The sequence below is a fragment of the Amborella trichopoda genome, chromosome 13, assembly GCF_054954075.1.
Source record: "Amborella trichopoda isolate Santa Cruz 75 chromosome 13, AtrichopodaSantaCruz75HAP2 v2.0, whole genome shotgun sequence".
Lineage (NCBI taxonomy): Eukaryota > Viridiplantae > Streptophyta > Magnoliopsida > Amborellales > Amborellaceae > Amborella > Amborella trichopoda.
In genome coordinates, this window is record NC_142348.1 from 51308481 (window position 1) to 51373781 (window position 65301).

General features: G+C 33.5%; 2 protein-coding genes across 14 annotated transcripts; both read left to right on the forward strand.

Moving 5' to 3' along the window:
- The first annotated feature begins 16708 nt into the window (after nucleotides 1-16708).
- LOC18445889 (DNA ligase-like protein) lies at nucleotides 16709-24500 on the forward strand. Of its 3 annotated transcripts, XM_020674521.2 has the most exons (13): nucleotides 16709-17441; nucleotides 17613-17667; nucleotides 19240-19339; nucleotides 20077-20197; nucleotides 20318-20437; nucleotides 20733-20786; nucleotides 20891-21021; nucleotides 21521-22091; nucleotides 22361-22475; nucleotides 22589-22638; nucleotides 22985-23125; nucleotides 23580-23859; nucleotides 24105-24500. In XM_020674521.2, exons 1-12 carry the CDS (start codon nucleotides 16944-16946, stop codon nucleotides 23814-23816), a joined length of 2193 nt encoding a protein of 730 aa, XP_020530180.1. In that variant the 5' UTR covers nucleotides 16709-16943; the 3' UTR covers nucleotides 23817-23859; nucleotides 24105-24500. The 3 variants fall into 3 exon arrangements, with proteins under 3 accessions (XP_020530180.1, XP_088713013.1, XP_088713014.1); XM_088856887.1 differs by lacking the exon at nucleotides 20733-20786; XM_088856888.1 differs by lacking the exons at nucleotides 16709-17441; nucleotides 17613-17667 and having other exon boundaries at nucleotides 19280-19339; nucleotides 20961-21021.
- Nucleotides 24501-33773: 9273 nt separating this feature from the next.
- On the forward strand, nucleotides 33774-57303 carry LOC18445888 (pfkB-like carbohydrate kinase family protein). Of its 11 annotated transcripts, none has more exons than XM_088856891.1 (10): nucleotides 33818-33920; nucleotides 34044-34175; nucleotides 47997-48077; nucleotides 52899-53001; nucleotides 53090-53137; nucleotides 53732-53829; nucleotides 54035-54149; nucleotides 54749-54831; nucleotides 55199-55778; nucleotides 56736-57303. In XM_088856891.1, the coding sequence occupies exons 3-10, from the start codon at nucleotides 48072-48074 to the stop codon at nucleotides 56783-56785; spliced, it is 1083 nt and encodes a 360-aa protein (XP_088713017.1). In that variant the 5' UTR covers nucleotides 33818-33920; nucleotides 34044-34175; nucleotides 47997-48071; the 3' UTR covers nucleotides 56786-57303. The 11 variants fall into 11 exon arrangements, 6 of the variants coding, with proteins under 6 accessions (XP_011627693.3, XP_088713020.1, XP_088713017.1 ...); XM_088856890.1 differs by having other exon boundaries at nucleotides 34044-34155; XR_016048477.1 differs by having other exon boundaries at nucleotides 33819-33920; nucleotides 54708-54831.
- Nucleotides 57304-65301: the final 7998 nt, after the last annotated feature.

Genomic DNA, 65301 nt, shown 5'->3' on the forward strand with positions numbered 1-65301 from the left:
ATTCATAATTTGGATCATCTTATAATAAAAAAGATGGGAAATTTATCAAAATACACATTAAATTCAACTATTTAACATTTTATTTAAGTTGAAAATTATTCAAATAGTTAAAAAAAATAGGGTAGAATGGTAAAAGGAGAGGTATAATTTTGATAAATTTCCCTAAGATGTAGGGCATGTCATGTAGCATAAGGATATCTAATAAATTCAAAAAATCGAATTCAAAATTGTTGACATTAAACATAAAACATAAAACAAAATTTTAAATTCTTGCAGCATTTTGGCTTGGAATTTGGAACCGAGGTCGGTGTGAAGTTAACCATGGTTAATAGTTTCCTTTTTGGGAGTGGAAGAGGAATGGGTAGAGGAGAGAGGTGGAAAGCAATTGGAGGGGAGAGGGTTTCCTTTTTTGGTGTGTGGGAACCAAGTGTGGTTTGACGTTTGTTAAATTCATTGACACTTGGCAAAGTTAGAGAGAGAGTAAGCATGAGGGGGATATATGGGGTGGGGACATGAGTCACAGGGTTTTTGGTGGTTTGCGTTATTGGGGGGCCTGACACGGCTCACAAACCATGCTAACAACCAGCTCGCTACACCAGCCATCAACAATCATTATGAGAGAGAAAGGTGGAATTTTTAGAGAGAGAAAGTTGAGATTTTAGAGAGATGAGAAGTTGAGGGAATTTTAGAGAGAGAAAGTTGAGATTTTAGGGAGATGAGAAGTTGAGGGAATTTTAGAGAGAGAAAGTTGAGATTTTAGAGAGATGAGAAGTTGAGGGAATTTTTAGAGAAAGAAAGTTAAGATTTTAGAGAGATGATAAGTTGAGGGAATTTTTAGAGAGAGAAAGTTGAGATTTTAGAAAGATGAAATGTTGAGGGAATTTTTAGAGAGAGAGTGTTGAGATTTTAGAGAGATGAGAAGTTGAGGGATTTTTTTAAAAAGAGTGTTGAGATTTTAGAGAGAGGAGTTGGGGGAATTTTTAGAGAGAGAAAGTTGAGATTTTAGAGAGATGAAATGTTGAGGGAATTTTTAGAGAGAGAGAGTTGAGATTTTAGAGAGATGAGAAGTTGAGGGATTTTTTAGAAAGAGAGTTGAGATTTTAGAGAGAGGAGTTGAGGGAATTTTTAGAGAGAGAAAGTTGAGATTTTAGAGAGAGGAGTTGAGGGAATTTTTAGAGATAGAAAGTTGAGATTTTATAGGGAATTTCTAGAGAGAGTTGATAATTTAGAGAGGAGATGTTGAGGGAATTTTTAGAGAGAGGATGTTGTGATGTTAGAGAGTAGAGATGTTGAGGGAGTTTTTAGAGAGAGAATGCTGACATGTTAGAGAGGGGGTTTTTAGAGAGAGTTAGAAGTAATTTTTAGAGAGAGAAAGTTGAGATTTTAGAGAGAATGGATGTTCAGGGAATTTTAAGAGAGAGAAAGTTGAGATTTTATAAATATGAGAAGTTGAGGGAATTTTGAGAGAGAGAGCTGAGATTTTAGAGAGAGGAGATGTTGAGAGTATAGAGGGGAATTTTTTTTTAAAAGAAAGGGTAAAATTGATTCTCAAAAAAAAGAAAAAGGAGATGTTAGAGGGGATTTTTAGAGAGAGGAGATGTGGAGAGTATGGAGGGGAATTTTAGGGAGAGGATGTTGAGACGAGAGAAAAAGGGTGTATTTAGAGCGAGAAAGTTGAGATTTTAGAGAGATGAGATGATAAAGATTATATCCTAAGGAGCAATAGAGATAGATTTTTTTTTTTTTGGAAAAAAGTTTATTTAAGGTTGCAACGTTAAAATGTAGAGTTACAGTTACAGATGCACCTAAAAAATGTATCAGAAAGGTTATTTTAATGTCAAAAAACACTCTAATGGATCATCTCGACATTGAAATGTATGCATATAAAAAAAGAAGTTTTTGAGTTTCAAAAATAGTACATTTTGCGACACATCATCTCGACCGTTCATCTTGCAACATATTATCTCAAAAAAAGTTTAAATTTTTCTAATTAGATATAAAATTAGATTTTAAATTAATCCTATAAATTTTTACAACAAAATTACATGTTTTAATAAAATTTGGAGTTGCGCTTAATTGGATTGTTTAAGGTATATAAACCACACCTTTTCTTTCTTTTTTTTAATAGAAAGTATGTTGAGATGAAAGAAAAAGGCTATGTTTAGAGAGAGGGTGTTAATGTTGTAGGATGGGGAATTTTAGAGAGAGGAAATGTTATAATTTTTAGGGGCAGGGGGGATTGCATTCTCATCCACTTAACCGGTTATATATGATACAATGATTGAGAAGGAGAAGAGAGCGAGGAGAGTTAGGACTCTTGTCACTTTATAAAAATATGCCTCTTATAGATTAGGAAAAAGTTTATATAATGTTGCAAAAGATGCACCTCAAAAATCTATTAGAAACGGTTGTTTTAATATTGAAAAACCCTCTAATTGATTATCTCGGCATCGAAATGTATGAATATGAAAGAAATAAAAAATAAGAATAAAAATTGAGTCCCATAAATAGTGCATCTCGCAACACATTATTTAGACCATTCATTTTGAATATTTTCATTTTCTCAATTTTTTTTAAAGATTTTCATATGTTTATGGATCTCATTGATTTCAACTATTTTTAAATTTTAAATTTTTATAATTAGATGTGAAAATAGATTTTTAGATAGTCCTATGAATTTTTTATACCAAAATTACATGTTATGATAAATTTTGCATGGGCGCCTTAATTTGATTGTTTAAGGTTGCAAGCTTATAGAAACCACACACTATATATTATGGTATTAAACGGGCTCCGTCTATGAGTTCAGTAATAAAAACAAAATTTAAGAATCCTAATTTTGGAAAAGCAACAATAGAATTATTACTCATGTGAGATAATCCTCCATAGGGTAGGGGTCGGCCCAATCCGATATATGTCAACAAAATTAGCAATTTAGCACTAATAGCGGGCTGGGTTTGGCCATGCCAGTGCTAGCTTGAGCCTTTGGTTCAGATAGGGACAAGAAGGTCTGGCATGGCCTACCCACGCCTAAGTTTTTCAGGTGTGGGCCAGTTGGGCTTTGCTGGCTACCCATTTATCAGCCCTAAATATAGTATACATGGTCAATATATTTGAAAGGGTTATGATTCTAAAAGGTACCCACTATATAATATACTAGTAAGGCGCACCTCTGAATTTTGTCGGAAGATGTAGTTCTAGTATCACGAACTTCACAATGACTTGAAAAACTATATTCAACCTTAATTATAAATTTTAAGATTTAAACTATAGTGTAGATTGAGCTGTTTTATAAACACTTGAAAATCTTGAAAATAGACAATCTAGATAACTTGTTATAATTTATAAATGCGTTATATATAAGATCTTTTTTATTTTTATTTATATCCATACATCTCGAAGTTGATATTGCAACCTTATATAAACCTTACTTCTTATAACACTCTCTTGTACTGGATATTTGATATACACTTTACTTCTTAGAATAAGATTGCAACCTTATGTAAACCTATTATATTATAAAAATATATAATAAAAACTTATTATTTATCTAGAAACGGGATTCAACCTGAAGTCTAGGTCAAGTTTATATTGGAGTGGACCTAGACAAATATCCAACTTGTACATCTTTACTCTTTAAGTTGGATGATGTATTTTGGTTTTTAACCAGGTGGTGTCCAATATGTCTAATTTTGTAGTATTAACTAAAGGGTTAGTGTGTGGATGGTTAAAAGGTGCATAAACATTTTTTTTATGGTTTAGTTTGACCTACCCTCATTCAAGGTCGAAAAACAAATCTCGATTTTATTTTAAGTTTTCATTTAAAATGATATTAATCTGTTAATTGGATGTTTGCTTTATTTTTACTAGTATAATAGACTACTATTGATCAAAATAACCTTGGTGTATTTTGGTTATTTTTAAAAAAAATTTTTATTTAGTTATCTTTGTAAAAAATAAACCTACGTAAAAAAACTAAGATAAATATTTTATATAAACAACGATGACATAAAAAATATAAAATCATTTTTTAGCAATTAGATATGGCATTGAGAAATCTCAATCACAAGCACCCTTCCACCCCTCCACCTACTATACAAGTTTGATACTCCATCCGCACATGTAATATGTGTTGGATCTAGTATTAATAATTCGATCTCCGACTGTTGATGGATTGACCTGGTATGAGGTTGAGTCTCGACCCAAATATTGAACCTAATATTACAAAAGAGAGACAATGACAACTAGTATCACTTGATAGTGTGCAATAACAAGAGAAAATAAAGTGACTTGGTTTTTAGACAACTTTTAAACTCCAAAATACAAGATTAAAGAGCAAGCGAGTATAATAGAGAGAATACGATGAATGGGAACTTAGAATAGAGAAAAATACGATGAATGGGAACTTAGGATGAGATGGAGATAGAGCTGGCATAAGGTATGGTCTGGGTTGGGCCAACCTTAGCTCTGATTTCTATAGGGCTGAGCCTATGCCCAAACTTGGCTCTGTATTCTGGTCACATTTTCTGGCCTAGACCCTAGTTTTTTAAGACTGGGTTAGCTCAGCTTGTCCAGGCCATGTGGCCCATTCCTACCCTACAAAGAGTATCGGAAAAGGAAAGTGGTGGTTAGTTTGGGATCACGTCTCAAACTTTAAAATACACGAGTGAGAATGTAGAATAGATTGAAATGCCATGGTTAGTTTAGAACCAAGGAGAAAGAGCGAAAAACTCGAGTGCATCAACATAAAAAATAGTGAACTGGTATTTAACAAATTATTTAGTAGTTAGTTTTTTGAAGGTATTAATGAGGTGATGTCAATAGGAATAAAAATCACAACATGGTGACTAAGGTACGAGGATGCTACCACCACAACCCTAACCTCTTTTTCATTAGAAAAGGAGTTCAAAAGAGCTTTCTGATAATCAATAAGTTTTGATGCACAGTGCAATTGACTTTTACTTTTTTTTTAATGGCTCCCAATTGTGCTAATCATTTTTTAGTCAATTAGTGAAAGTCCTGAGAGTTAATATTAGAAAAGAAAAGAAGAAAGGAATGGGATTGGGTTAAGGCCCGATGCCAAAACATAACGTCCCACGCTTAACATATAAAAAAAAAAGAAAAAAAAAGAAGGAGACTATTCGAGATGTTATGATGTTATGAGTATGCATTATATCCATGTGATGATGGAAACGACTTACACAATGTAGCATCCATTTTAAATGAATTTGTTGTTTACTCCATGTTGAGTTAGACTCCAAGTTGATTGCACCCCCAGCCCCACCGGACAAGCATGAAGGGGTCCGGACCCAACACTTTATGAGTTGGACTTCCAAGGCCCGCGGTATATCCTGGCCCATTTACACCACGTTGAATTAAAAAATATATATAATTAGTGCCCATTGCGCCTTATACGCAAGCCCATGCTCAGCCCATTAAGCTAACAGTCCTTAAATTATGGTGTGCCCTAGCCCTACATGCCCTATGGCAAATGCTCGGATCCAACCCTTGAGGGATCTTCTAAAAGTTGGACTATGTGATCAAGCATGGTGTATATAAAGTATTATTATTATTTTTTTATTATTTACACCAGCAATACCACTCACAATGTGCAATTACAAACAATTAACTCTTGGACATATAAATGAAAGAAAAGAAACATGATTCTACTTTGCAACCACTTGAATACAATTCCTTAAATAAAAGTTTTAACTTATTGCTTTATGGGAGTAAAAAAACTCAACAAAACAAAAAAATTTAAAGTAGTAAAATTGTCGAAGTTTACGTCAATCGAGCTTAGTATACCCCACACCGAATCTCCTCATTCTGATGTTGCTCCAGATGCTCGGGATCTATGATCGGTCTCTTGATTCTCTTACTTATGACAAAACCCTCTCAATGACATATAGATCTCGATTTAGAACCAACTACTTAAGGCCTCAATGCCTTAGTGTTGCTCAAGCCATTTGGCTTGATCTTCATAGATATGAGAGATAGAAATCAATGAGAGAATGAGACATCTACTAGCAAAGGGATACTCCATTTTGTTATCCACAAATCAATAACCAATCTCAAGCTAGGTTGTACCCTTTAGAATCTAAAAGAAAGAGAGATATCTACTAGGAAATGGATGCTTCGTTTTGTTACCCATAAATCAACAACCAACCTCAAGCTAGGTTGTGCCCCTTAGAACCCACAAGAGAGATGATATTGCTTGGACGTGCCATCTTTGGAACTCAAAGAGAGAGATGAGATACCTAGGTTGGGGTGTGGCCCTCTTGAAGACTTGGGAGAGAGAGAGTAAACCCTAGGTTGGGGTTAGCCCCTCTTAAAAAATCTTGAAGAGAAATAATTCTTAGAGAGGGAAGAGAGAAGGGAGAAGAGGTGTAGATATTTTGGTAAAAGGGGAGAATCTATTTATATATATATTTTTATGCCATAGGGTTTGCCACAATTTGTAAGATCAAATCTTGACCGTCGATCTAATGAGACTTGTAGGGTGAGAGATATGAGTCATCCATTCACTTAATCCACCATCAAGATTTAAATGATGTGTTATAACCTTATTATTCATTTCATAAACCTATTATCATCAAATATTCAAATAAGGAAAATATTTAACTTTTATGGATATTCCTTTTTTTTTTACATAATCTTTGAATAATCAAAGTTCCTTAAATCCCAAAACATTCCATTCTTGTTTTAATCAAAATATCTACCAAACACTTTCCATTAATTTCCAACTTAATTGATGGCCCCCACTAAGTGGGGTGTGCCACCCATGGGGCCCCTATGTGGGCCCCACACACAACACAATTGTGGACTTAGTGGGCCCCCATGGGCCCTCTAAAAAAATTTAGAAATTAAAATGATTTTATTAGAATTTATTTTTCTTAGTTTATTTAAAACATTGAAAAATAATTTTATCTTAATTTATAAATCCAAATGACAAATTTAATATATCAGAAGATTCACAAAAAATTAAATAAATATTTTAAAAATCATATAACATAAAATTAAATAAAATGAAGTAATTTTGATGAGAATAGGATCCGTAAAGGTATATGAATCATCTTGATCAATATATTGAAGCATTCCACCTTTAACTATGGATCACGATCCACACTAGCTTTTTTAAACTGACCCAGCGATTCCCATGACCCACGGTCCACTACAGTGGCTCATTATTTGACCACTAAAGTCAACCAATAGGCTAGGGGACATAATTTCAGTATGTGGATTTCAAGTTCTCCCCTAGAGACATAACCATGGCCTCCAGATTATGATGTAACCACGACTCTATGGTGCATAAGAGTAATCTCTCACACATTTACACGTTTCACCCTCAATGGTGAATCACTATTTCAATAAGGTTATCTATGTATATGCCGTGTGATGATACAATGATGATGTTTTAGCCTTATTTTTAAAGGCTATTCATCATACACAATACTCACACAGTCCTTCGGCTCTCATCCGGGCATACTCCAACCTCATCAAGGGCTAACCTACTAAACACCCATCAGTAATATCTCTATGCTCGGGTACCTTGGGTTTTGCCAACTCGGCTAACCTATCATGTCAAACCTAATCCGAAAATCGACAAATAGCATTTGCTTAGTATGGTCCACACGAGGATCATACTCCCATTGCGTTTATATTTCACTATATACAATACTCATGCAAGCTCTCGTAAGCTTTTATGGGCCACATAAACCCAACACCCACAAGATTCGCTCGCCCCAACCCGATTGCACCTCAACTGAAGTTGTCCAAGACGTGCTCCTTGCGCTTTCCCATCCTCTTTATTGTAATGTAGAAATGTTGAATGAGTTTTTTTAGAAGGAAAAACTTTATACAAGTGCGAGGCTCTAAACAAATAAATTAGGGTGCACGTCAAAAATTCCATTAGGATAGGTCGTTTTGATGCCCAAATATCCTCAAATTGATCATCTCGACTTTAAGATGTATGGACATGAGAAAAAAATGGATTTCAAGTTTTGGAAATAATATATCTTGTAATGCATTTTTGGACAATCAATTTTCAAGATTTTCATATATCTGCTCGATCTACATTATTTTTAAAGCTTTAAATTTTATAATTAGATATGAAAATATATTTTAAGGCCATTACAAAGATTTTCGATATTGAAACCATATTTTTCGGCACTGTTAGAAGGCACGCTTTATTTTGATTGTTTAGATCCTTGGCCTTGTAGAAACCGCACCGTTTTTAGAAAGGTGGGGACAGAGTAATCTCAAAAAGTTTGGATGTTTCTATTTTCTACATTATTCACAATTTATTTTGAATGTCCACATTATTTACAAGCATGGCATTTTTCAATTTTGTTTGTTCATTTGGCAAGAGTCACATGGAAACATTGATGTTAAGTCCCCAAGAAAGTGGGAATAAGGTTTGGGTCAAGGTGGTATGAGTTTTCAAAGCACTATGTCTCTCTAGTTCCATTCCTAAATAAACTTGTTAAAAAAAAACATTTCTAAGTAAACTTGTTAAAAAAAAAAGCCAAAGAAAGTGTAAAAACATGATCACTAAAAGTGGACAAAATATTTATTTTCAAAGAAAGTTATTCTTGGTACATAGAACTGAAATGCACACCAAATTGGTAGATGTAAAATTCAATAGCTGGGATGCATTATAGGTGGCGCCCATAAGTTTTATTGGACTTTATGTGAAAATACTTCTTCCAAGTTGTACTTCTAATGGACTTTTGAGCAGAGAAATGACACTCTTCAATCATCATTTTCTCAAATCAACTCAAGATGTAGTGGCAAACTCTTGAAAACCGAATCAAGCATCCACCATTCAAAGTCCATCACAAAGATGGAATGACAGTTCAAAACTCTACAAATCTATCGTCTCAATCACGCTGAAGTTAATCAGCTAATGGAATTTTGAGCCCTGAAAATGGCCCATCTTACATTCTTTTTGGTGCACTTTGTTAATAATTATTAAATGATCATTATATTTGCACTTTTTTTAACCAACAAATTCACGATCTCAGGTAGAAATAGATTTGCAAAACTTTTAGATATGTTTTGAGAAACTCCGACACGACCGGTCCCTAGCCCAAAGAAAGGAGTTTTGCCTTAGGTTGGCCGTTAGGATAAAACATTTACCACATCTATTTTATAAATCGCGATCTAATGTTATTATAGCATAATAATATAACAAAATTTATATAATTGACATCAAATAGTTAGGATAAAGTTCGGATGATGATGATGTATTTTTAGTCTCTATTCATGTAATTGCAATCGTGTTGCTTTGTATCATTACAGGACAAACACGACAACTGATGCTAAGTTTGCTAAACATTTCTAAAAAATATCTTGGCATACACCTTTTGGTATACTACTTTGTTTGTTACTTGGTAGCATCTAGAAATACAACGGCGGATGGAGATGAATGTTACTTTTTCTAAGTATTGTATCTTCATCTGAGTCTTCTCGAATATATATATTTTTATTCTCTCTTAGTAAACTTATATTCAAGATCCATTTACTTGGTACATTTTTAGTTTTATAAGGTTTCAACCTTAAATAGCACTTCTAACCCTTGCTAAAATATGCAATTTTGCCACGGGAGGCTCTTATCCTAATTATGAAAATTAAAGCTTTAAAAAACAATACACATCACGCATATCTCTAAAAACCTAACATTTTTTAAAATTGATAGTCGAGAAAATATATTACAAGATTCAACGCTTGGCTTGAAGTCATATATATATATATATATATATATAAAGTTGGGATTAGCCTACTTGCTCATATGAGCCCAACGGTCCAGATTGAATTTGGGTTGATTTGATGATCACGGATGTCGGTAGTGTTTGAATTTTATTTTATTTTCTACAAATCCAAATCACTTAAAATTTTATCTGTGCGATTTTGTCATCAATGCGCACCTAATAAAAATATAAAAAAAAATTATTCATAGAAAAAATACCAAAATACCCCCAAAAAATTTGGGGGGTATTTTGGTCAATTTATTTCATATAAAATATTTTTTTTGATATTTTTCAAAGATTCAACTATTTTTTATAAACACATGTCTAAAATTTTAAATGATTTGAATTTGTAGAAAAAATAATAAGTCAAACGCCACCAGACATCCGTGATCGTCAAATCAACCTAAATTCAATCTGGGCCATTGGGCTCATATGCTTATGTGAGCTAGTAGGATATTCTCAATTTTTTCATATATATATATAGATTTTTTAGGGTTAACAACCCCTCAATTTACATAGGTTCAAGTTAGAGGCTATTGTGAACCGTATTTTTACTTTTACTGCCCCTATATTACTTGAAGACCAAATGATATAGAAAGGCATTTTGGATTTTTTACTTGAAACTTAAAGCTCCACTCTCACAAGCCTTTTTATTCTTTCTCTCTCTTTGCTGTCCCCCATCCTCTATATCTTTATCTCTCTCATTTTTCTCCCCCATCCTTGCTCTCTTTTGGCAAAAAATATCTCATATGGGATCAAGAGAGAGTAAGAGGGAAATAATTGGAAGGAGGACAACAAGGAGAGATAAAAAATAGGAAGGGGGACAATAAAGAGAGAGAAAGAAGAAGAGAGACAACAAGGAGAGAGGGAGAGGATGGGGACAACAAGGAGAGAGAAATAATCGGAATGCGTATGTGAAAGAGAAGAGCTTTAAATTTTAAAATTCAAAATTTTTCAAGTTTGGAAGTAAAAAATCCAAAATGCCCTTTTGTATCATTTGGTCTTCAAATAATATTGGGAGAGTAAAAGTAAAAATACGGTTCACAAGGGTCTCTAACTTGAACCTATATAATTTCGGAGGTTGTTTAACTTTGGAAAATCCCATATATATATATATATATATATATATATATATCATTATTAATTTCTTTTAGTTTTGGTTTATGAATGAATTCAAAGTGTACTGGTACATTTTGATAATTCGAATATATTCCTGTTTGATCTATTGATAAAGGATATAGAAGTGTAAGAAATGAGACTCCAAGTATAACTGCTTGGCTTAGTCCTTTGACCATAATAAATGGTGTATTAATACATTGATGATTGTTACAGACAGAAGCATTAGATAATTTATAATTGATAAAGAGTCTACTGCCATCTGCTGTATTTAATATTCGAGTTGTCTTATCAAAATATTTGGAAGGTACTAAACCTTCGTTGATGCAATTAAGGTCAGCACCTGAATCTATTAAGGCTGAGGTTTCAAAGCTATAATCCTTTGCTACAATTATTTTGACTTGAACAACCCATTTTTGAATCATAATTTTATCTGTTAAATTAACAGAAGGAATTGTTACTACATGAGGTTTGGCTTCCGAAGTTTCTAATATATCTGCTGGTGGATCTGGCTCATATCTCATGAGCTGATCAAATTCTATTTCTTCTGTATCAGTCTCGGGTTGAGATATTTGTTGTAATTCTAGAGTTTTGATCCTATTTTTTAATTGATATACTTCTTTTTTGACCTCTTTGATTTCTTGTTTTAAATCTGAAATTGAAGGTTCTTTTTGTTGAGAAGTATGATGTTCACTTACTCTTTTCATGATAGAAGCAAAATTGTATTCATCAGGTGTTTTATTGATCGGATGTGTTTTTGCTTTTGTTTTGGTTAATGTAATAAATTTAGTGATTACAGATCTTTTTTCCTCTGGATCTGTAAATTTCTCAATAATATCTAATATTAAATTATCTTATTGAGTAAGCATATGAAGATTATGTGTAGGTATAGGACAACTACAAGTAGTGTCTTTCATTTGATTTGATGATTCTGTGTCTGTTGAGGAGTCTGAGGAATCAGATGATTTTGTCCATAAAAGGTCATCATCTTGAATATGTTCTATATGTGATTCAGTGGAATCTGAAGATATGGAATCATAATTAATTATGTTATATATTTTTGATTTAATTGAATCACCTAACTGTAATGATTTTATTTTCTTTTTTAATTTGCATTGGTGTTTGTAGTGATCAACCTTTCCACATTTATAACATACTGGAAGCTTCTTTTTATTCTTTGTATTTGGAGAGAATTTGTTTATAAATTTTTTCTTAGATTTTCTATATTGTTTATGTATTTTATTTGATTTGGATTTATATTTGTCTTTTTTATATTTTTTCTTTTTCTTATATAATTTTTCAGGCATATTTTTTCTATCTAGATAATATCCAAATTGTTCACAGAAATCACCAAGTTCTTTTCTCTTGGTAATTTGTTGTTTATTTAACTGTCTTTTGAGTTTAAGATCAGTACATAAAGCTAATCCTTCAGCACATATTTCTGCTGAGAGTTCTCCAACTGTATATGCTGAATATACTATAATTGCATTATGTTTCTTTCTAAGTCTATCCATGACTTTTTTTACAAATAAATAAGGTAGACCAGCAATAAATTTTTCTTTCCAGTGGTCTACTTGACAATCTTCTCTTATTAATAATCTTGAGAAAAAGACATCTTTATACCATTTTGTAATGAGATAATGTAGGACAACGAATATTAGAGAGCAGATCCTCTAATCTTGCTGCTAATAATGTTGTACTTCCTACAAAATGAAGTGTAATGGTATATATCAAGGTGTTCACTGCATCACTTTCAGTATAAATTATTTATTGATTTTGTTCATTCCTGGCGATCCATTGTCTTGTATTAGTCAGGATTCTATTTTTGGTTTCATCATCAACATAAAAATCCCACCATCCTCTTAACCAGCCAGTGAATCCATTAACTATTGCTTTAACAACTTCTTGGTCTGGATTTCCTGCCATTTTATTTGCATAAGCAAACATTGTCATGTGTCTCATGACATTTAATATTTTTAGTTCTGATAAGCCATCTATTGTCCAATTAACTTTTGATCTTCCTGAGTATGACACAATTTGTTGTATAGCATCTTCTTCAAGTTGGACATCAACAGGTGTGGGTCTTTTGTGATATGGTAAAGCCGTAATTGGTTTTCAAGTTTTACCATAGGCTATTCTGTTTATATCAATAGGTGTGGTATCCATAAAAATATTTTCTTGGTTTTGGATAGTATCCTCTATGATTGGTTCTAGTTCTTCCTAGAGCATCATTGTTTTATGCTCTGGTATTTTGGATTTTCCTTTATCAGAAGATTCTGGTAATGGACTAGGAATAGTTGGTAAAGGAATACTGATTTTGGAAGAAGTAATTCCTTTTATGTCTAATTGAGCTAATTTGACTATTAACTGATCCATTAAGGTTTTATTATTTTCACCAATATGGAATTTATTTTTATTTAATTCTGGAGGTGGTTTAAACAGGACTGCCTTAGGAAGGGAAGGAGTTACTTCCTTTGAAACGAGTCTTTCTATTCGTTCTGCCTGTTTTCCTAGAGACTGCATATATAAATTAGTATAATTATTTTGTTCCACAATATGAGGAATTAGTTCTTGTTTTTTCCCTAATTCTTTGGGTAAAACTTTATATGGTGTGGCAATGATATCATATAATGACTGTGGAGGTTATGCTTTACTTGATGAAGTTACTCCTTTGAGTATTATACTTTTTTCATGAGGGTGTGTACTAGCAGTAGTAGTACCATCCGTGCTAATATATGTTTTTTCTTCTAGAGTTTGAAGATTATCAAATGAAGGAATATTTATTTTATATTGAATACATATTTCTTTTAACCATATAAAAAATCCTTTTGTTGCTCTTTCTTTTTTGAGAAATTTGTTGTATTTTTTATGCATTAATTCTATTACTCTTGGTTGAAAGGTTTGAAGATACCATTTCCTGATATTTTGATTTCTTCAGAAAGATAATCTTTTTTCAAATAATCAATATTAATTTTCTTTTTTCTTTCTAATTTAGCAGCTATATATATATATATATATATATATATATATATATATATATATATATATATATAATATACTACAAAACGCCTATAGGATAAAATGAACAGTGATTTTGCCTGCCCTCATCACCGTCTAAAGTTCATCGCATGGTCACGATTGTCCAGTAGTGTTTTTTTTTTTTTTCTACAAATCAGAATGACATGAATTTCGAGTGTGTGTTTATAAAAAATAGGCGAATCTATGAAAAATATTAAAAAAATATTTTACATGAAAAAAATTAACTAAAATACCCCCAAAAAGTTTCGGGGGTATTTGTCAATTGTTTTTCACAAATTATATTTTTTTATATTTTTATTAGGTTTCGCCTCACTAAGTGTTTCAACGTTCAAAATTTCAGGTCATTCCGATATATAGAAAAAAATAAAAAATAAAACATTACTAGATAATCGTGGCCGTACGATGAACTTTGGACAGTGATGAGGGTAGGCAAAATCACTATTCATTTTTGCCTTATAGGCATTTTGTTGTATCTTCCATATATATAGATATATATATATATATATATATATATATATATAAAAAAACATCTGAACAACTTTTTTAGGTTTATTTTGTTATCTAAATTTAGTTATAAAACTCTAAAAAAACTTATGTTCATATTTCCTCATAAGTTTTTTAAAAAAATGTATCAATGAAAAATGCGAAAACAAGAAACCAAGATACTCAATAAAAAGTGGCAAATTGTGTCATGTGGGCTGGACCACATTTATACAATATACAGTCTAGAGGTATAAAACATCAATCTTAAAGATGGATGGAAATAGGTAGTCCATCTAAAAACCATTGTAACTAACTGTCCAAAGGTTTTATTGATATAATTATTATTTGGAAAAATATCTCTATACCTTTCATTTTTAAGTTTTATATCTCAATGGACCCAATGTTTCAAAACATATATTGAGTCATAAAAATTCAAGATTTTATATTTTTAACCCTTTAAGCTAACTTTATCCTATTTCAACCTATTTTTTTGCCCCAAACAAATATAAGCGAGACATATCATTTTTAAACATCATCATTTCAATCTCTTCATGTGATTTTTCCCTAAATCTCACTCTACCTATTTTCTCACTCTCTCTCTATTTTCCCATTCTCTCTCCCGTATCTTTCACACACTCTCTCTCCCATTAGAGAGACAAAGAGGGTGAATGTTAGAGAGAGAAATTTGGGGGAATAAATCACGTAAAGAGATGAATGAGCATATCTTTTTTATATTTGTTAAGACTAAAAAAACAGTTAAAAGTTGATTAAGTTAGTCAAAGGTTAGGAGATATATTTTGAATATTTGCATCTATTAAGATATGAAAATAAAAAATAAGAGGTACGAGAATATTTCCCCTTATTATTTTTAGTTTTCAATTTTTTTTTTCATATTTATGATCTACATGTTAAAGATTATATACACTCTAAAAATTAGGATAAAATTATATTTAACAAACAATTTTATTGCCAAGCCCGTATTTCTATACTATGCGGGCTGGCTGCATAAAAACCGTGTCCATAAAAAGTTTACAATTGATTTTTATGTGCAAGTCTTCTATTGAAAAATGGGAAATTTAGGGCACGGTTTATAGGAGGCACCCATCACAAATAATCAAACTAAGGGGCGCCCTAAAGATGTAATTTTTGTATCAAATTTTTTTACACTGGCTTGAAATTATGTTTCCACTCCTTAAGAAGTTTCTAAAAATGTTGCAAACCAATAATATCTACAAACACTTTTAAAATGATAAAAATGGATCGTCCAAATAATATATTACAAAGTGCTATATTGTTAAGACTTTAAACAATTGTATTTTTTAATATCCATACACCTTGAAGATGAGATGATCAATTAGAGAGTTATCCAAAACAGTACCACCACCGGGTGGTTGACGCACCAAATATCTCCCTAGAGGTCTAGAACTAGGCACCACCACAGACATTGTTAGGTTTGAAGCGAATTGCCATAGGTCTAATAGATCTATAGTGGTGCCTGGGTTCATGGCCGTGCCTTGGCCTGAGAGTATTGCTACGGATGTAACAAACCGTAGCGAGGGCAATTAAGAAATAACAAAAAAGAGGAAAACAATGGGTACGTGTGTAAGTGGAGATCTTGGTAAATATGTTATATTGAAAAATTAAATGGATATTCTAATAATTTCTTAAGAAAAAAATATTTTCCCCTTCTGAATTCATTGCCGGAGTTGCAAGGCCATCCAAGCACAAAAGGAGGCAAAATACCTTAGGGCATGGGGCATGCTTGGTACAGGTGAGAAATACCTCCATCAAAACATTGTCATGCGAAAAAACTTTATCAAGTGATTAGGTTTGAAAGAGTTTTCACATCATTTGGCTGTCAATTAGTATAAAATATGTATTTGGACCAATTAGTGTGAAAAAAACTCCCATGTCTAATTATAGGAAAGAGTTCTTTTGCGTAAAAATATCTTCATCATTTGGCTGTCAATTGGTATAAAATATGTATTTGGACCAATTAGTGTGAAAAAAACTCCCATGTCTAATTATAGGAAAGAGTTCTTTTGCGTAAAAATATCTTCATACGAGTATTTTTATTCATACCAAACGATGTTAGTAATTTCGTACAAAGACTTTCTTTGAGTTGAAATTTGGACCAATCAAAGGGGGAAGTAACACTCTATGGCACGCGCCAAAAATTGTGGCGCCATAATGCACGTGCATTTTCGAAGTTACGAAACCATCAAATGCTTTGGCGCCTTCTCTTTCAAAATTCCCTCGCGTTTCATCTCTCTCTCTCTCTCTCTCTAGCAAAATCAGTCTCAGAGGAACTTTTTCTATTTATGAATTCTTTCTCTTCCCCTCTCTTTCTATCTCTACTGAAAATTCCCTTTCTCTCTCTAACACTCTCTCTCTAGTGAAATTTCCTTTCTCTCATACATTGCTCCATCACTACAACTGAAAGTCCATCTCTCTCTCTCTCCCTTCATCTGTTATTCTCTATTCTCTCTCTACATATTTTTTCATCTAGTTTTCTGAACTCTATTTCCGTCATTCTCTCTATCTGAAACGCTTCAAATGGGGAGTGACCTAGAGGATCTAGCTCAACCCTCTGGAACACTATCCCCTGTTTCTCGAAGGAAGTTCAAGCGTCTGAAACGATTGCCTCAACTTGATTCGCTTACATCTAAATCCCCAATTGCATCTAAAACCCCGGATCCCATCACTCCACCTTCTCTCACTGATCGCAACATAGCTGACAGTCCATCGAAGTTGAGTGAAAATACCGTTTTCAGAGAATCGATGGAATCTATGGATTCTGATGATCCGCTGGAGGTTAGTGAAACTGCAAGGTTTGCAGAATCAATGGATCCTATAGGTTCTCATAATCCAAAAAAGGTCAACGAACCTACAGGTTCTGGAAATTCAATGGATTTTATGGGTTCTGATACTGTATTTGCGGGAGAAGATAATATCAGTGATAAGAAGAAAGAAAACAATAATAAGAAGAAGAAGTTAAAGGATGGTAATAGGGGTTCCAAACCATCTTTACGAAACCAGAAGAGACTCGAAAAGGTAAATATGATCAGTACAGTTTTTTTGATTTGTTTTCTGTCCCTTTGCTTTATAACGTCCATTTGAACATCTGGTTGTGTGCTCAGCCTCTCGGTAAAAATTTTCTGCTCAAAGGAATATTTTTGTAGTAAATTTTACCAAGGCTTTGAAATGGAATTCTTTTTTTAACAGGAAAGAAGGGCTCATCTGGAACAAATTCATGCCGAATCACAGAGATTGTTAAGAGGTATTTGACATGTCAATGAAAGATCCACCATTTATTTTACTTGAAGTGCTCGTAAATTTCCATATTTATTTGCCTATCATGTGTTATTTAGTTCATTATAACATGCTTTCGTATATTATTTTGTTCTATATGGGGCCATGGGCGCATAATTTATACCATAAACCTAACATTGAACGAGTAAAAATTATTCAATAAATCTGCGTTATTCACCAATCTAACTGGCTTCCCATGGTTTTCCAAGTATTTTCTTTGATTTTACTGTTTTTCGTGGTGTGCTGGGTTCCTTCTTTTACTATTTCCAGTATTAAAACTACATATCGCGATACTATTTGAAGATGTGCTTTACTCTGATTGTTTAGAGCCTTGGCCTTATACAAACCACACCTTTTACTAAATAACATTTAAGTGGAGAATAGTTATTTGAAGGTCCAATTATCTACATTGTAGACTAGTTGCAGTAAGTATTTTGTTGTTTTAATTGTATGTGCATGAATTGTTGTCTTGACTCAATGAACTGTATTCAAATAATTCAAATTGTCATCCTTGTTGACACTATTCATGAAAGCATACAATTACCATTGACAATGATAACGAGGATATCAGAAAATATATATGGTTACTCCAACCAAATGTTTAGGAAATATATATGTGATTTGGGAACCTAGAAAAATGACTAGGAAATGGTTTATGAAATATCTATTTGACTCTGGAAACTGAGAAAAATAATCTATTTCCTAAATTTGGTCAGAGCAATTTTGAAGCAGGTCCTAACTAGCTTAGAAAGATTTTTAGATGACTAATTTACCTTAACATTCATTTGCTCCCTTTCTCTAGGTGGAAATAGTCCCAACTATCTTAGCTACATTTTCTCCGTGCCTTCTTTATTTTATTCAATTGTAGAGCATGGTATGAGATTCAATAAAGAAGTGACAAGAGTAGCACAGTCAAATCTCATGTTAAACTCTAACACGACACTTTTAGTCTGAGATTTGAAAGCATGGTGGAGGGCATGAGAAGATCCAAGAATCCAAGTGATGCTTATAGATGTTTGCTTTATACACCAATGTGTTTGGGACAGAGAAACAGGTTCCTTACATACATGAATAGATAGGAGTAAACGTACAAACACATTGCACAACAAATAAACCACAAAAGTTGTAATGTCCTTGTTAGAATATTACATATATTACCAATATAGTTTAAAAGGGACTTGAAAATAGGTTTCAACATTTATTTGATTAATGCTTCTTAGCCATATTTCAACACATCGACATTAGTAGCATTGTATCTTCCAATATAAATAGGTAAATTTACATTTTGTATAACATCAATAATGCTATCATATGTAAAAATATTGGGATTTATAACGAAGGACGTGAATTTGTAGGGCTCTTATTTATGCTAAAACCCTTAGAGAATAGTTTTATCAACATTTTTGAATCTCACCTGTTGCATTTTAATGTCTCCATGCGATGTGAAAGAGTTGGGTTTGTTTCTTTTACAACTTCTATACAGTAGAACACCTTATTATTAAACCATACATGCCTTTTCGTTTGTCTTAATTTGTTCCAGAGACTAAAGATGTGTCATTTAAACCTGTATTGGCTGAAAAGAAACCTATATCCTCTGTTTTGGAAAAGATTCGTCGTAGGAAGCTTGAAGTGCAGAGGAGGTCAGCTAGATTGTCGGATATCATTTTTGCTTGGCTGATCATTTTTATTTGAGAGAATACAAAGAGACAATTTACTTTTAAACAAAGTTTATATAAGGTTGCAACTTTAAAATGTAGAATTAAAGTGCACCTCAAAAATCCATCATAAAATGTTGTTTTGATATTAGAAAACGCTCTAATTGATCATCACGACATCAAGATATATGAATATGGAAAGAAAAAAAAAATTTGGGTCTTAAAAATAGTGTATCTTGCAACACAATTTCTGGACCGTCCATTTTCAAGATTTTCAAGTGTTTATAGATCTACTTGACGTGAACCATTTTTGTAGTTTAAGATTTTATATTTAGAGATGAAAATAGATTCTCAATCCATCCTAAGAATTTTTGACACCAAAGATATATTTATGATAAAATTTGGAGGTGCCCCTTAGTTTGATTATTTAAGGTTGCAACTTTATACAAACTACGCCTTTTACTTTTTATACAAGGAGGTCACAATCACCAGTGTCCATCAGATTTTAAATCGGGTGGTTGTAAGTGTGTCATTGACTACACTCAAAGTTTAAAACCAAATTCTCGAACTTCATGCCACTCCTGAGCCATCCAATTTGTCATCTATTGACTAGGAGTGATTGTGACCTCCTTGTGACAATGGTAAATAGTCTCATAGTATACAATCCCAATGTTTATTTATGCACATTTTCCTTCACACTGTCAAGTTATTATGGTGAACAGGTTAGGAGTTGAGATCATTGATTCAGAGGATCGTCATAATGTTGCTTGTGAAGATGTTGGTTATAAGGATTCTGATAATCATAATATTGATCAACAAGCTGCCACATTCAACGAGAGACATGTAAACGAGCTTCATGAACCAACAATGAATTTGAAAGGAATATTCATTTAATAGATTAAGTTAGCTATTTGTTTTTGTTGCTAATCATGTAATTTAAATGATGTAACTTCATGGGATCAGGATGATGGCAAGCCTATTGAGATAAAAAATATTCAATGTCACCACAATGATGTTTTATTGGCTGGATCTTCCGGGCCCCAAACTCTTGAGGATCAGGCAGAGAATGTTCTCCCAAATGTGGTAATTGAATACTGCTCCCAAAAATTGTTGAATATATGATGCAATCCACACTGAATGAATTTGTTTCTCAGGATTTTTATGAAATTAACTAGATATTTGCTTGAAATTGATTGTCTTTGTTAACTTTTCAACTCCAAAGGAATGGATAGATTTACAGATTATATAATAGGTTCTTAAATATACCTTTTTAAGAATTGATTCTTGATAGTATTTTGTTTAAATTCGACATTTATTATTTGAATTGATTCTTGATATTAATAGTACATCAAATTAACATATTCCCCACTGAATGTAGGCTTCAACCTTGGATTTTGAAAATGTATTTCGGCCTCCAATTAATGACACCCAGGTTTAATCGAACTCCTTTGGGTTTTTTTAGGCATCCATATGCTGTGCATTTACTCCATTTTTGAAATGCCTAGGTTGATCATTATGCAAATGTCATTGTTATAGGATCTTCTTTGTGATTCCCAACATAGTATTGAAGAAAATGCTGCACATCTTACCAGTTCTCCTGAAACAGCTCCTGCATCGTCATTACTTCCCATGAACTTAATGTTTGATTCAGCTCCCCCTGAGGATGTGTAAGTTATTTAACTTTAGCGACTGATGTTTGTCTTTTGTATACAGTTTGTTAACGTAGAGAAAAAGAATCACTAAAACTTCAAATTGACCTTGATTCTCTTACGAGAAAACAAGTTGTGTTTCAATGTACAGGTTCCTTTTTTGGTTTCTTTTCAACGAGGTCTTATTTACTCGACTTATTGGTCCCTCCTTGGTTCTCTCCTTCACTTAGGGACTATTTGAATGTGTGCTATTAAGAAATCTTGGTCTTGTGTATTTTATATTTGTTAATTTCATTATTTAGTGCTCTTAAAAATTCTCTCTCTGGGGTAAGGTCTTCAGCGTCCTTCCTGGAATCTCTCTCTCTCTCTCTCTTTTTGCCTTGTCAAGAAATCTGGGACTTGTGTCCTTGTTAATATTGTTAAAAGGATAAGTTCCTGACCGTGACAGGATGTAAATTTCCCAATTATCGTATCCCTGGGTTCCTTGCACTCAAGTTGCCGTATGTGTGTTTTTCAGCTTCTCTGACGAAGAAAATGACAAGGAAAACATTGATCCTCACCCAAAGAAACCAGCCAATATGGATTTGTGCCCAAAAGGTGATCCATTAAAAGCCTTTATGGATGTTGAAGCTGAAGAGGAAGATGATAGCGACCATGATCGAGAGAGGTACCATGATGATGAAGAAGAAGGAGAAGAAGACGATGAGAACTTTGATGACTTAATTGCGACAGCAGCTGAAGAGATGCCAATAGATAGGGAAATGAGGGATCAGCTTCATCAAAAATGGCTTGAAGAGCAGGATGCAGCAGCAACTGATAATGTTTTGCAAAAATTGAAATGTGGTTGGAAAGAGAAAGACTTGGAGAGAGAGAGAGACTTGGACCAGATTCTTGGGGATGAAGGCTATGAAGGTAGTGATGGGTACAGTGCAGATGATATGGGGCTGAAGAAGTCCTCCAGAAAGGGTTTGAAGAAGGCAAAACTGATGATCAATGAAATTTTTAAGGATGAGGAGGATGCTTTTGTTTCTTCTGATGATGAAGAAATGGAGCAGAGAATGGTGCGACAGAGGCTGCTTGAGCAAACTGTGAGTACATTTGGTTTGTTGATCATAGTTTAATCTCAGTAAAGAAATGCATAAAGAAATTGATGATTTTACCAGCTTCTCCTTGTATATAAACTCATTGCTATCAGTGTATTACCTGATTATGAATAGAATGAAATCATTTTTAATATTCGGATTCTATCCTCATCTAACTTCTTTAAACCAGAAGGGTGTAAAGTGCTTTGTTGATTGACTAGTTGTACAAACTTTCTATGTATCTGATCATAATTTGAACTGCTGTTTTTAAACAGGAGCAAACTACTTTCCTGTCTCCCGCTGATGATGACGGTTCTAGAGAGGTCTTTGGCCTCATAAAGAAGCTCAACATTGCCCCTGAGAGCAAAAAGAGAACGAGACCTGCTCCTTGTATGTTATTATCTATTCACATCACTGTTCTTATATTCACATTTCTTTTGTGAGTTCGCTTACCGTAATTATTCATTTGGTAGAATAACTCAGGATGATGTCTATGATTACAGCTTCTTTTGAGTCTTGGTTCTCAGGTGGAAACAGCAATAGCTCCTCCAAGGTGAGCTGTTCTTCGCGTTAGTGTTCAAGTTGATTGTATCCTCAATAACAATTCTAGAGTCTCATGTTAAGAATGACAAATATTACAGTGGTTTGCCATGAGTGTCTACGCATGCTTCTTTTGAGAGAGAGAGAGAGAGAGAGAGAGAGAGAGAGAGAGAGAGAGAGAGAGAGAGAGAGAGAGAGAGAGAGAGAGATCATGCCTGGATACCTTCCCAAACTCTAAATTAATTCCAGGCTTTGAAGAACTAACGAAACTAAACTACCACTTATTGTTACATGATTTCATCAGTAACCATTGATGCCTCTTTTCCTTATTGTGATTAATTGGTCTTTGTCTTTCACAGTCTTCATTTTTGGGTCGTGCCTCGAGTAATTCTCTCCAGTCGTCTCACAAGCAAGGATCCAAAACAGTTCGATCCTTCATTTTTGGCCGTGATGATAGTAATAGCAGAAGTGGTATCTCTGCTTCTGATGTATTGGAATCGGTAAACTACATTTTGTTTTACCTCTGTTAGATCTTCGTCTTTGTTTCTTGTCTCAATTGTGCATGATAGCTTTGAACCATCTTAATACTTTTTGGTAGTGTATCAATATCACCTACCGACTCGGGGAATCACCACGGTTGGACCGGATAGGGAGCTGGCCATTTTGGGAAGAAAAACCCTAGAATTGCTTGAGTCTCCCAGTTCTCCATTTCCTTTCTCAAATTTTTATTAAATATGGCCCAGTCTAACTCAGACTTGCCTGAGTCGTACTAGGGGATAGGTGTCTGATTCTGATTTTTGAAACACTGGTAATGGTGAGCGTTCCCGATTCTGATCGTTAGAACATTGGGTATGGATAGAGAGAGAGATTTGCTGCATCTTCATATTTTAGAAAAAAACTGAGCTTTATTCTTTCCACTATTATTTCTAAGGTGGTTGGGACATGGCAATGCAGGATCAGAAAGAGAACAGGCCACCAACTAATGCATCAATGAAGCAATCTCTTTCACAGTTAAATCACAAGAATGGCCATGAAAAGAAGAATATTAAGAGTGATACGACCTCTGGGTCTTCTCTGTTTGAAATTTTGAAGCGCTCATCTGTGCCTTCGGTGTCCAGCCATGAGAACAATGAGACCCTGCACTATTTTCAAGCCTTCAAATCTGTTGGGAAATCTGCAAACAGAAAATGAAGATCATCTGATGGAAAAGCATCACTATTGTTTTGCTTTGATGGTGAGCATTCCAGCTTTCATTTACCCAAAAAAAAAAAAGTTTTTCATCATTGATAGATTTGATGGAATTGATTCAATGTTCAATTAAGTTGTGAGGTGATATTTTGATATAAGTGAATAATATCTTTCATTTATTGGTGACGATCTTAAACTGAATGTTGGAAGTGAAAATATCTTTCATTTATTGGTGGCAGTTTTTACCTGAATGTAGATACTTATTCGGCTTTTCTCTTTGCTTTTACGTAGTGCTATAAAAACCCAGCTGCTGCTGCCTTGACCCAAGCTCTGATACCTGGTACTTAATTGGTCTTTCTCTGAATTAATTTATTTTTCCATTATCAGATGGTCATATCTCTCTTTCTCTCTAAATCCTCAAGGTATTTGGCTTTTATCAACTAGGCCTCGAGACGTGAATTAAACTCGAGGTCTTATGCATTTTTAAGCTTGTGATCACTGATACATGGCTAAAAAAGTGATGTAACTAATAAACCATGTGCATTGTGCTAATTGCGGAGTCTTGAATGCCGGAGAACTGTTTTTGGTACAAGGTCAAATCATCCTCATCATCATGATGTGTTATCGGGGAGCGCAGGGTGTGCCTTGGTCATGCTCAAAGTACAAGAAAAGTTATTGGACTTCGAAGATAATCAATCTTATGGGCAGTGTTTGCAAAATCGAATCGAAACGGTTAATCGGACATGGAGCTGCCAGCGGTTTGAACCGGAATTGGACTAATCGGAGCGGTTAATCAGATTAACCGGACAAGTAGATTTTTTTATTTAAAATGGGTCGAAAACCTACAAAAAAAAAAAAAAAAATAGAAAAACTTAGATTAAGTGTATAATATTTTATTACATATATTTATTTAATGGGCAAGCTTTCTATGCTTCCCCTTCAATATAGCAGTTCTCCCTTATCCAATTGTCCATTTTGAATGGAGGGCTAAGATCAAATGGTGAGTGACTTTCTTTATCAAATTTGGATGGTTGGATGGTAGGGGGAGGATAGAATTTCTATGCTATAGGGGAAGTATAAAAACCTTTCCCTTATCTTACAATAAATATTGAAACAACTTTTCATAAATTAATATGTGAATACTATGATCTTGTGCATGATCCCAAGCAAGTCACATAAATCTTTTTGTTTTCTAGATTAGGATATTTTTTGAAGATATTTTTCTCATGTAACATCTTTTTCCAAGAATTAACATATTCATCCCAAACCTTACATGAAAAACTTTATAGTTTCTTTCGTACAAAAATCACTCACATTATGAATGAATGTTTATGCACTTTTTGCAAATAATAAAACTAGCTTGGATGCTATTAAATCAAATAAAAACCAATTAAAAAGAATATAGTAAGAAGAAACCGAGCATTATTGATCCTAAGTAAATTTCAAAATCCAAGATAGTTATTTCAATGCAAGATCAAATTTTTTTGTTAATAAAAATATTGGAAATTGTGAATCCATCGGCCAACACAATTATAATCCCATTTCAATTATACAATTACAATCTCAATTCCATTATTACAACAATTACATTTTTAAACTTATTTCATTTATTACAAACATAACTATATCATACACTTAAAAAGATATTGAAAAAAAGAAGCAAAAGTAAGACCTACATTATAATGCACTTATTTTTTTGTTTGTAATAAAAACTATAACATTTAAAAAAGAAGAATCGATTTTTTTGTTATATTCATAAAACAAATATATTTTTATCATAAAGCCATAATTTTATCAAAAAATATAATTTTTGTAAACAAAGTAGAGAAACAATTCCCATATTCATCATAAAAAATAATTTTATTGACTTAATAATATTAAGTAAAATTAATTTTTTTATAAAAATTGAATTCTCAAAAACCCCAAAAATTGAGCAACATTTCAAGCAAAAACGATCCTCAATGTTAAAAAAATCGAACAAATCAATACAAAAAGCTTTGTAAAGGCTTCCATCATCTTTCAAATGCATCAAATCTTATAAAAAAATATTTGGTATTTTTTTATTTAGTTTAAAAAATTGTAAAAAATTTAGACCTATAAAACTTTTATGACATCAAACAAGAAATAAATTCATAAAAATGTTTTTTCTCAATTATAAATCAACATATGTATTTTATATGACAGATGAAGCCTTGATGATTGAACTCCATAAATCAATTTGATAAGAAAAGACCAATTAATTGATAAAAAATCTGATGTTTTGGATTGAAGACAAGTTCTTCGTGCAACAAATTTTGAGGCTAAAATCAACTCTAAATATCTTGTTTTTTTGAATAAATTAAAGCATGGATATGGTAATAAATTCGATTATAATTCAAAACCCTCATCTTTCATAAAAAATTGTTACCTATTAAAGATCAAATTAACGAAGTGGCGAATCGAATTAGGGCTCTTCGAGCAGCTTGAACATAGGTTCTTCGAGCAAATTTTTGAGACAAATTCAACCCCCTATATCTTGTTTTTTGAACAAATTGAAACAGGGAAATGGTAACAAATTCTATTATGATTCAAAACCCTCACATTTTATTAATAATAGTTACCTATTAAAGATGAAATTCATGAAATGGTGGATCAAATTAGGGTTCTTTGAGCAGCTTGAACACAGGTACTTCAAGCAAATTTTTGGGCCAAATTCAATACCTTATATATCGTTTTTTAAACAAATTGAAACATGTATATGGTAACCAATTCGATTATGATTCAAAAATCTCAAATTTAATCAATAATTGCTACCTATTGAAGAAGAAATTGATGAAATGGCAGAGTAGAAAATCCACCACTTTAATCAACAAGAACTATTGTTTTTTTAATCTTTGATTTGAATTTTGTTTTTGTATAGACAATCAATAGTGGTTTACAACACTAAAGCATAAAAAACACCAAAAAATGGCAAGGAAATCGAATAAAAATAAAACAAGAAAATTTGATTCACAGATCATGTTGCAAATAACGGGCTCTATTTCAAAAAATGGCCGCTATTTCATTTTGCCAGTTTTTTGCCAAAAAACGCCGTTTTAACGGAAATCTAGTCCAATTAGATCAAAACTGGCCGGTTAGACATAAATATGGCCGGTTCAATCCCAAACCGACCGGTTTTGGACCGAATATTTTTATGAGAGATGGGTCTACATATTTGTACCTCAAAACCGGTTTTAACCGGAGTCAGAACCATGGCGGTTCCGATCTAACCGGCCGATTCTTTTTCAAACCGGCTAGTTTTGCAAACACTGGCTAAGGATAATTGTAACTTATGTACTTTCTTAATATTTATTTTATATATATATATATATATATATATATATAAAAGTTTATAATGTTTATACCAAAATAAATGCAAAACTTATCGTTGAAATGGTCAAATCAGTATAAAAATCATTATGGTGGTTGAATAATCTATTTTAAAAATTAGTGTGGTTACTATATAACTTTCATTTACTATAGTACCTCAAAATTTAGTTAGAAGTAATTGTCGTTGTTCAATTATTTGAAAGCTTGAACAAATAGAGGTATTTTGATAAATTGACTTCACTTATGTGGCTAGAGTGAAATGATATGAATACCCTTGCATGGTGAGGCGTTTGAATCTTTAACATACTATTGATACTAAAACCTCTTATACATGTTTCCTAAAAGGGTGCGGTTTGTATAGAGCGTATGCTCTAAACAATCAAATTAGAGCCTATCTTAAAATAGTGTCGAGAAATATGGTATTAATATTGGAAATATTTGTGATAGCCTTAAAATATAGTTTTATATTTATTTTTAAAATTTAAAGCTTAAAAAATAGTACAGATCAACATATCTATGAAAACTTTAAAATCTTAAAAATTGACAGTTCAAAAATGCTCTGCAGAATACAATATTTCCAAAACTTGCAAATGATAAAGTGATAAAACGAACTCATTTGCCTTGTTTTCAAAATATTTAATTTGATTTTTTTATTATAATTTTGAAATTTGAAAGAAGGGCATTTCCATAATTTTACCTTATTGTGAGGCCAACTACCTGCGTACCCTTGCTTTTTCCTAATTTCAACATCCTAAATAGGGTCATCTTAATAACTTTTAGAAATACTCAAAGAGGTATTAGGGTGATGAATCGATTTGATCAATTATTAGTAAACTAGTTGATTTTGACGACCTTTTAAAGTTATCGAAGTGTGCTACTTGTAGTGATATTTTGTCACTTAAAGCTATTTTTTGAATTATTTTTGGTAAATAAGAAAGGGGATTCCGTTAAAATTTAAAATTGGTGATTGTGGGAGTGTCATTGAATAGACACAAAGTTTCAAAAACAAAAAAAATCAAATTTCAAAATTCACCTTAAATCATCAAATTTGACATCTAATGAGTAGAAACGATTGTGATCCCTATTTAGAAAAGATAAATGGTCTCTTTGTAGATAAAAAAGTGCTGCAAAGAGAAGCATTTACTTCATCAAAATACTTACTTCAATAGAGCCTATACATTTTACGCATATTGACATACTAATGAGGACTTAAAGTATCACTAAATGTATAACACTTGATAGAGCAAAATGACAGATTAGGATTTCTCCCATGCGGCCTAGTATGAGATTTTTTTTATATCAATTGCTTTTAGTGTATCTTTTCACACCAATTGACTACTAATTGAGATAAAAATATTTTCACATTTGACCGCATGAGAGAAACTTTTCATGTAAAAATGTTTTCTGAAAAATATCACAAGAACCAAACGTGCCTAAGGTTGGAACTATCATTTTTCTTGGGCCACTTGGTTGGTGTTGAATAAGTAATTACTTATTGTCTACAGTTATCAATCCAAAACAAATATCCAGCAAAAAAGAAAAACAAACTATGTATTCATAAGACTGAACAAGCGAGGGTTGAATAGTCATTTAGCTTGTGTCACCTTTGCTTATACTAAATGACATAAATACCCCAACTTTTCCCTTTTAGGAAGGGAAAAGTTTATATAGAGTTGGGGCTCTAAACAATCAAATTTGAGCCTACTTTGGAAATTTTACTAGAAGAGGTTGTTTTGATGCTCAAATATGTTTAAATTTATCATCTCGACATCAAGATGCATGTACATGAGAAAAAAAATAGATTGCAAGTTTTGGAAATAGTGTATTTTGTAGCGTATTTTTAGACCGTCAATTTTCAAGATTTTAAAGTTTTCATAGATATATTGATCTACACTACTTTTGAAGCTTTAAACTTTTAAAAAAAATATGAAACTATATTTTAAGGCTATCACAAAGATTTCCAATATTGAAACCACATTTCTCGGCACCATTTGAAGTTAGGCTTTATACAAACCGCACCATGTAAGGGAAAAATTTATATAGAGCTGAGGCTCTAAACAATCAAATTTGAGCTTACCTCGAAAATTTTACTAGAAGAGGGTTTTGATGGCCAAATATCTTCAAATTTATCATCTCGACATCAAGATGCACGTACATGAGAAAAAAATAGATTGCAAGTTTTGGAAATAGTGTATTTTGTAACGCATTTTTAGACAGTCAATTTTTAAGATTTTAAAGTTTTCATAGATATGCTGATTTACACTATTTTTGAAGCTTTAAACTTTGAAATTAAATATGAAACTATATTTTAAGGCTGTCATAAAGATTTTCAATATTGAAACCACATTTCTTGACACCATTTGAAGATAAGCTCTAATTTGATTGTTTAGAGCCTACGCTCTATAAAAACCGCACCCTGTAAGGCAAAAGTTTATATAGAGTCGAGGCTTTGAACAATCAAATTTGAGCCTACCTTGAAAATTTTACTAGAAGAGGTTGATTTGATGCCCAAATATCTTCAAATTTATCATCTCGACATCAAGATGCATGTACATGAGAAAAAAATAGATTGCAAGTTTTGGAAATAGTGTATTTTGTAGCGCATTTTTGGAATGTCAATTTTCAAGATTTTAAAGTTTTCATAGGTATGTTGATCTACACTATTTTTGAAGCTTTAAACTTTAAAAATAAATATGAAACGATATTTTAAGGCTATCACAAAGATTTTCAATATTGAAACCACATTTATCGACACCATTTGAAGATAGGCTCTAATTTGATTGTTTAGAGCCTAGGCTCTATACAAACCGCACCCTGTAAGGGAAAAGTTTATATAGAGCTGAGGATCGAAACAATCAAATTTGAGCCTACCTTGAAAATTTTATTAGAAGAGGTTATTTTGATGCTCAAATATCTTCAAATTTATCATCTCGACATCAAGATGCATGTACATGAGAAAAAAATAGATTGCAAGTTTTAGAAATAGTGTATTTTGTAGCGCATTTTTGGACCGCAAATTTCAAGATTTTAAAGTTTTCATAGATATGTTGATCTACACTATTTTTTAAGCTTTAAACTTTGAAAATAAATATGAAACTATATTTTAAGGCTATCACAAAGATTTCCAATATTGAAACCACATTTCTCAACACCATTTGAAGAGAGGCTCTAATTTGATTGTTTAGAGCCTAGGCTCTACACAAACCACATCCATAATGTAAAAGGATTGTCTATAAAGAAACTATTTATCTTTGGGTGCGGTTTTTTTGAGGTTCTAACCTTAAACAATCCAATTAAGGCGTACCTCCAAATTTTATCATAACATCTAATTTTGGTGTAAAAAATTATTAGGATTATCTGAAAATCTATTTTTGTATTCAATTATAAAATTTTAAACTCCAATAATGCTTAAAATCAAGTAGATCTATAAACATGTGAAAATCTTGAAAATTGACGGTTTAGATAATGTGACACAAGATGTGCACTATTTTTGGGACTCAAAATATTTTTCTTTTTTCATATTCACACATCTTGATGTTAAGATGATCAATTAGAGGGTTTTTCAACCTTAAAACAAAATTTTCCAATGGATTTTTTATGTGCATATTTACTTCTACATTTTAAGGTTACAACCTTATATAAACTCTTTTTTTTATCTTTTGTACATGAATTCCCCCTCATTAAATGTTAAATTGGGTGGCTTGGGGTGAGTCATAAGAGATTTTCTTTTTTTGAACTTTGTGTCAAGTCAATGATACTCTTAGGATCACCACTTGTAAAATTAAATGACAAGAATGATTTTGACCTCCATGTATAAAAGATAAAGAAAAATACTATACAACGCTTTAGGCGAAAATGAACAATAATTTTGCCTATGTTCATCACGTCCAAAGTTTATCGCACGGTCACAGTTGTCTGGCAGTGTTTCAATTTTCATTTTTTGTCTACAAATCAGAATGATTTGAAATTTGGCGTGTGTGTTCATCAAAAATAGGTGAATCCAGTAAAAATATAAAAAAAATAATTTGTAAAATATAAGTTGACCAAAATACCCTTGAAAATTTACATGGGTATTTTGGTCAATTTATATTTTATGAAATATTTTTCTTTCATATTTTTATTTGGTGCGCCTCACTAGGATGTACACACATTCCAGATTTCAAATCATTCTAATTTATAAAAAATATAAAAATTAAAACACTATCGGACAATCGTAACGGTGTGATAAACTTTGAACGGTGATAAGTATAGACTAAATCACTGTTCATTTTTTGCCTATAGGCGTTGGGAAGGCTTTTTAAAAAATAAATAGTCCCTTTATAGACAATCCATAATGAAAATCCCCCTTCCGAATATGCAATACAAAAGCTTAATGAAATAAACACATTCTACGTTATAAGCTTAATGAAATAAACACATTCTACGTTATAAGCTTAATGAAATAGACACATTCTACGTTATGTAATCGACAACATTTATGCGATTTGGCACCGGCCGCTTGCGCGAAGCAAATTATCAAATAGTACTACTGCATATTCCAAAGAGAGTTTTGCATATTTTTAAACATAATGGTTGGGAATTTACTCTTCTGGAATTATTTTTCATGCACATGCAGTGATTTTTATTTTATTTTATTCTATTAGAAGTCGAAGGGGATTTTATTTTATTTTATTTTTACAAATTTCCTTAACAAATTACTCATATATATTTTATTTAATTTCAAAATACCCATTAAAATACACATCACTAGGTGAAAAGGAACATTCTTAAACGAAAAAATTAAGGGGCATGTAAAAAATCCACCCAAAAAGGTTGTTTTGATTTAGAGAACCTTTACAATTACTCATCCCAATCTCTAGATGTCATCACCATTATTATTACCAGAGCCTTTTCCCGGTTGGTTACACGAATTCTAGTCCATCATTTTGCTCTTTCAAAAGCCATACTCTTAATAAGGCCATAAGTGTATCTTATAATATATTGTTTAGAACATCCATTTTTTAAAAGTGTTTATAGATCTGCTAGATCTATATTATTTCTTGAGCTCTAAATTTCATAATTGAAGGTAAAAATTTAAAGAAAAATGATTTGATAGGGCTGCGGCTTTATCAAAATAACTAAATCCTCACTTGATAACTCATCAAAAATTACAAGTCAAGCACTGAAAAACCTTTGCCTCAACCATCTCAACACGTATATTATGGTTGTGAAAAAAAAAAGAAGATTTCAAGCTCTAAAAATAATATACATTATAATAATTTATTTAGATAATCTATTTTGCTTTAAAAATAAGTATTCATAGATCCGTAAGACCTATAATATTTTTTGAATTTCAAATTTTATTGTCGGTATTGAAAATTGATTTTAGAGCCATCATAGAGATTTTCATCACCGAAAGTACTTTTTGGACATGAATTTGAGGTGAGGCTTTTATGTTGTTTTCATAAAGCCTAGGCCTTATAGAAACCTTATCCAAATTTAAAAGGGGCAATCTTTGTATGCTTCCCATACAACATAAAACTTCTATACTTCCCTTTATCCAACCGTCTATTCTAAATGGATGACTTAGATAGCCCCAATCACAATGTCATCCTCTATACTATTTTATTTTTAGTTTTTTTATACTAAATATTTTACCACCAAATTTTGGGTGTCCAATCCTCTCTTGAACTCTCACCTATAAAAAATATAAAACAAATGCTCCCAATAAAATAAAATGACTAAAAATACCCCTGAAAGTTTTAGGTATATTTTGGTTATTGTATTTTATCGAAAATATTTTTTAATATTTTATTTAGGTGCGCCCCATTAAGATGATGCCACCTACCAAATTTCATATTCATATAGTTACTAGAAGAAAAAACTAAAAATAAAATAATGTAAGGCGTCAGATTTAGATTTAATGATCAATGACTCACTTGATCTAAATTGAACGGCCGGATAAAAGGCGAAATATATATCCTTTATGCTGTAGGGGAAACATCAAAACCTTCCCCATTTGAAAGCCATCATAAGGGTTTATGACACTAGTTTTGCATTTTTTAGGTAGATTTTTTAATGTGCGCCTTACTTAGATTTTTAAGGTTGATACTTTATACAAACCACACCCATTGTTAAAATCATTGATAAACATGGTATATTTATATAAATTTTACTATCCTATATTTTGTGAGGTTGATTTCCAAATAGGTTGGCAATAGGCTAGGCTAGCCCTACATGGTCGGTCCTACCCCGATCCGGCCCTGAACAGGTGGAGGAGGCTCTAGCCCTGGCCCTAGGGTGGTCCTAGCCTGTCAAGTGCCAGACATGGTCTAATCTAATTTGTAGGAGAAAATACAGAGGAAAAAAATACCGAACCGGGCCGAATGGTGCTAGCCTTGTCATGGCCTTGGCCTAAGTTCGACTAGCTCGGCTTGGCCATCGGGCCACAAGATTGCCACCTGGCCCTTGTTTCTTAGGGCTGGGCCTCCAAGCCCATTGGGGTCCCTAGTTCAAAATCCAGTCCAAAAGCGTACCCGCAGTCCTCAATTGGTTTACCTGAAGGTGTAAGTGTATAATGTGCTCTCGGTGGCTCATAAATACGATTTGACTTTCAACCGTGTACGGTAGGTCCGCGACGCTGTGTTTACATTCTGTGTGCAGAGAGTCAAGAAATCCAAGCAGTTTTTGGACATGGAAACCGCAATTCAAAGGCGTCTTCGTTGTATTTCGGAGCATCTCAAGCCCCCCAACACTCTGCTAAATCCCCTAAGAATTAGGGTTATATGAACTCTCTGCCTTGCCCCTACTCCTTTCAAATTAGGGTTCTGAGCCCCACTTCCTTTCTCTATGTATTTTCACTTGGAATTAGGTTTCATATCATCTCTCTCTGGGTTTTGACAGTGCTCTTCAGATGTGGAGAATCCAGTAGATGGTGGCCATGGCGCTTGCCCTGTGGTCATTGGAGGAATGGTTTTGGATATCCACGCAAAGCCTTCTGTCTCTGTAAATCCTGGTACCACCACTCCAGGCCAGGTCTCTGTTTTATTTTCCATCTTGTTATTCTTGTTATTACTGTTAGTATTAGCACCACTAAACTGTGATAGCTGATACCAGTTCTAGCTTATTTCAGTCAATGGTGTTCTCTTTATTTGCTCTGTCCCTTTCAGCTTGGACATTCGTTGGCATTGTTTAAAACTTTAAATTGGAGCAAAGATGGTTTGGTTAGCCGGGAAATGGGTTGGGTCGGGGTCATAATACTCACACTACTGCTACCACTACACACATACATACATACTAACTGCTATTACTACGACTATAACCACCACCACCAAAGACTCATGGGCGGAGTGGTATGCTATTGCTCGCATGGCCTCCCAAACATCCAATTGAATTTGAATGGTTGGGATCACTCAAAGGTGTGTGTATTAATGTACAGAAAAACGACTTGGCCAAGGTACTCGGCCATTTGCCGAGGCTAGTTACTTGGGCGAGTCTGAGTAACTCATTGGCTGAGAGAGAGAGAGAGAGAGAGAGAGAGAGAGAGAGAGAGAGAGAGAGAGAGAGAGAGAGAGAGAGAGAGAGAGAGAGAGAGAGAGAGAGAGAGAGAGAGAGAGAGAGAGAGAGAGAGAGAGAGAGAGAGAGAGAGAGAGAGAGAGAGAGAGAGAGAGAGAGAGAGAGGAACAAGTTTATATAAGGTTGTAAGCAGGGTACCAGAACTCGGCAGAGTCACTAGGCCTCGCCCTATGGGTGAGGCAGGTTTTGCTTGAGTTTGTTGTACACCCATGCTCGTATAATTTAGACATACATACATACACACACATATATATATATATATATATATATATATATATATATATATATATATATATATATATATATTTTTGATCAAGTTTTAAAGTATTGAGACTTAAAGTGTTCATGACCTTATAGTATATTCTATATACTATAGCCAGATTTTGTGATCCTTGGATCATATTGAATCCATGTGTTTTGGGATTTATTGTTAATATATCTAGGATATTTGGGTCGGTTAAAGAAACAGAAAAATTAGGAAAACAATTAAAATATATCGGACCACTACAGAGGCTGGATTCAACCATGCCGAGTAGAGAGTCTGTGAATATATTGTGTCTTGTATCTCTTAGGCATTCAAGCACAGAAGTGTTCAACCCTAAACGGGTCAAAGGTTTTACTGCTATTTGGATGAGGCCAATGTGTAAATATTTATAATTATTTTCTTTATGTTTCTCTATTACTTTCTTTGAAAGTAGATGAAAGTCTTCTTGATTTTGTGTTACTGATAGACTTTCTTCTACAGTCTTGATGGTATATCCCATCTTGAGTTTGAATGATCCTTTATTATAAACATCATGAATTGGTACTTTAGGAATATTCCAATTTTGAATATTTTCCTCAATATCATTTATAATAATTTGTTCTTTATTCTTAACTCTAAGTTTTGAAGATGAAGATACAGTTTTACCAGTAAGATTCTTTATGAGATTAGCCATCCGTAGGTTGCGGATAATGACAATCTGGACATTCAGTGGCCTTAGCTTTTTTCCCTAAGCGGCTCTCCTGGCCTTGGCGGTACTTTTCGCATCGGCTTTCACTTGTCTCTTGTCTTAACTCTCGGACCAACTTTCTTGGTGGTCAATTTCACTTAGTTTCTTATGGTAAATTGTCTCTTAATCTTAATTATAGAATAAAAAGAACAGTTTTACAAATTCTTCAGTTGTAACTGTTTGCACAGTTCCACTTTGGAATAGTTCTACTGTTGTAATTTGTTTTGACAGTGTTTCACTGTTATGGCTCTGATACCAATTTGCGCCAGGATCTACAGCACTGTCACTCTTAACCCTTGTTTTGCTATTTATTTGAATTTTGATTTTTGATTGCAGGGATTATAATAAGTATGTAAACAACAGACTGTTGTATTGAACTAGTGATTGTAAAATTCTATAATAATTGAGACAGAACAATATGATTCCTATTAACGGAACTATTGAGATGTCAAGTACTATCCACTGAGCATAACTAGTATTGCCTATTTTAATATTAAATAAAATCTTAAATTGCATAATATGCAAGCATAAGTAAACACATACTAGGTCCACACTTTATTAATGTACAAGAGAAATTTTACATGAAAAGATATTACATATGAAAAAATATTACATAGAGGAAACACTAGAAGCAGAGAAATAAACAGAGAGATAAATAAACAGAGAGATAAACGGATTAGGTTTTTTTAAGCAAAGAGATAGGAAACTTACTGAGCACATAAACAGTAACTGGAAAATAACTTCCAGTGATGAGGGCAGTATGAAGGTAAATCTTGGATATTACAATCACACATAAGTATTAAAGCAAGGTAAGAGAGAACCTGTTTGAGCTATGAGGGCGAAGATAGCTGCAGAACTATTACTGTGAGAGTAATGGTGCAGAGGTCTGGAAGGTTGCAGAGGTTTGAAAGGTTGCAGGGGTCTGAAAGGTTGCAGGGGTCTGAAAGGTTGCAGGGGTCTGAAAGGTTGCAAAGGTTCAGAGGTTGCAGAGGTTCAGAGGTTTAGAGACTCAGAGGTTGAGGAGGCTCAGAGGTTATGGAGACTCAGAGGTTGAGGAGGCTCAGAGGTTTGATGCACAGGTAGGGGTAGCAGAGAACCTTTAGGTTGGATATGAGAGGAGTGAGGCCCTGCCTCGAAGAAGAGGAGGAGCTTCCCTTTTATAGTGGAGTCCCGAAAGGAATCTCTTGGGGAGATAAGATGGACAGGTTGGCCGAATATCGTCGACAGAAAGTGACAAAAGAGGTCGGCAGAAGGTGACAAAAGAGAGAGATACTTTGTCGACAGAAGGTGACAAAAGAGGGAGAGTGGTGGACCAGTAAGAAAACAAAAAAGAAATAATGGAGGTTCTAGAAGATAAGAGCGAGAGCATAAGGAGATGCTCTTTGAACAAAAAGACAAAAACTAAAAGTAAAAGCTTCTATGCACAGTGGCACTTTTGGCCTTATTACAATTGGAGTACAGTTTTTGCTGTCGGCAGTGGGACCTTTGTTTGTCCCATATGGTATCTTGATATCTTGTCTTTTATTGCTTCTTTGGATGGTGATGTCATGGATGATGAAGTTATGGTCTCTGACTGAATTCTTCTGGATCATCCTCTTCCGGATCTGTTTCTTCTGGGTCTGTCTCTTCTGGATCCTTTTGACTGAGTTGGAGGTACCTATTTGTGTGGAGTGGAGAAGATTGGACTGTTTCTTCGGAAGATGTGGGTTTTCTTTCGGCTTCAGCAAAAATTTCTTTCATTTGTTTCTCCAGTTCTTCTTTGGAGGCATGTGGGTTGGTTTGCAGCATATTTCGAAGGTAAGTTGGAAAATCAAAAGAGGTGTTTGGAGTATTTAGGTTTTCCTGGTATTTAGGTGTTCTGGGTGGTATTCTTTTTGGAGTGGCTTTGGTGAGATCCATTTGGAAGATATCCCACCATTTAACAGATATGGTTTTTCCCAAACGAGGGATGTATGTATAATCATTTGTGGTATTAGGTGATATGGTATAATCCCATTTCATAATCCAAGGGATTTGATACAAGGCCATAAAGTAAAGGTGAGTGTCAACTGAATTATCAATATTATTGTATTGGTTGAATTGTTCCTGCAACTCCTTAAAAGCAGGAGGTAGAATCATAACAGTTGATCCCCACACAAAATACCAGTTTTGAAACCAAGTGGGGAACCTTTCAAAAATAGGTAGCCGGAACTGTAAATACCAGTTATGTGTATTGTTAGGATTTTGATAATAGAAAAATTTGTGCCAAGCCTCTATGTACTCAGCATATTTAAAATACTTATAAGAAAACTCTGGATTTTGTAATTTCTTTCCTTGTGCGGGATTAGAACCCCACTCAGTATATGAAAGAAGTTTCTTTATTTGGACTTTTGAATAGGCTATTATTCGGGTATTCTGTTGAAAGTAGTGGACAACAGAGATGGACCCTGTTTCCATTAGGATAGCCTCATAATACTCTCGGGTCTTTAGTGATGATATTGATATTCTCATAACAAATAGTTCTGATACTGATACTGATACGACAGAATCATCAGAATCATCAAAAGAAAAAGATTGTAGATGTCCACTACCTCAACATAATGTTCATACACTTACACAAGAAGATAATTTTATTTAGATATCATAGATAAAATAATTGATCCTGATGAAAAAAGAGCTATCATTACCCAATTTATCAATATTACTAAAAATAAATCAAAATCATTACCTATCATAAAAAATCCAGATGAATACAACTTTTCTGCTATTATCAAACGAGTAAGTGATCAGCACACTTCTCAAAAAAGAGATTAATAACTCTAAGTTTTGAAGATGAAGATACAGTTTTACCAGTAAGATTCTTTATGAGATTAGCCATCCGTAGGTTGCGGATAATGACAATCTGGACATTCAGTGGCCTTAGCTTTTTTCCCTAAGCGGCTCTCCTGGCCTTGGCGGTACTTTTCGCATCGGCTTTCACTTGTCTCTTGTCTTAACTCTCGGACCAACTTTCTTGGTGGTCAATTTCACTTAGTTTCTTATGGTAAATTGTCTCTTAATCTTAATTATAGAATAAAAAGAACAAATTATTATAAATGATATTGAGGAAAATATTCAAAATTGGAATATTCCTAAAGTACCAATTCATGATGTTTATAGTAAAGGATCATTCAAACTCAAGATGGGATATGCCATCAAGACTGTAGAAGAAAGTCTATCAGTAACACAAAATCAAGAAGACTTTCATCTACTTTCAAAGAAAGTAATAGAGAAACATAAAGAAAATAATTATAAATATTTACACATTGGCCTCATCCAAATAGCAGTAAAACCTTTGACCCGTTTAGGGTTGAACACTTCTGTGCTTGTATGCCTAAGAGATACAAGACACAATATATTCACAGACTCTCTACTCGGCATGGTTGAATCCAGCCTTTGTAGTGGTCCGATATATTTTAATTGTTTTCCTAATTTTTCTGTTTCTTTAACCGACCCGAATATCCTAGATATATTAACAATAAATCTCAAAACACATGGATTCAATATGATCCAAGGATCACAAAATCTGGCTATAGTATATAGAATATACTATAAGGTCATGAACACTTTAAGTCCCAATACTTTAAAACTTGATCAAAAAGATCAAACAATTTTATTCCAAACAAATATAGAAAAATCTAATATGATTGTTCCAAAAACCATAAAATGGTCAGATATCATATTACCCCAATCATGGGCAGTACAAAATGCCAATCAACCACAAGAAATTCCTCAACATCATATTCCTAACCAAATAATAGAGCATACAAATGGTAATGTAGAAATACAATTTCAAAATACACTTGCAAACTTGCAAGTCCATGATGATATTAATATCAATAGGAAGAGCAATAGTAAACAAAAAATACCAAGTAGAAAATCATATTCACATAACCCAAATGTTATTATACTACCTCCTCCTAATAACTCTTCTTCATCCAATTCAGACATACAATTTCAAGGAACACATAGGACCAGAGATAATATTGTAATTCCAACATACACATCTAAAACTCATCCCACAACGTCTAATACTGAACCCAGTATAGAAGAATTACAAGACTTCCAAATCTGTACACTACAAATAGAGGATGATAGTAATGATAATACACAATATTTAGAAGAATATATAACAGCCTATCTAGCAGCCAAGCTAGAAAGAAAACAAAGAAAAATAAATAAGGATTTTCTTAAAAAAGATTATTTATCAGAAGAAAATAAAAATATCAGAGAATGGTTTTTAAAAAGATTTCAGCCACCTAGACTGATGGAATTACTACATAAAAAATATAATAAATTTCTACACAGAGAAAGACTAAATATAGGATTTTTTAAATGGTTAAGAGACATGTGTTCAGAAAAGAATATTACTATTCCCTCATTCGACAAAATTCAAACAATAGAAGAGAAAACATATATAAGTACTGATGGTACTACAACAGCTAGTACACATCCACCTGAAAAAAGTATTATACTTAAAGCAAGTATACCAAAAAAGAATGAGCCTATACATTCCCAATCTTTCTATGATATCGTGGCTACACCATATAAAGCTATACATAAAGAAATAAATAAAAAACAGGAATACATACCACATATTGTAGAACAAAACAATTATACAAATCTATATCTACAATCTATAGGGAAGCAAACTGAAAGAATAGAAAGAATAGTCTCCAAAGAAAAAGCTATTCTACCATCTATTCCTAAAGCAGTATTATTCAAACCACCTCCTGAGTTAAATAAAAATAAGTTTCATATTGGAGAAAATAATAAATCTCTTATGGATCAGTTAATTTCAAAACTATCCCAATTAGATCTGAAAGGAGTACCTTCATCCCAAATCAATATTCCTCCATCAACCATTATTTCCCAAATACCTGAATCTTCTGACAAAGGAAAAGCTGTAATACCTGAGCATGAAACAATGATGCTCACAGAAGAAGAACCCATTATAGAGGATACAATCCAAAATCAAGAAAAAGCATTTATGGATACTACACCTCTAATGGACACCATCAATAAAATAGCTTATGGAAAATATTGGAAACCCATAACAGCCTTACCCTATCATAAGAGACCTACTCCTGTTGATATTCAAATGGAAGAAGATATAATACAACAGGCAGTATCCTATTCAGGAAGATCAATAGTCAATTGGCAAATTGATGGACTATCTGAATTAAAAATACTAGATGTCATGAGACATATGACTATGTATGCCTCTGCAAATAAAATGGCAGGCAACCATGATCAAGAAGTTGCTAAAGCAATAGTAAATGGATTTACAGGATGGTTAAGGGGATGGTGGGATTTTTATGTGGATGATGATACCAAACAAAGAATTTTGAATAATACAAGACAATGGACAGGAAGAAATGAACAAAATCAAGAAGTCATATATACAGAAAGTGATGCTGTCAACACTTTAATCTATACAATCACTCTGCATTTTGTAGGCAGTACCTCCTTACTAGCAGCCAGATCAGAAGATCTGCTATCTAACTTACGCTGTCCTACTCTATCTCATTATAAATGGTATAAAGATGTATTTTTCTCAAGGCTATTAATACGAGAAGACTGTCAGCTAGATCATTGGAAGGAAAAATTTATAGCTGGTCTTCCATATCTATTCGCAGAAAAAGTCAAGGAAAGACTGCGAAAGAAACACAATGGAGTAATAGTATATTCATCATATACACTTGGAGAACTCTCTGCAAAAATATGTGCTGAAGGCCTAGCCCTATGCACTGATATGAAATTAAAAAGACAGCTAGATAAACAAAAGCTCACCAAGAAAAAAGAACTTGGAGATTTCTGTGAGCAATTTGGCTATTACTTAGATAGAAAAAATATGCCTGATTATGTACACAAGAAAAAGAAAAAATACAAAAAGGAAAAATATAAATCCAAAAGTAAAAAGAAAGATAAAGAATACTATAAGAAATCCAAGAGAAAATTAATTAATAAATTTTCTCCAAATACAAAGAAAAGGAAAAAATTACCCGTATGTTATAAGTGTGGTAAAATAAGACATTATAAACACCAATGTAAATTAAAAAAGAAAATAGAATCATTAAATTTGGATGATACAATAAAGTCAAAATTAAAAAGTATAATTTCTTATGATTCTACTTCCTCCACTTCTAGTGAATCTTATCTAGAACAAATAGATAGTGATGATATTGATATTCTCATAACAAATAGTTCTGATATTGATACTGATACTACAAAATCATCAGAATCATCAAAAGAAAAAGATTGTAGATGTCCACTACCTCAACATAATGTTCATACACTTACACAAGAAGATAATTTTATTTTAGATATCATAGATAAAATAATTGATCCTGATGAAAAAAGAGCTATCATTACCCAATTTATCAATATTACTAAAAATAAATCAAAATCATTACCTATCATAAAAAATCCAGATGAATACAACTTTTCTGCTATTATCAAACGAGTAAGTGATCAACACACTTCTCAAAAAGAACCTACAATCTCTGATCTCAAAAAAGAGATTAAGGAAATAAAAACTGAAATAGTACAATTGAAAGGAAGAATTCAAATGCTAGAATTACAACAAGTGTCTCAACAAGATTCTGAGACAGATGAAATAGAATTTAATGACTTAATAAATGAAAATCCAATAGATACTCCTGAATCCTCAGAAGTACCAACAATACCAATCCCTTCTGTCAATCTGATAAATAAGATAGTTGTACAAAAATGGTTTGTTCAAGTCAAAATTATAGTTGCAAAAAATTATAGCTTTGAAACAACGGCTCTCATAGACTCAGGAGCTGATTTAAATTGTATAAATGAAGGACTCGTACCTTCAAAATATTTTGATAAAACAACTCAAATATTAAATACAGCAGATGGTAGTAGACTATATATCAAATATAAATTATCTAATGCTTCTGTATGTAATAATCACCAGTGTATTGATACACCATTTATCATGGTTAAAGGATTAAGTCAATCAGTAATCTTAGGAGTTCCATTCCTAATATTGCTCTATCCTATAACCATAGATGAAACAGGAATTTCATCAACAGTTCAAAATATTCCAATATATTTCAATTTTATACATAAACCTAAACTAAAAGAATTAAATAATGTCAAAAGTCAATTAAAGGATAAAGAAAGATTTCTTTGCACACTCAAGCAAGAAATTAAATATAAAGTAATTGAAGAACAAATCCAGACTCCGTCTATCCAAAACAAAATTCAATTAATACAAAAACAAATAGAAAATTCCATATGTAGTGAACATCCTAATGCTTTTTGGGACAGAAAAAAGCATAGTATAAGCTTACCATATGAACCAAACTTTAATGAAAACCAAATCCCTACAAAAGCTAGACCAATACAAATGAATACTATTCTATTGGAAATGTGCCGAACAGAAATAGCAGAACTCCTACAAAGAAAACTCATAAGACCAAGTTCTTCACCCTGGAGTTGTGCAGCTTTTTATGTTAACAAAAATGCTGAAAAAGAAAGAGGAGTTCCTCGACTAGTTATAAATTATAAACCATTAAATAAAGTTTTAAAATGGATAAGATATCCAATTCCCAATAAAAAGGATTTATTGGATAGAGTTGCTCAAGCTTGTATATTTTCCAAATTTGATATGAAATCCGGATACTGGCAAATCCAGATCCAAGAGCAGGATAAATATAAAACTGCATTCAATGTTCCATTTGGTCAATATGAATGGAATGTAATGCCTTTTGGTTTAAAAAATGCACCATCAGAATTTCAGAAAATAATGAATGATGTATTCAACTCTTATTACCATTTCATGATAGTTTATATTGATGATGTTTTAATATTCTCTGAATCCATAGACCAACATATTAAACACATTAATACTTTTATCCATGCTGTAAGCCAGGCTGGCTTAGTTGTTTCTGCCAGAAAGATTACACTTTTCAAAACCAATATCAGGTTTTTAGGACACATAATCCATCATGGCACTATTATCCCAATCGACAGGTCCATAGCTTTTGCTGATAAATTTCCTGATAAGATTCTCGATAAAACTGAACTACAAAGGTTTTTAGGATGCCTCAATTATGTTAGTGATTTTTATCCTAATCTTGCATTGGATTCTAAACCATTATATGATAGACTCAAGAAGAATCCTCCTCCTTGGTCTGACATCCATACGAAAGCAATACAGGTAATAAAGAGTAAGGTTAAAACCCTTGAATGTCTCTCTCTTCCACATCCTACTGCTTTTAAAATCATTGAATGTGATGCCTCTGATAAAGGGCTTGGAGGTATATTAAAACAACAAATTGATTCCAAAGAACAATTATTACGTTATACATCTAAGGCTTGGAATTCCACACAATTAAATTACTCAATGGTCAAAAAAGAATTATTAGCCATCGTTCATTGTGTCACCAAATTTCAAAGTGATGTTTTAAACCAACATTTTCTTATACGCACTGATTGCAAAGCAGCCAAAGATATTCTGCAAAAAGATGTACAAAATTTGGTTTTTAAACAAATATTTGCTCGCTGGCAGGCTATTCTCTCTGCCTTCGATTTCTCTATTGAACATCTTCCCGGGTCATCTAACTCTTTACCCGACTTTCTGACCCGTGAATTTTTGCAGGGGGCAACACTGACGCCAACGACGAATCACCCCTTTCACTTGCACTCCAACTATTCCAAGAAAACCAATCTGATAAGGATCTTTCATCCTTAAATATGGGCTCTCGAGGCAATACTCGCCGGGGAAAACAACCCATGCATTTTTTAGTTCCCTATGAAGGGGAACCAACACCTTTGAATATTCGCTCACCATCTCAATCCCCAATTCACCAAATCACTTACCCAGAAGCACGAACTTCAACTCTTACATTTTCACCAGCCCAGTCAAAATCCATTCCTCCTACCAATACTCCAAGATCCGAATACATTGAAAGAGCCTTTTTAATGGACATTACCATTGATGAACATCAAGTTCACATGGATCCAAGCAAGCTTGCACCATTATACCTACTTAACCATCTTAATCCTATCAACGGGGTTAAGACCCGAGAGTATTATGAGGCTATCCTAATGGAAACAGGGTCCATCTCTGTTGTCCACTACTTTCAACATAATACTCGAATAATAGCCTATTCAAAAGTCCAGATAAAGAAACTTCTTTCATATACTGAGTGGGGTTCTAATCCCGCACAAGGAAAGAAATTACAAAATCCAGAGTTTTCTTATAAGTATTTTAAATATGCTGAGTACATAGAGGCTTGGCACAAATTTTTCTATTATCAAAATCCTAACAATACACATAGCTGGTATTTACAGTTCCGGCTACCTATTTTTGAAAGGTTCCCCACTTGGTTTCAAAATTGGTATTTTGTGTGCGGATCAACTGCTATGATTCTACCTCCTGCTTTTAAGGAGTTGCAAGAACAATTCATACAATACAATAATATTGATAATTCAGTTGACACTCACCTTTACTTTATGGCCTTGTATCAAATCCTTTGGATTATGAAATGAGATTATACCATATCACCCAATACCACAAATGATTATACATACATCCCTCGTTTGGGAAAAACCATATCTGTTAAATGGTGGGATATCTTCCAAATGGATCTCACCAAAGCCACTCCAAAAAGAATACCACCCAGAACACCTAAATACCAGGAAAACCTAAATACTCCAAACACCTCTTTTGATTTTCCAACTTACCTTCGAAATATGCTGCAAACCAACCCACATGCCTCCAAAGAAGAACTAGAGAAACAAATGAAAGAAATTTTTGCTGAAGCCGGAAGAAAACCCACATCTTCCGAAGAAACAGTCCAATCTTCTCCACTCCACACAAATAGGTACCTCCAACTCAGTCAAAAGGATCCAGAAGAGACAGACCCAGAAGAAACAGATCCGGAAGAGGATGATCCAGAAGAATTCAGTCAGAGACCATAACTTTATCATCCATGACATCACCATCCAAAGAAGCAATAAAAGACAAGATATCAAGATACCATATGGGACAAACAAGGGTCCCACTGCCGACAGCAAAAACTGTACTCCAATTGTAATAAGGCCAAAAGTGCCAATGTGCATAGATGCTTTTACTTTTAGTTTTTGTCTTTTTGTTCAAAGAGTATCTCCTTATGCTCTCGCTCTTATCTTCTAGAACCTCCATTATTTCTTTTTTGTTTTCTTACTGGTCCACCACTCTCCCTCTTTTGTCACCTTCTGTCGACAAAGTATCTCTCTCTTTTGTCACTTTCTGCCGACGATATTCGGCCAACCTGTCCATCTTATCTCCCCAAGAGATTCCTTTCGGGACTCCACTATAAAAGGGAAGCTCCTCCTCTTCTTCGAGGCAGGGCCTCACTCCTCTCATATCCAACCCAAAGGTTCTCTGCTACCCCTACCTGTGCATCAAACCTCTGAGCCTCCTCAACCTCTGAGTCTCCATAACCTCTGAGCCTCCTCAACCTCTGAGCCTCCTCAACCTCTGAGTCTCTAAACCTCTGAACCTCTGCAACCTCTGAACCTTTGCAACCTTTCAGACCCCTGCAACCTTTCAGACCCCTGCAACCTTTCAGACCCCTGCAACCTTTCAGACCTCTGCAACCTTCCAGACCTCTGCACCATTACTCTCACAGCAATAGTTCTGCAGCTATCTTCGCCCTCATAGCTCAAACAGGTTCTCTCTTACCTTGCTTTAATACTTATGTGTGATTGTAATATCCAAGATTTACCTTCATACTGCCCTCATCACTGGAAGTTATTTTCTAGTTACTGTTTATGTGCTCAGTAAGTTTCCTATCTCTTTGCTTAAAAAAACCTACTCCGTTTATCTCTCTGTTTATTTATCTCTCTGTTTATTTATCTCTCTGTTTATTTCTCTGCTTCTAGTGTTTCCTCTATGTAATATCTTTTCATATGTAATATCTTTTCATGTAAAATTTCTCTTGTACATTAATAAAGTGTGGACCTAGTATGTGTTTACTTATGCTTGCATATTATGCAATTTAAGATTTTATTTAATATTAAAATAGGCAATACTAGTTATGCTCAGTGGATAGTACTTGACATTTCAATAGTTCCGTTAATAGGAATCATATTGTTCTGTCTCAATTATTATAGAATTTTACAATCACTAGTTCAATACAACAGTCTGTTGTTTACATACTTGTTATAATCCCTGCAATCAAAAATCAAAATTCAAATAAATAGCAAAACAAGGGTTAAGAGTGACAGTGCTGTAGATCCTGGCGCAAATTTGGATTTATATTTTTCCTTTTTGTATTTTTCTTTTTCTTGTGTATATAATCAGGCATATTTTTTCTATCTAAGTAATAGCCAAATTGCTCACAGAAATCTCCAAGTTCTTTTTTCTTGGTGAGCTTTTGTTTATCTAGCTGTCTTTTTAATTTCATATCAGTGCATAGGGCTAAGCCTTCAGCACATATTTCTGCAGAGAGTTCTCCAAGTGTATATGATGAATATACTATTACTCCATTGTGTTTCTTTCGCAGTCTTTCCTTGACTTTTTCTGCGAATAGATATGGAAGACCAGCTATAAATTTTTCCTTCCAATGACCTAGCTGACAGTCTTCTCGTATTAATAGCCTTGAGAAAAATACATCTTTATACCATTTATAATGAGATAGAGTAGGACAGCGTAAGTTAGATAGCAGATCTTCTGATCTGGCTGCTAGTAAGGAGGTACTGCCTACAAAATGCAGAGTGATTGTATAGATTAAAGTGTTGACAGCGTCACTTTCTGTATATATGACTTCTTGATTTTGTTCATTTCTTCCTGTCCATTGTTTTGTATTATTCAAAATTCTTTGTTTGTTATCATCATCCACATAAAAATCCCATCATCCCCTTAACCATCCTGTAAATCCATTTACTATTGCTTTAGCAACTTCTTGATCATGGATGCCTGCCATTTTATTTGCAGAGGCATACATAGTCATATGTCTCATGACATCTAGTATTTTTAATTCAGATAGTCCATCAATTTGCCAATTGACTATTGATCTTCCTGAATAGGATACTGCCTGTTGTATTGTATCTTCTTCCATTTGAATATCAACAGGGGTAGGTCTCTTATGATAGGGTAAGGCTGTTATGGGTTTCCAATATTTTCCATAAGCTATTTTATTGATGGTGTCCATTAGAGGTGTAGTATCCATAAATGCTTTTTCTTGATTTTGGATTGTATCCTCTATAATGGGTTCTTCTTTTGTGAGCATCATTGTTTCATGCTCAGGTATTACAGCTTTTCCTTTGTCAGAAGATTCAGGTATTTGGGAAATAATGGTTGATGGAGGAATATTGATTTGGGATGAAGGTACTCCTTTCAGATCTAATTGGGATAGTTTTGAAATTAACTGATCCATAAGAGATTTATTATTTTCTTCAATATGAAACTTATTTTTATTTAACTCAGGAGGTGGTTTGAATAATACTGCTTTAGGAATAGATGGTAGAATAACTTTTTCTTTGGAGACTATTCTTTCTATTCTTTCAGTTTGCTTCCCTATAGATTGTAGATATAGATTTGTATAATTGTTTTGTTCTACAATATGTGGTATGTATTCCTGTTTTTTATTTATTTCTTTATGTATAGCTTTATATGGTGTAGCCACGATATCATAGAAAGATTGGGAATGTATAAGCTCATTCTTTTTTGGTATACTTGCTTTAAGTATAATACTTTTTTCAGGTGGATGTGTACTAGCTGTTGTAGTACCATCAGTACTTATATATGTTTTCTCTTCTATTGTTTGAATTTTGTCGAATGAGGGAATAGTAATATTCTTTTCTGAACACATGTCTCTTAACCATTTAAAAAATCCTATATTTAATCTTTCTCTGTGTAGAAATTTATTATATTTTTTATGTAGTAATTCCATCAGTCTAGGTGGCTGAAATCTTTTTAAATACCATTCTCTGATATTTTTATTTTCTTCTGATAAATAATCTTTTTTAAGAAAATCCTTATTTATTTTTCTTTGTTTTCTTTCTAGCTTGGCTGCTAGATAGGTTGTTATATATTCTTCTGAATATTGTGTATTATCATTACTATCATCCTCTATTTGTAGTGTACAGATTTGGAAGTCTTGTAATTCTTCTATACTGGGTTCAGTATTAGACGTTGTGGGATGAGTTTTAGATGTGTATGTTGGAATTACAATATTATCTCTGGTCCTATGTGTTCCTTGAAATTGTATGTCTGAATTGGATGAAGAAGAGTTATTAGGAGGAGGTAGTATAATAACATTTGGGTTATGTGAATATGATTTTCTACTTGGTATTTTTTGTTTACTATTGCTCTTCCTATTGATATTAATATCATCATGGACTTGCAAGTTTGCAAGTGTATTTTGAAATTGTATTTCTACATTACCATCTGTATGCTCTATTATTTGGTTAGGAATATGATGTTGAGGAATTTCTTGTGGTTGATTGGCATTTTGTAATGCCCATGATTGGGGTAATATGATATCTGACCATTTTATGGTTATATATATATATGTGTGTGTGTGTGTGTGCATGTGTGCATGTGCGAGTGCGCATGTACGTGCGTGGACCTGTGTGTTTTAATATGTCGGGCAACGATTTCATGCAACCGTTATATAGTAATATGATGCAACAACCTAAAAAACCATCTTATGGCCATTTGTTTGATCCAAATTTTGAAATATACACTCTTTTCATTCTAATGAACAATCACAAAAAAGAAAAAATTGAAAACACAACCTAAAAGTATTTTTTTAGTTCAATTAACATAGGCCGTTCATTTGATGAGATGCTTAGATCTAGGCCTTAGAAGGATTTTTCCATTTCCAATTTTTTTGGATGGCTTTATTATCATTAGATGAATAATGTTGAAAAAGGAAAAAATGATTTTAAGTTTATAAAGGCTAAGATCTTGAAATTCACAAAATGAATGGTCTAGATTCGTTTTGGGAGGGGACTCATTTTGACTATATCTAGGGTTCAAATTGAACTTTTTTTTTTGGGGGATTGATTATTGAGATGAAAAAAGTGTGTGCAAAATTTGGGGTCATACAAATACCACAAGCATGGTTTTCTAGAAGTGTTGTTGCATTATACTATGATACAACCGTTGCATTGGATCATTGCTCTAGTATGTCTATATGTACTCTGAATTGATCAAAGGCTTCTGGGGTAGCATGCCTGCTTTTTTGCCATTGTGGTGGGTGCTCGAGCCCCTGTACAAACAATACCCTCTTTTTTTGAACCCAGCCCCTTTTTTAAGGAGTTAAAAAACAAGCGTCTAAAAAAATGTCATAAAGAAGTATAATTAAAGTGATGAAACTAACCGATACGACACTTTATGTTTGATGTAAGAAAATGGGAGGTTATATAATATATATTAGTCTTTTTGTCTTTATTTTTACTTCTTTGTTTTTTCTTTAAACTTGGGATGGACTTGGGGTTGAGTTCAAGTAACTCGCATTGGCCAAGGGTTGTGTACCTTGGTTGAGTTGTTTTTCTATGCTTGGTTGTTTCTTTACTTGTAATAGTAGTGTTATGGTAATTATACCTCTATTTTATTTGGACGGTGTAGATTGGATACCATTTTAAAAGAAGTGCCACCGTTTGACTTTGCCTTTGCCTTTAAAGACATGTCAAATATATACCGTCCAACTAAAATGTACAGTGTAAAGCACCACAACATTTACTTTTTCAAGGAAGATTGCAACCTTGTAAATCCTAACTGGTGTTGTTCTAGGTTGATGCTTCACACACACACACACACATACATATATATGGGATAATCAACAATTCACTACCTTTCAAAATACAATGGTAAATGTTAGAATGGGCCGTGAAAGGTGGATTTATTAATTATGTTGTTTATTTAAAAATAGCTACTTTTGTCATAACTTGTTCATTAAGTAAGCATGTATGTGTAATTGTCACTAAAATACAAGGGGATTTTTGTCATCTTTATAAAAGTTAAGTTGAATTTTTTTACTAAAGACGAGGGTATTGTAGTAATAAAGTTCTAGGACACTAAATTCCAAAAACGCAATCTACTTTTGTGAAAATTTCAAATATACTCTTACTTAAAGATTAAGTTACTTCATCATCATCATTTTATTCTTTTCCCAATTAATTGGGGTTTAGCTGCATGAATCCTTGTTCTCCATTATGCTTGATTAAAGGCCGTATCCTTAGTGAAGCCATAAGTCCCCACATCTTTTCGGACTACTTCCACGCACGTCCTTTTGGGCCTACCCTTATCCTTTTCAGTCCTTCCACTTGAACTGACTCACACTTCGTAATGGGTGTTGCACTTGGTTGGTGCCACGCATGGCCAGCCCACCTAAGTCTACCCTCTCTCATTTTATCGCCTATTGGTACCACGCCTAAATTTCTTGAATAGATGCATTTCGAATTCTATCCCATCTTGTCTTGCCACTCATCCATCTCAACATCCTCATCTCCGTTACACTCATTCTATGGGTATATTGTTTTTTGTCTCCCCAACATTCTACCCCATAGAGCAAAGCTGGTCTCACCGCTATCCTATAGAATTTTTCCTTTAGCCTCATTGGTATGCGGCAATCACGTAAAATAACAGTTGCATATCTCCAATTCACCCACCCAACTCTAATTATGTGTATGACATCTTTTTCGATCTCTCAATTTTTCTGGATTATTGACCCAAGATATCGAAAGTGCAGCCTTTTTTGTATTTTCTAGCCGTCAATCTTAACTACTTCCTCGTCTCTACTCCTATTATTACTAAACTTGCACTCCATATACTCTGTCTTAGTCCGACTACAATATTTCGCTATTGGGCTTTTGAGTATCTCATTGAATTTGGATGGTTGGGATCATGTGACGCTATATGACTCATAAATCTTTTTAGAGATTTGATTGAGGTGATATTCTGACGGCTGCTCTCACATGCCTAAAAAATATAAAAAATTATAATTCTCAAAAAATAAAAAGGTCCAAAATTCCCTTTGCAATATTTCAGGTGGGTGGTCATTTTATTTTTGAAAATGGTTTTCTATATTTTCTTGAGGTGTAGGTGAGGAGCACACACCCATACAGTTTGAGCTCAATAAATCATGTAAAAAAATATAAATTCATATACATCCATGCACTCCCAACCATCCAGTTGAGATTGGATGGTTGGGAGCCATAAGAAGTATTGTGGCATTTCGCGCTTGAGCTTCTTTCATCTTTTTTCACGCGCGCGCATAGACATATATCGACGTAGACCCCGCCTAGCCCAGGTCAGGTCTAGGTCAAGTCAACCTGGTCCCAACATCGCGGGTCCGGACTTGGACCCCGGTCGGTGGGTTGACGTAACCCATTTGTCACACCTATTGATAAGGATACTGAAACTTGAAATGAATATTTACTCTAGACATTATTGATTGATATTTGGTGGTTGTGAGTTTTTTTTTATTCCCAAAAAAAAGAAGAAAGTGTACTGCTGTTGTTATGAATCTTATCAAAGTGCTTATCAGAGCCTACTAATTACATAAATGTTTACAAGAAGTAGTCGCTTAGAATTGAGAATAATAGCATATGATTGTGATGTTTGTTGACTTTTCTAGAAAAACAAGGGAACGTTGGTGTATATTATTTCATATTTCAGTTTCTATCTATTTGAATTGGAGATTTCAGGAGAGACTTGATCCTTTAGATTATATTTTTCCCTTGAGTGGGTTTCATTGATCAAATAAGGACATGGGCTTCCTCGAGCGTCCATTCTTAGATACTAAATAGCATTTTCTTGTTTGAAGCATTGATTGGAGCAGAAAAACAAGTGAAGATTGGTGAATATTATTCTTTTCTTAGTTTCTATCCATTTGAATTGGGGATTTAGGAGAGAAGTGATCCTTCGTATTAAAGTTGACCTTAAGTGGGTTTGATAGATCAATTAAGATCATCCTCAGGCATTGATTCTCAAATATTCTGTAGCATGTTACTTGTCTGAAACATTGATATGAGAAAAGTTGAGAACGATTTCCACATGCTGTGAACAAGGTGGACTCTTCATTTGTGCGTGGGGGAAGGAGGGGGACTATAACTGCTACATTTTCCTTGTAATCATTGGGGTGTCTGTGTGTGTTCTTCTCATTTACTGCTTCTGACTTTATTTTTCATTGTTGTTTAGATTCGATATGTGAGGGGGGGAGTGGCAAGAAATGTTGCCGAATGTATGTCAAAGCTTGGCAGTAGGCCTTTCATCATCAGTGTGGTTGGAAATGACATGGCAGGTGATCTGTTTTGGTTCTTTCAGTTGCCTGGATGAAATACTTCTATTTGTTATGGTTTCATTGTTTTCAAGACGGTTATTTCTTGAAGGGGATTCGATGCTGGAGCACTGGAAGTCTCTTGGTCTTTCTATAGAAGGTAATATGATGTTCTGTGTCTTTCATATTCTTCATTTTTGTTTTTAAATTTTTATTTATTTCTATTTCTATGTTCTCTTTTTTCTGGAAGTTGACTCTGCTTTTATGTTGTCTTTGTCCTCTATATCCTATCTACAGCTCTGTCTGTCTGTCTCTCTCTCTCTCTCTCTCTCTCTCTCGCTCGCTCTCATACGCTCTTTACCTTTGTGTGTTTTTCAAATTTTTTTGTTTTGCCTTTGTTATTTTCAGATTGTAATCATCTTGGGATTTTTCATAAATTGACTTTTTTTATTTCTTAAAAGTTAATTTTTACTATTTCCTCTGTTTGGGTATTACTTTTTTATTATTTTTATCGGTCCTTTTATTTGGATACTTCTTATTTTCTGTGTTTATCAGCTTGAAAACTATGAGACTTCTTGAAATATTTTCATTTTGATAGTTAATGAGGATTCCTGAATTGTTTTTTGGTTTGAGTGGATTGTGTTTATGCACTTGATATGTTGTATGGATTATAGCAAGTACTCTTTTTGTTTCTTGATTTGTTCGACTTCACTTGTGCACTCTCTTTTTTATGAGTATCTTTGGAATATTGCAGGCATTCGTAGATGCAGTGATATTGTGACACCTATTGTATCAAACATATTTGATCTGGGTGGGGAGTTATCAGCTGCCGTTGCTGATGTCGAAGCAGTTGTAAGTTTCTTTAACAATCACTAGTGTTGCATTCTTCAACTACGCATGTAGTGAAGTTACTTTAAGGTGCTCATTATTTGCTTTCTGGCATGGGTAAAACAGATTTTTTATTTTTGATTAATTTAAATGAAAGAGATGTTGGGATGCACTTAGTTTGCCTTCTTGAATAGGCTTTTCTTTCATTATTGGAATGCGTGTGGTACAGGAGAAGTCTTTGACTCCAGACTGGATTTGGAAATTTAAGCACAAAATAAGTTCCGCGCCAGTTTTAATGGTTGATGGCAACTTGGGTCCTCTTGCTCTTGAAGCTGCTTGCCAGGGTATGATATTTTCCATCTTCCATAGTATGCTTTTCATCTGATCTCTTGGTATTTAATATTTTAATGATATTTGAATTATTATATTTATGGTCATTTGTTGCACTATTCTGTATCGTAGCAATTTTTTTCATTCGAGGTTGTTCTGCGTGCTATTTTATTGCTATGGGTGGTTCTGTAAGCTATTATATCTTGGAGCATCCTTGTTACAGGCTAGTGAAGGGAATGAAAATTCTTTCCTATTAATTTGCTTATCAGGAATCATGTGACCTGGAAGTTCCCATTAACATGTCTCCTATTCCTAAATTCACCAGGGTGGCCGTATGTTCTTTCTTCTCGACTCTACTATAGGAATCGAGCCTTGTTTGCTGAGGGTTCGAATTACTGGTAACCTGGTATAAAAGTTATTCAATTGTAAATAAATAATGAAGACAACCAAGTTTAGGGGGAAAATTTATATTGTATGATAAATGAGACGTCAATCGTGGAAAACGTGTAAAAACTAATGATTAAAGTAAATGAATGCCCATTCATTTGTTGAATTTGGATTTTTTTCATCAGGTGCTCTCTTGACATTTCTATCATCTGGTTTCTTACCTCAGTAGCAGCAGATTCGAGGACCCCAGTTTGGTTTGAACCCGTATCAGTGGCGAAGTCTGTAAGAATTGGAAGTATTATCAAGCATGTGAGTCTTTGAATTTGTGGAAATATATTTTCTGCTATTTTCTTAAAAATTTTTAAGGGTAAACTACATTCCAGTGGACAATGTAAAATCAGGTATCATTGGGGTTGTCCCCATCAAATGAAATGAGTGGTGGAGAGAGAACATCTGGATTATGCCTTGTTCTAGTGGGCTTCCCTCTCTCTCTCTCTCTCTCTCTCTCTCTCCAATACTCTTTGTTATTTCATTGGATTGTGAAGTTTCATTGAACCATGGTTTTCTACATGGTTTTCTAGTTTGTTGCATTATATTATACCCTCGCACTTCTTATCTTGAGATTCTGCTCTAGAACTGCCACGTTATTTTTCTAATCTGCCTTGACTCTTTTCAGGTAGCATATACATCACCTAATGAAGATGAGCTTATTGCCATGGCAAATGCTTTATGTTCTGATCCTGGTTCGTCTCCAATCCAGGGAATGAGTAAAAAGGGAAGTCATAAGTCCATAGACTCCATGGTTTGTATGCTGAAACCTGCCATTGCTTGGTTACTGGAGAGAGGTGTTGACATGGTCATCGTGACTCTTGGATCAAATGGGGTACTTTTATGTTCTAGGGAGGCCCCTGATTTCAGCAGGGTAACTGCGCATAATGCCAGATTCAGCAGTTTTGAGAGAGAATTGTATGATCTTGTGATCTCAAATTTGGTATCCAACCGCCAATTTGGTAACATCAAATCTGTTAAATCTAATCACAGAAGTGGGGTTCCTTATTTGTTTCATTTTCCCGCTTTACCTGCATCTGTTGTGAGCCTCACAGGTGCTGGTGATTGTTTGGTGGGTGGATGCCTTTCTTCTCTTTGTATGGGTCTAAATATCACAAGCAGCATAGCTATTGGTATAGCTGTTGCAAAAGCAGCGGTTGAGAGTCAATATAATATTCCTCCAGGGTTCTCTATTTGTACAGTTGCAGGTATGGTGAATCTTTTAGTACTCCATATCATTCAATGAAATAGTTGTATCAGTTTATTGGAAAGTGTACAGTGTGGTCCAGTGGACGATGGCAAATTAGCATCTGTTTGGGTTATCACCTTTCTTGATGTGATGGATTGTGATGGAGGGGGAGTGGGACCTACCAGAGAAGGATGTGACACCAATGGTGGGGTTCCACTCTCCATTGCAGTTTGTTATTTCATCTCGAGTGTGATGATGAGCCCAATGGATATTTGCATCTTTCCCAAGTTTATTTCTGTTAATTAGTGCTTCTTGTGCGGAAACTTAGTTGTCATGATGGTTATTTAGTTTTTGCTTACGAGCTATTCTGAATTTTTAGTCAACTTTTTTTTTTTTTTTTTTTGTGATTCCTTGAGTTTGTAGAAAGTAATGTAGTACATAGTTCTTAGCAAACTGTTTTTAAAGGTATTCTTGATCATCATTTGATAAGCTCTCATCACTATAGGCTTCACTCTAAAAATTTTTGGTCAACATAAGTATGTTTATTTTGCCATTATAAATATTCCTTTATTCATCGTTCATAGCTGTCGACGCCATTGATCACAAAACAGTCTTTCGAGCTCTTGAAGAAATTATATTGAAACCTTAACTGAACTAAAAAATGAAGCAATATTTCCTTCCTTTTTTCTAATCTTTTTTATATATTAAGCATGAGAAGGGGCAGGTATCTGCAGAGCTCAAAGGTGAATTTAAAACTCTAAGCAGCAGAGTTCTTTTTGGAAATAGAAAAGTATAGCTGAATTTGATACTTGCGTTCCTGGAATTTTCTTGTTTGTTCGACTGTCTTGACATTATATTTGCTCATACCATGGAGAAAACTCCAATGTGTTGACAATAATTTGTCGAATATGATATTGTGTCCGCTTATATCATGGAAAACTCTGATAATTTTGGTACTTCTTCAATCCTGGTGCAGATGATGCAAATAGAGTGTTCTGTGCTGTGAAAGCAGTTGAAGCGGGCTAATGATGGATAATGTATGAGGCATTATCATTTTGGTCCTCGTCAAAGAAGAAGAAAAAAACATATTTATGGCCTCTTTCCCAATTTGTAGTAGCATGGGGCTATCTAATGGAGCTGCTGATCTTATTGTTTCTGTTGAAGTCAATTTTTCTTGGCTTTGCAGAAGGATGTGTTTTGAAGTGGCAGCACTCATTTGAGGTATTATGGACATGTTCATCAATGGGTCTTTATTTATTGGGAAAATATCATTAAAATGGTTAAGCCATCCCAGAAAATCACTGAGGAGGTCAAATCAACCGATTTATCAATAAAGTGGTTACTGTAAAAAGATCATTGGACTCAGGTGCCTCGGCAACTATTTTGTTACAGAATTCCAAAATGTCCATGTTCTAGATTCGGGACTATGAATATGTAGGGGTATTTTGGTAATCTTGCCCCCTTTCAAGTGGCTCAAACCAAATGATGTAAATATCCTTGTTTATTCTGGATTGCAAATGAGGAATAGGTATTTCGTTTAAAAATCTTGTTTCGGGTTTAGAATCTGTGAATAAGTAAGAATATTTACATCATTTGGCTCAATCTAAGTTGCCCATGATAATGCTTATGTTGTTTGGCAGTGTCCATTATAAAATTATTTGAGATAAATTTGTATCTTTTTATAAATAGTGTTTTTTTTACTTTATTCAAAAATTTGTTGAAAAACAGAGAAACAACTAATAATAGCTTAAAATAGCTAAAAAACAGTATATTAATTGCATATAAGATTAGTATTCCTAGTAAGATTAATTGTCATCCACCTCATTTTTTGGCTGAGAAGCCTGGCTTGTGGGCGCTCTCTTTGGACTTATATATATTATGTTCCTTATTAAATACAATGTTAACTCTTATCAAGAAAAAGATTAATTGTCATCCAAACATGACATAATGAGGTTTTCACTATTTAACAATTCATCAATTCTTTCGGTCTTGTGCCTAAAAAACCCATCAAGGTGCACATCAAGTACACAATAGAACAAACCCATATTGATAGAGGGGCAAAGTGAAAATTGCCCCTCTATTAATATGGAAGTGGTTTTTAGGCAAATTATGTAAGATATTGTTGTTATAAAATATTAATGTCCCAATCGAAACTGCGAATGAGATATTGGTATTTGGAAATGTGACTATTTTATTGGCGACATAGTGAGACATTGGTGTTGAAAAATATAAATATTTAAAGAAATCATTAATTTAGTTAGATCCCTCAATATTTGATAAAAAAGATATAGACATATCACATGGTTTTAAGATATTTGTGATTTGAAAATATCATGGTTTTAAGATATTTGTGATTTGAAAATATCAATATTCTCTGAAAATAAAATGCTACAAGTGGAATATTAGTATTTAGCAATACCATCATCTCACAAAGTGACCAGGGGAGATATTTGTATTCAAGAATACTGGTTAGATATTTGTATTCAAGAATACTAATATCGTGGTATTTCACTTGATATGATGCTTTTTCACTAAATTAGAGATTCGGTAGGGGTTGCAACAGGTCCCGTCCCGGACCCAACGAACCCGAATTCATCAAACCTGGACCCAAAAATATAGTGTGGGACTCGGACCTGATTGGACTTGATCCAAAAATTAAAATATCTATGTATTTAAGTATATTTGAATATATTTCATATGTTGGGAATAAAAAAATATCAGCCGGATCTGGACCTGACCCAGACCCGGACTCGAATAGTGTTCGAATCCAAGATTTGGACCCTGATACAACCTACCGGGTCCAATTTTTAAACTCATAACCCGGACCTGGTTTGGGTGGGTCTGCCCCTCGGGTTCTAAGGTCGGGTCCATGGCCATCCCTAAAATTTGAGCCTGTCCCATCCCATACTACGTGAGAAAATAAGTCTAAAGATAAGAATTACATCCGTAACAATGTATACTTCACTCTGTTTACATAACATGGATCTCACTTTATGTATTCTATGTAACTCAAGTGAACCTAGGTTCGACTTTCCATCTTATATAAGGGGCTAACAGAAATGTGCCATCCCCACGGAAAAACAATGCTAGCAATATTTTTGAGACAAAAAAGTATTTGTGCCCGAATTTATTTTCCTCGTTTCAAGCAAAAAAATTAAGAAGTTTGTATCTTTTTCTTTACCCTAAAAAATTGTTTCCCAGGTAGATTTCCCAAATACAGAGCCGCCCATTTTATAAAATACAATTAATTCTACCAAAGCACTCCCATGAATTAGAGAGAGAAACTATTTCAAATTTTAAATTTGAGAGAGAGAGTTTTAGAATTTTAGAGCGAGAAATTTTATCTAATTTTAGAGAGAGACAATACCTAATAATTTTGATAGAGAATGGGTATCTCAAATTTTTAGGGAGATAAACTATTTCAAATTTTAGAGAGAAAATACCTAAAAAATTTAGAGAAAAACTCTAACAAAATTTTTAGAGAAAGAAATTATCATAAATTTTAAGTTTTAGATAGAGAAATATCTATTTTTTTAGAGAGACAACATCTCAACATTTTTAGAGAGAAACTACCTCAAATTTTAAATTTTAGATAGATAAACTATCTAAAAAATTTTAGAGAGAAATTTTCTTAAATTTTAAGCTTTAGAAAGATAAGATAGCTAATTTTTTTTAGGGAAACTATATCAGAATTTTTAGAGAAGCTATTTCAAAATTTTGGAGAGAAACTATTTAAGAATATTTAGAGAGCGAAATTATCTCAAGTTTTAATTTTTAGTGAGATAAACTATCTCGAAATATTTAGAGAGAGAAACTATCTAAAATTTTAAGTTTTACAGAGAGAGAAAATATCTTAAAATTTTAGAGAGATATACTATATCAAATTTTAGAGATAGAACCCACTTGAAAATTTTTAAGAGAACTTTTAGAAACTATCTCAAATTTTAGAGAGAGAGAGTATCTAAAACATTTTAGAGAGAAAAACCGTCTCAAAGATTTTAGAAAGAGAAACTATATTAAATTTTAAGTTTTAGATAGAGAAAGTATCCTAAAATTTTAGAGAAAGAAACTATATCAAATTTTAGAGAGAGAAACTACCTAAATATTTTTAGAGAGAGACTATTTGAAATTTAAGTTTTAGAGAGATAAAGTATCTTAAAATTTTAAAGAGAGAAATTATATTAAATTTTAGAGAAAAAAATACTAGAAAATTTTATAGAGATAAATTATCTCAAAAGTTTTAGAGAGAGAGAAACTGTCTCAAAATTTATAGAGAGAGAAAATATCTCAAATGTAATAAAAAATGACATAATAAATAATATAATTAAAAGTATTCAATGAAAAAGGTTAAAAAAAATCCATAAAAATGTTATGCATCTATGTACCCTTCAAATAGTAGAAATTTATTTGATAAGAAATACTATTCTCAATAAATATAGGGAAATTAGAGAATGTGACCATTTACCTTTTGATACAAGGTGGTCACAATTAATCTTGACTATTGGATGTGAAATTGGGTAACTGTGAGCTTCATTGACCAAGCTCAAACTTCAAAAGAAATTTTTTCGAACTTTGTGACACTTCCAAGCTATCAAATTTCACATCAAATAGTTGTAAAAAATTGTGACCACCTTGTATCAAAGGTAAAATAGTCTCATTGTATATAATTCTATAAATAAATTTCACAAGAAATAGATTTTATAAGAAAATATATTTCTAGGTAACCAAATAACCCATAAATCATTTTCATTTGTTGGTGTGGATAAATAGATTTTGATGGTTTTTATCTTCTAAATTATCTCCTTTAGAACCCTTTGGAATAATTGCTTGCATGTTTTCTAGCCATCTAATTTCTTTCTTGGTATAATGGTCATAAGCATAGGATCTAATCAAGGTTTCAAAGAACGCTAGGCGGCCCCTAGGTGGCCAACCTGGTACCCAATGCGTAGGCGGGCACCCAGAACCTTGGACACCCTGTAGTACAAATTCTATATATTTATAAAATATATACATATATTTGTGTCAATTTTATAATTTATTGTATTTGAAAATTTTGTATTATTGTAACATGTTTTTTTATATACAAATATATGGCGTATCGCAAGTTGAGAATAAACTTGTTCAAAATTTCAAAATTCAAACCCTACAAAATGTGAAAGTGTAATAGGATATAGATTAGTGTAATAGGATATGGATTAGTGATAGTCTCCAACTCTCCATATTCCATAATGGGATGAAAAAGTTTAGGGAGCTTTTTCAAACCACAATTATTATTTTTTATTCCCATAAATAGGTACAGCTAAGACATTGCATTTATGGAAATATTATTTTAATTTTAATTTTAAGAGTTGAAAATATCCCTCATAACCTATTGAAAAATTTTTAAGGTCAAAATTACTTTTTTTTTTTTTTTTCGGTATTTGTAAAAGACAAAAACAAAAAGCGCTTAGCCTGCCTAGGCATCTGGCCAGGTACATCTACCCATATAAAACCGCTTGGGTATACAATACTTCAGTCTAGGCTGCCTAGGCACTAAGCGGACCGTTATTTAAAAATTGGTTTAAAATTGAACCCCATAGTGGAGGTTTGAAAATGTTAGTTTCTCAAAGAGATTTACCCATAAAGTACTTTATTTTGAAGGGACGGAGTTGAAAACTGCCCCACAAGCAATTTAGTACCCCATAATTGACCTTATTATGTCCTTTGAGAGTTATTTGACATTACGGAAAAACATGTACACTCCTAGGTAAACTTTTGGTCTCATAGGTAGGTAGCCTATTGATGCTTTTAAATTTAAAAAAACCTCTTATTTCTATTATTTTGACTTTTTTTTTTACTCCAAATTATACTTTTTTTTTTTCACTTATCCCCACGACCGGGTCCCATAGTTTGAAATCCCTTTGCGCTTTTTTAATCCTGTTATATCTTTCCCACCTCCTTTCTCTCTCTTCCTTGACTCTTTTTCTCTCTCCTCTGTAAGAATCTTCAACCCCCATCTCTCTACCCCATGAACCTTTCCTCCTCTCATTCTCCTCTATTAACAATTTCCCTCTCTCTCTCTCTCTCATGGGGTAGATCGAGAAAGGGGAGAGGACAAACATTCATGGGAAAGAGAGAGAAAGGGATTAAACAGAGATACAACGATATTAAAAAGGGAAGAGGGGATTAAACAGAGATACAACGATATTAAAAAGGGAAGAGATTTGGACTGTGGGGGGATAGGTGAAAAAAACAAATGGCAATTTGAAGAGAGAGAAAGACAAAAAGAGTTAGGGTGTTAATTTGAACCTTCTTTAAAAGTTGAGGGGGTCCATGGGCTACCCATATGGGACCATGAGTTAGATGGGGGGGTTTACATTTTTTTCCCCTCTTTGTGGATTCATCTGTTCGAGGATGATCATATTCATGTGCTTTTGATTGTTTCTTGACAACACATTATTTATAATTCCCTTTTTTTTTAACATGTATGCTTACAAAAATCAAGAGTCAATGGTGCACCTCGAAAATCCATAGGAAAATGTTACTCTAGTACTAGAAAATCGTCCGACTGATCATTTATGAATATAAAATAAAATATCTCATGTACTAAAAATAATGCATCTTGTAAACAAATTTTTTTTACAGTCCATTTTCAAGTTTTCAAGTATTTATAAATCTGTTCGATCTGCACCATGAGCTTTTATAGATTTGTTCAGTTAAAAAATAAGATACCTATATAATGAGTGTAGTAGAGATGATGATGTTGAGATATTAGTGACAATACAAGAAGGGATATAATTTGAAATATATACATTTGAAAAAATTTAGGTATGATACTAATAGATGATAAGATGAGAGAGAGTAAATTTAGGTGGGTTGGTCATATGTGGCTCAGCGCCAGTATAACACTTGTTAGGAAGTGTGAGTTAATTCAAGCGAAAGGGTCAAAAATGGCATGAAGTAGGTCTAAAAAGACATGATTGGAAGTAGTGAGAGAATATATTGGGACTTATGATAGTATGACTCTTAATAGAGCAGAATGACAGATCATGATTCGTATAGGCAACTCCAATCAGTTTAAATAAAACTTTACCGATGATAATGAAATAGGGTATAAAGATATTTTTTGTAGCTATCGTAAGTTTTTTTGACACCGAAACTGCATTTGGACGTAAGCTTACTTCAATTGGTTTAAGGTGTTTGGTATGAAATGCACCTTTGATTAGGTCATCTGGCCGCCTTTTGTTTTTCTTGATAAGTTTGGGGCCACTTCAAACATGGGTCTTAGGTCTCATTGAATGGCGAGAATGGGTTGGTCTTCCCATGACATTTGATTGCTTTTAGAAAATGCCTGTGGGTGGTGGTGCATTTTTATCTTATGAAATGATGGTTGAATTGACCTATAATACTATGGAGTTACTTAGTCTAATCACTTAAAATTTAGATCCTTAATCGAGTCTTATGGATTGAAATCCGGCTCATTTAACGAGGGAAAATGGTTTGATAGGGCTGCAGCCCTATATAAAACCTGACCTCATAACTCGTCAAAAATTATAATTTTCGAAAGTGAAAAGGTGAGCAGATGTTAGAGGAAGGGGTGAAATGGATAGAAATGGATGAAATGCAAACGTGGATTAAATGTTAGGGAGAGGATGAAATGCATAGAAAAGTGGACGGGATAGAGAGAGTGTCCTCATCATCCGATTTTTTTTTCTAACTTTTTGGGGTTGGCTACTTGAAAGAGAGTGTAGAGATTAATTGTAAAAATATGAGCAAAATGTTAAATAGAGAGAGGTTAAATGTATAAGTGCGTGAACTGTTTTCGTTGATTAATGAAAAGAGAATACAACAAAAAAAAGAAAAAGAAAAAGGTGAGAAGAGCAAGAAGAAGTGCGGGTAAGGATGGGGAATCCCTCTCACAAGACCATCTGTAGCAGCATTCCTCTCCCTATGAACATGATGAGCAGGACCTCACGATTTCCCAAAACAAGGTCAATGCGATCACGAATGTGCATCCACTACTAGGGGAGCAAGCAGGCTGACAACACCACTTGATCATGTTAAATGAATCCCCTTCAACTATAATTTGATGGTTGTCATTCTCAACCTTAGAGATCCCATAAAAGAGAGGCCAAAACTCTATTTTATTGGTCGAACAAGGGTGCAGGTATCCTTGATAGGACCAAATGGTGGCCCCCAAAGAATCCCTGAGTTGACCATCATAGCTGGCAACTCGACCTTCCTCCCTAACACATGCATCAAAATTGAGTTTAACCCACCCCCAGGGGGAGGGAACCAACGGCTGTCCTTGATGAACTTCTTATTATTCAAAACTAGAAGATCAACAATATGAGAATAAAAAACTCCTTATGAAAACCCAAATTGGGAGAATTGATAAATACAACGATAAGGAGAGATGACTCAATCAGTTGTCTTTAGAAAGAAGTCTTCATCATCATAGCTGTCTTTCAATTAATTGGTGAGGCTACAAGTCCCTATTTCTTTTCGGATTACTTACAATCATGTATTTTTGAACCTCCCCCTTGTCCTTTTCAATTATTCAATTTGAATTAACTTGCATCTCATAATATGTATTGTACTGGGTCTATGCCACACATTGCCGGCCCATCCAAGTCTACTCTTCTCTCATGTTATCACCTATTGGTGCCACACCAAAATTTTCTCAAATAAATTAATTTCGAATTCTATCCCTTCTTGCCTTGCCACTCATCTATCTCAACATTCTTATCTCTGCTACATTAATTCAATAGGTATATTATTTTTTGTCCGCCTAACGTTCCGCCCTATAGAGTAAAACTGGTCTCTCAATTGACTTGTAGAACTTGCCATGCAACTTTATTGGTATGTGGCAATCACATAAAATTTCAGTTGCACATCTCCACTTCGTCCACCCAGCTCTAATTCTATGTGCAACATCTTCTTTAATCTCTAAATTTTCTTGGATTATTGACCCAAGTTATCCAAAGTGCGGTCTTTTTGGTACTTCATGGCCATCAATCTTAACTACTTCATTGTCTCTACTCCTATTATGATTACTATGTCATCTGCGAACAACATCCACCAAGGTACCTCATCCTAAAGGTGTTTAGTTTAATTCGTCTATAACTAAAACAAAAAGGTATATGCTCAATGCTGACCCTTGATATAGATCTATTGTCACTGAAAACTTACCCGCATCACCACTAATTGTTCTTACACTAGTTAGTGCTTTATCATTTATATCCCTCACCAAGCAATGTAATGTCTGTAGAAACAAGTACAACAAACAATTCAATTGTGGCTTGCTTTGTTGACGTTTTGCTTGTGGATGAAGTTCATATAGGGCCTAGGCATTATGAGAACAAAATAAAATCTCACTTCAAATCCTCATCCAAAAAGCATTTTCGGCATCGAAAATCTACATGATGCTCTAAAATTAATTTCCAACATCAACAATGAATTTTAAAATAAAAAAGTAATAATGAATTTTTCAATAAAAAAGTAAGTATAGATCATGTGGATATGTGAACACTTGTTTTTAGGGTGAAATGGATGGTCCAGAT

Excerpts from the sequence above, each read along its gene's own strand:
- LOC18445889 (XM_020674521.2), top strand. The coding sequence starts at position 16,944 with ATGGGGAGTGACCTAGAGGATCTAGCTCAACCCTCTGGAACACTATCC. Across the intron at positions 21,022-21,520 it reads TCAGCTCCCCCTGAGGATGT|CTTCTCTGACGAAGAAAATG; the intron begins GTAAGTTATTTA and ends TGTGTTTTTCAG. Across the intron at positions 22,476-22,588 it reads GAGAACGAGACCTGCTCCTT|CTTCTTTTGAGTCTTGGTTC; the intron begins GTATGTTATTAT and ends CTATGATTACAG.
- LOC18445888 (XM_011629391.3), top strand. The coding sequence starts at position 33,834 with ATGGAAACCGCAATTCAAAGGCGTCTTCGTTGTATTTCGGAGCATCTC. Across the intron at positions 33,921-34,043 it reads TAAATCCCCTAAGAATTAGG|TGCTCTTCAGATGTGGAGAA; the intron begins GTTATATGAACT and ends GGGTTTTGACAG. Across the intron at positions 53,138-53,731 it reads TCTTGGTCTTTCTATAGAAG|GCATTCGTAGATGCAGTGAT; the intron begins GTAATATGATGT and ends GGAATATTGCAG.